General features: G+C 32.5%; 3 protein-coding genes across 3 annotated transcripts in view; 2 read left to right on the forward strand and 1 right to left on the reverse strand.

Annotated features, from left to right (window-relative positions):
• LOC134697742 (GTPase IMAP family member 7-like) overlaps positions 1 to 16,761 on the forward strand; it is a 19,744-nt gene extending 2,983 nt beyond the window's left edge. The window contains exons 3-7 of the mRNA XM_063560027.1: positions 1,146 to 1,235; positions 2,952 to 3,041; positions 4,007 to 4,163; positions 15,596 to 16,461; positions 16,723 to 16,761. Coding sequence (XP_063416097.1) covers positions 1,146 to 1,235; positions 2,952 to 3,041; positions 4,007 to 4,163; positions 15,596 to 16,461; positions 16,723 to 16,761 — 1,242 coding nt within the window. The remainder of the gene's footprint in view (positions 1 to 1,145; positions 1,236 to 2,951; positions 3,042 to 4,006; positions 4,164 to 15,595; positions 16,462 to 16,722) is intronic.
• Positions 16,762 to 41,417: 24,656 nt separating this feature from the next.
• On the reverse strand, positions 41,418 to 43,418 carry LOC134697743 (homeobox-like protein HDP1). The gene has a single exon (XM_063560028.1). The coding sequence runs from the start codon at positions 43,416 to 43,418 to the stop codon at positions 41,418 to 41,420; it is 2,001 nt and encodes a 666-aa protein (XP_063416098.1).
• A 2,893-nt stretch (positions 43,419 to 46,311) lies between these two features.
• LOC134697744 (GTPase IMAP family member 9-like) lies at positions 46,312 to 57,534 on the forward strand. The gene is made up of 4 exons (XM_063560029.1): positions 46,312 to 46,386; positions 51,577 to 51,742; positions 53,002 to 53,831; positions 57,436 to 57,534. The coding sequence occupies exons 1-4, from the start codon at positions 46,333 to 46,335 to the stop codon at positions 57,532 to 57,534; spliced, it is 1,149 nt and encodes a 382-aa protein (XP_063416099.1). The 5' UTR covers positions 46,312 to 46,332.
• The last annotated feature ends 3,438 nt before the right edge of the window (positions 57,535 to 60,972 follow it).

A 60,972-nucleotide genomic window follows, 5' to 3' on the forward strand; every position in this document is an offset into this window, starting at 1 on the left:
TCGATCCCTTTCACGCACTGTTCTCTACTAAAATTACCGCTCAGTTAAAGCCCAGGTCTGAAATAGTTAAATCTATTGTACATGGCGATATAATGTTAATCCATCATTTTCTACATTTGAAAATGTCTGTACCAAGTCAGGAATATGACAGTTCTTGTCCATTCGTTTTTTATACGTTTTTTTATTTGATTTTGCCATGTCATTATGGACTTTCCGACTTGAGTTCAGTATTTTAGTGATTATACTTTTTTCGTAATTTTGAACTTATAGGAAAGACAGAATTTTCAAAGAATATAGTTGTTTTGAGGCACACAAAGACAAATATTAGGATGGGTTTTTTTTTAATAATTCTGATAAATGCGTTTTAATCTTGAAAAATAGTTTTAATATACAACTTACCTCGGTGATATGTACTTTATACTATATTGTCGATTTTTGATCCATCTTTTCATTTTATAATTATTTATGTCCGAATTTATGGATATGAAAAAATTACTTGTGCAGAGATATCAGCATGACCACTCAGGTTGTCTCCACCGCTTGCAATACAAAATTCTTATAAATGGATAGAAAAAAAGTCCTGTTTGTGGTCATCCGATAACTGTTAGTGTTAATACAAATTTCTTCCAATCGTTTTCTTTAATGTTATTGTGTGTATAAGACATGCATGTACCGACAAAGCCATTGTAAAACCTGAACGACATTCGTTCTTTTTCAAGTATAAGAGGTTCATTTTTCAACCTTAAACAACGCATAAGTAAAAAGTGCAAGAAACATCTACAACTTAATCACAATTACTAATTAATAGTTTTGTGTATCACATATAAAAAGTTCTTTTTTAAATTTAATTATATTTGTACATCTTCTGCAATTATTGCGTAAAGGGAATATAAAAATCAAAATGTGATTATCAAAATGACGTTATTGATATATTACATTTCGTAACTCCGTCATGAATATTTAGCTTTATTATTTGCATATAACTACTGCATGCAGTTTACACAAAAGTAAGTATTAATAAATTAAGAGTACACACAATGACATTATGACAATAATGATTTCTGCACGAATTTATAATTTAAAAATACAAAGATGATAGTAAATAAATAAGCACATGGTATCTCAGCCATACATGTTATTTACAGGCATTCAGAGAAGAAGGATTGGTAGGTAGATGTATGCAACAATCATCAAATACGGATGAAGAAGGCTGTCTGACTAGAAAATATGCACAGGTACCAACAGTATCTACTAAACATACATTCCGAAACTGAGGGATTAATCAGGTGTAGAAAATAAGAAACCATTTTAAACACAGGCGAAAATGAATGGTTGCGATTTAAAAAAAGATATCATTTAAGCCTGTAGCTTTATAATGATAGCAAACCAAAACAAAACAGGCATCATACATTTTAATTTTGAATATTATGATAAAGGCACATAGGTTTACTGGGTATTTAGAATTTTGTGTAGTATCAGAAAATGAAGATGATTCTAAAAGACTATTCTAATCCATATAAGCCAGGGTCCTGGTTATCAAAACTATCCTTAGTCATTTTTGTTAGATATGGCATGAGATATGTCTTCTGAAAAATTGTATGACCATCTTATGACAATCATAATTACGATGAATTATACAATGTAAATAAAAGCCACCAAAAAACATTAAAAATAATTACACAAACTACTGATGAAAAGAGTATTCGCGGTAACTTAAAGATACTTCTACTTACTAATATAAGAGTAAAAGTAGTAACAGTTAGCTAGTTCAAAGCCAATAGATACAAAAACGCATATACAAAACAATCGATCCCTTTCACGCACTGTTCTCTACTAAAATTACCGCTCAGTTAAAGCCCAGGTCTGAAATAGTTAAATCTATTGTACATGGCGATATAATGTTAATCCATCATTTTCTACATTTGAAAATGTCTGTACCAAGTCAGGAATATGACAGTTCTTGTCCATTCGTTTTTTATACGTTTTTTTATTTGATTTTGCCATGTCATTATGGACTTTCCGACTTGAGTTCAGTATTTTAGTGATTATACTTTTTTCGTAATTTTGAACTTATAGGAAAGACAGAATTTTCAAAGAATATAGTTGTTTTGAGGAACACAAAAACAAATATTAGGATGTTTTTTTTTTAATAATTCTGATAAATGCGTTTTAATCTTGAAAAATAGTTTTAATATACAACTTACCTCGGTGATATGTACTTTATACTATATTGTCGATTTTTTATCCATCTTTTCATTTTATAATTATTTATGTCCGAATTTATGGATATGAAAAAAATACTTGTGCAGAGATATCAGCATGACCACTCAGGTTGTCTCCACCGCTTGCAATACAAAATTCTTATAAATGGATAGAAAATAAGTCCTGTTTGTGGTCATCCGATAACTGTTAGTGTTAATACAAATTTCTTCCAATCGTTTTCTTTAATGTTATTGTGTGTATAAGCCATGCATGTACCGACAAAGCCATTTTAAAACCTGAACGACATTCGTTCTTTTTCAAGTATAAGAGGTTCATTTTTCAACCTTAAACAACGCATAAGTAAAAAGTGCAAGAAACATCTACAACTTAATCACAAACATCTAATTAATAGTTTTGTGTATCACATATAAAAAGTTCTTTTTTAAATTTAATTATATTTGTACATCTTCTGCAATTATTGCGTAAAGGGAATATAAAAATCAAAATGTGATTATCAAAATGACGTTATTGATATATTACATTTCGTAACTCCGTCATGAATATTTAGCTTTATTATTTGCATATAACTACTGCATGCAGTTTACACAAAAGTAAGTATTAATAAATTAAGAGTACACACAATGACATTATGACAATAATGATTTCTGCACGAATTTATAATTTAAAAATACAAAGATGATAGTAAATATATAAGCACATGGTATCTCAGCCATACATGTTATTTACAGGCATTCAGAGAAGAAGGATTGGTAGGTAGATGTATGCAACAATCATCAAATATGGATGAAGAAGGCTGTCTGACTAGAAAATATGCACAGGTACCAACAGTATCTACTAAACATACATTCCGAAACTGAGGGATTAATCAGGTGTAGAAAATAAGAAACCATTTTAAACACAGGCGAAAATGAATGGTTGCGATTTAATAAAAGATATCACTTAAGCCTGTAGCTTTATAATGATAGCAAACCAAAACAAAACAGGCATCATACATTTTAATTTTGAATATTATGATAAAGGCACATATGTTTACTGGGTATTTAGAATTTTGTGTAGTATCAGAAAATGAAGATGATTCTGACAGGCTATTCTAATCCATATAAGCCAGGGTCCTGGTTATCAAAACTATCCTTAGTCATTTTTCTTAGATATGGCATGAGATATGTCTTCTGAAAAATTGTATGACCATCTTATGACAATCATAATTACGATGAATTATACAATGTAAATAAAAGCCACCAAAAAACATTAAAAATAATTACACAAACTACTGATGAAAAGAGTATTCGCGGTAACTTAAAGATACTTCTACTTACTACTATAAGAGTAAAAGTAGTAACAGTTAGCTAGTTCAAAGCCAATAGATACACAAACGCATATACAAAACAATCGATCCCTTTCACGCACTGTTCTCTACTAAAATTACCGCTCAGTTAAAGCCCAGGTCTGAAATAGTTAAATCTATTGTACATGGCGATATAATGTTAATCCATCATTTTCTATCTGAAATTATTGCGTAAAGGGAATATAAAAATCAAAATGTGATTATCAAAATGACGTTATTGATATATTACGTTTCGTAACTCCGTCATGAATATTTAACTTTATTATTTGCATATAACTACTGCATGCAGTTTACACAAAAGTAAGTATTAATAAATTAAGAGTACACACAATGACATCATGACAATAATGGTTTCTGCACGAATTTATAATTTAAAAATACAAAGATGATAGTAAATATATAAGCACATGGGATCTCAGCCATACATGTTATTTACAGGCATTCAGAGAAGAAGGATTGGTAGATAGATGTATGCAACAATCATCAAATACGGATGTAGCAGGCTGTCTGACTAGAAACGATGCACAGGTACCAATTTCCGAGGACGAGATGGAAATATTTTTACGAGCAAGATTAAAGAAGAAACAAAATCTAAGTATGTTGACTCATTCTCTTTCATTGGATACCACGTTTCCTTGATGTCATGGGTAAAGATGAAGAAACGAATTTAAATTTTCAAATTTTCAACTAAGTACAAATCTTCTCTTGACAGCCACGATTTAAAATATCCACGACAATACAATTTTTATTTAATTTACGAAAATTGATGAACACTAAACAAATTGAATCCACAGACTTAGAAAATATTTCTTCTCTAAATTCTGATATATTTGAATCAGTTTAACTAAAATGTATATTTACTTAAGATTTTAATAATTGTGGATGTCTAATTTTTATGTAGTCCTCCCAAATCAAAGAGGCATTTGCTGTAGGTTTCGCCAATTTTTACCTTGTAATGTGGCCTTTGTTTCACAACCTAATCTATTAACTATTTGGTATATAATATATAACAGTCCAACCGAAATCATTTGAATAACTATTTGGTATATAATATATAACAGTCCAACTGAAATCATTTGAATAATTATTTGATAAAAATGTATTTAACATATAACAGTCCTACGAAATCATTTGAATATAAGTGTTTTCTCCCATGTACTATTTGCCATCGCTTTAAATTCCCCTCTGTAAACACAAAATATTTCACCGAACCTAGAATTATCGGTTTGATTGGATGATTAGATGAAATTAAATGATAGTTATTATCCCATTTGTGTTGAACAGGAATGTATATTGATGAACTCAAACAGACCGTAGAAATTATCCATATTGTCCTTATGAGTTGTGTGTCAAATTACATGTCACAAAACCGGTAAATTTGTTGCGAAGGAACATTTAATAGAAGTTCACCACCACTGGGTCGATGCAACTGCTCGTGAACGTTTCTTCTCCGATGATATCACCAGCCCAGTAGTCAGCACTTCGGTGTTGACATGCATATCAATTATCTGAACTTTTTATAAATTTCCTGTTACAAACTTAGAATTTTTCGGAAAACTTGGGATTTTCGTTACCCAGGAATAGAGTACCTAAGCAGTATTTGGCACAAAGTTTTGGAAATTAGGGTCCTCAATGATCTTAAACATTGTATTTGTTGGCTTTATAACTATTTTGATCTGAGCGTCACTCCATAACTGTCTAAAAGACGTTTTTGAAAAGATTACATTGCACATTTTAATTATCCATATTATAGAAATTAGGTCCTTTGGTTTGAAATCTTTGACCTTTTATATATACGATTAGGGTGGATATCTTATATAACTTAATTTGACGTTTTAAATTTTGACTTTGTTTTGACTACACAATGTTAACAGATAAACCCAAAAGTATGTTTTGCTTTAGATTAGAAGACATAACCTTTGAAAAGGGTAAACATGAAGTTATAATGTGTTAACCGAAGTAGCAATTTATTCGTTTATATCAAGCAAAAGTACTCCTAAAAGGTCTGAATTAAATACCATAGTACTGCTGGCTAATGTATCAAAATATGATAAAAAGTATGAATCACCGGATATTTGTGATACTACAGGTTGTGCAAAATTATAAGATTGTGTAAAGTTTTGACCATAAAAGAGGGGGGAAAGATACCAGAGAGTCATTCAAACTTATAGATAAAAAAAAAGTGACAACACCATGGGTAAGAAAGAAAAAGACTTACAGACAAAAAATAGTACAAAAGAGACAACATAGAAAAATAAAGACTTAGCAACACGAACCCCACCAAACACTGTGAGTGATATCAAGTCTTATCAAGGGTAAGCAGATATTACTCCATGTGTGGCAACCGTCATGTTGCTCATGTTATTCAGGTAAACAGTCTAATTCGGTAGGTAATATTAGTGAAAAGGGAACGTGGTTGTAGTTCCGACATCAGGAACATGTCCGATATCATCTGTGAACGGATATCTCGTAACGGTCAACCAACTCTTGATTTGGCATAAGTCAATTACAATATGTTACTACACAATCGACAGTGGAGGAAGAGACCCAACCACCTTCAACAAAAAATAAAAAAAAGATGTTGTATGCAGGGTTTCCCCTGGGTCAATGTTTTTTTAGCTACCTTTTTCGCCAAAACAATATATTTTCGCCACTTTATTATTTTTTCGCCAAGTAACATAAACATATTGTCTATGATTATTCTCTCAAACTTGTTTTATAGTCTACATTGTAATGAATTTACCTTTAAAAAAAACACACTTTATAGGGAAAATTTATTATATTTTGAACAACTTTGAAAGAAGGCTATGGGGCCACTTACTTTTAAAAACAAAGAAAATATAAACATGTACGTCCTGGAAAATAAAAAACTCGTTGATACCTTAAAGATCTACAATTCTTTTGGAAAAGTTTCTTAAAAAAACATGTCCCCTTTTGTACTAAGAAGTGGTTTTTACAACAAAACATAAATTTTTATCATTTGAAATTAATCCCTCGTGTAAGGTGTAGTTGTTACTCTCATGCCAACCTTTTGAAAGATTTCTTCATAACGACAGTTTTCTATTCTAGACCATCATAAATGAGTAAAACTATGCTTGACGTGTGTCACTGGAACGACCTTAAACTACCCACTCAAATAAATTATTTATATATCAAAGTTAAATGATAAAGTTTTATTTCAGAGACCTTTCTTGCTTTTGATCATTTTTCGTCATAACAACAGTTTTCTTTTGTGGACTATAAATAAAAGAAGGAGAGGAATCATCAACATTTTGTTTCAAACACGTATATAATACAATCAATAGATACTGTTTCAAATTACTGCTCCCTTGGGTAAACTCAACTCTGTAATCCAATATATAGATATATTTAAATATGCGTTGTTTCAAGAGACAGCAATAACTAATTCAATTAAATTTAATAATTTGATAAAGTATACTGAACGACTTTAGAAACGCAACACTCCATTTGGTGATTTATTTACCAAATCTTTTTTGATTCTCTTACAACTATTTTTCATGCTTCTTTCTCCTCCTAACAAAAAATCTAAATCTGACTTACCTGTGGTTATTGAACATACCGCATTTTTGAAGTCGCACGAATTTCTTAAAGCGATAGTTTGGTCCCATGAAAGATTGTTTCAGGTTTTTTTGTTTTGTGAAACAGTTCTTTCAATCCTTTGCTTTACTTATTTTTTTTCAAATGTTGCATCTCCATGTTGCCAAGTCTAAGAAATAAAAAAAAACAAAGAACTGAATTAGCCCTTAAGAATACTGCAACCATGAAAACATAAATTAGCTGCAACCATACCGTTTGACTTCAGAAACTCGTCCTTCTGTCCTTCCGACAACGATACAAGTAGACAAGCTTTGATGCTGGCCATCAATGAACGTATCAACGTGTAGTGACAATGAAACATCAACATAATTTGATTATGCAACGTCATTTACCAATCATGTTTACGGCCGCAACGTCAACTGGTAACCAAATTGCCGAGTGCCATTGGGTACAGTTTCATGTCATAAATGTTTCCCATGCTAAAGAATTGACTGAAGGAAAACCTGTAAAGCCCTCAAGTTTCAACCGCATAATTGCCAAAACCAATTAACGGGTTGAAAAAATCCGAAGGTGTAAAACAGAACCCAAAATATGTCAGACAGAATTTGTTGACCTTTCTGACCATCATTGTGGCGTTTGTACAGGCAGTCATCGCTTTTGACGTTGACACATGCATTAAAAAATATCCCAAAAAATGATCTACCGATGCGTTTCTAAAGTCGGTCAGTATATTATAATTATCAGTTATAGATAAAAAATATTATGTAATTCAGACAATTTCAATATTAAGTATCTCCTTTCACATCAGATCAACACAATAAAAAACACTTTAATGGTATGCAAGCTAGTAAGTAACTCTTGTCAAGTTCTATATACACATGTGTTAAATTAACAATCGTATTAACAAGTAGTTAAAGAAAACTCGAAAAATAGTATAAGTTGCGGCTCTGGGTTTTACTGTATTATTTGTGAATATTCGACTTCGTAATATATATGTAAAGAATCGTTAATAATAACAGTTTCTAACTTTTTGAAGAAAAACTATATTGTCGTCTTATCTGAAAAGCTACTGTAAGACTCGAGACTGCGTCGTCGAGTTTCTGTATAAAATATGAAATAGTTCTTTCTGACTATTTAGTGTATAATATTTGTACATGTAATGATCTCTAATATTTAGAGTCTCTTATAATATTAAATTAATAAATCTATGATTTTCATTAAGTAAATCTCTGACAAAATATTTACTACCATTAAAAGTGCAAGGCTTAAATTGTAAACTACAGCGCAGAAAGGATTTATTATTCAGGCTTGTGATTGTAAGGAAACTTTTGCCACGGTTGTCCGATCACGACTAACGCTCTCAATGGTAGTGTTAAATACAACACACAGATTCGAAAGACTTCATATTGACATCAAAAGCGACTCAAAAGACTCTATTTTAACGAAATATCGCCATTCACGACAGTGCACTATGACGCTCACGGTAAGCGACTCAAGTAAACATGGCGGACATAACATGGAAAAAGACAGAGACTCTGAGTCTCTAGAAACCTAACCAGGTTAACTCCCCGTGCTTATGGTTTATGCTCTTATATTATACTAGATTATGGAGTGTGTGTCCGAGCGGGAACTTCTCTATGTTAATTACTTTAGGATTATTCATCAAAAAGTAGTATAATGCAATATTCAGCCCCATTCATCTATTTAGTCAGACGTCAGTCACTACCTTGATATATCCTTTCTTTTGTTAAATTTGTTGGATAATTTATGACAATAAGCGTTTGAGGTCCTTACCCGAACAGTTTTCTCATTTTTACACAATTCAATTTATTGTGTGCTGGTTCATATTCTGGACGCCAGTCTTTGCTCCTTTGTAATAAAATCTACATACCAAAAAACAAATATATATATGGAAAAATATATACTTAACTTGTTCAAAGGGTATCTACACGTCTCAATCTTCAAAATCGCTTTTTAGTCAGGTCACTGAAGATTGCATATGTCTTAAATATTGATTCACTTTTAGGGTCTTTGCATCGATACTAAACACATTTATTAAAAAACAGAACAGTTTGCATGACAAGGGTTGTGTTCTTCTCATATATTTTATGATATTATGATACTAAACCCCTAACGGGAGGAAATGTGTCTGATATTCATATGGTGAAGACATAATATTTGAATCAGTTTAATTGAGGTCTGGAGCTGTCATGTCAGTTGACTGCTAGTAGTCTGTTGTTATTTATGTATAATTGTCATTTCATTTCTCTTCAACTGAATTTTAATGTGCGTATTGTTATGTGTTTACTTTTCTACATTGGCTAGAGATATAGGATGAGGGTTGAAATCTCATAAACATAGTTTACCCCGCCGCAATTTTGCGCCTGTCCCAACTCAGGAGCTCTGGCGTTTGCTAGTCTTGGATGATTTTTAGTGTTTGTTTCTTGTGTATAATTCGGAGTTTTGTATGACGTCTATTATCACTGTACTAGTGTACATATTTTAAGGGGCCAGCTGAAGGACCCTACGGGTGCAGGAATTCTCGCTTCATTGAAGACCCATTGGTTGCCTGCGGCTGTTGTATGCTCCATGGTCAGGTTGTTGTCACTTTGACACATTCCTTTCTCAATTTTAACTAATCTACTCAATATAATACGTCCAGTATAAGGAAATTCTGTATTTACACTGTACAAAAAAAAATAGAAAGGCGACTCATTTTCAGGTGGGACTTGACGTTATTTTTATCTTTGGTCAAGTTCCGGTTTATAAATCAATGTGATAAAGTATGAAATATCTAAGATAACTAATTGTATTCAAACGAAATAAATTAAAAAAATGTATTAGTATCAAATACAGTTACACGAAAATCCAACTGTTGATAAAAAGTGAAAAGGGGGAGGTGACACATACTGTTGAACAATGAATGAAGAAATCTGTTACATTGCCCTCGTCTTTAAAAAAATTGTCTGACCTCATTTTTCTTCTATTTTTTTGTAATTTGAATTTCTTTCTCTATCTTGACAACTCTCCTTGTCTAGGTGGAAGTTGTTACTTGCTCGACCCGCCTCTCCTCAGTTTCTGTAGATATTTTTTGTTGTTTTAGTTCCTCTGTATATGTCTCCTTTTCCTTCAAACTGCAAAAAGATGTGTCTTGAATCCAAGTGTCTGATAGTTTGTAAAATGTACCATCATGCAGAATACATGTTTCATTGTTCCTAACGGCACCATATCCCGTGGGCAATACACTGCCTGTGTATTTTCCTGTCTTCTTTGCCTTCTCAGCTACTACCATGCTTCATAATATCTTTGAAAGCGAGATAGTGGGCCCTGAAATCTGTCTTCAGGACAGACTTCATCCCCAAAAGCAGGCAACTCCAAATGCCTACTATCCCGCATTATAGCTGTAGATATCTCTGTTGGGGCTGTCACAATTGGTTCCTCTGGTACAATAATGGGTGCTTCTACTATTAAGTCTTCTACTGCCTGTCTAGAATCCGATTCAAACAGTTGAACCACACTTTTCTTTACATGCGACAGTGAGCCATAGTCTTCAATGCCCAAAGATATGCTACATGGTAATATTTCTAATAGTGGTGATATAGGTTTGATAGATATAGTTATAATTGGTGTAGTTTTAGTTGTTCTTATAAGTGTAATAGTACAGTTTTACTTGTTTTGTCTTTGATGAAAATTTGTTATTGGCACTGTTGTTCTGGTAGGGGTTTCTGGTTTGATCAGATCTCTGTCCTTAATTCTGGGGCTCATAACGTGTCTGTGTACATGCTTCTCGTTATCCATCAAGCGGGACCTTTACTTGTAAGCACTAAGTAAAAACAGAATCTACACTGTAGCATCTTCTGAGGATGTTGGTCCCTGGCATGTCTTGTCAATTGTCTTCTCATATTATACTTTGCACCACATGCAAAGCAGAAGAAAGTTATCTGAAGTATAAAAATACTATTTTGAGAATACATCCAATTTAAACAGACAGCACAGTCGACCAGTACCCATTACTTGCATACTTTAGTAAGTATTTATAATTAAATTTTGTTTTGGCATCCTATTCAAAAATGAAACACATTACTTTCTTTTTACACACAACAATATACCTCGCTATGATAAAGTTATATGAACACACGTTCTTAAATTATTCAAACACATTAACTAATTTTCAAAGTTCAAATACGAATTTGAAACACATTTTATTTAATTTTTAGATACCATCGAGAATCAGGGTGTCAACAGTATAGTCAGTACTTTGATTTCGTGTTAATTGACAAGCATATGCATTGTCTTGTTTTTTGACCCAGTTTTGAACATCACCAAAGAATGGTTCTAACCAATCATGATACATAATTTTCCTTTAAGATGTTGCTGTCTTTTTAAGCTTATTTATTAAATCCGATATCACTTCTACAGCAAAGAATGTGCCATCCCAATTCCTTTGTGACTTTGGACTCAGTTTTGGCTTTCCATTAAAAGAATAAAGCCATACTACATCGCCTGTTTTGTATGTGTTCTCGCGTGCCTTAACATCATACTGTCGTTTTTGTTTGTCACTACTTTTAAAAATATTTTGTCGTGCTTTAGTAGACACCTTCCATATGGCTTCCTACATATTTTTAACATAATCATTGAGTGATCCTGTTTCGTCAGAATATTCAATTTTCTGCAGGTGGGAAACATATATCAAGTCAACTGGCAATTGCATTTCTCTGCCTATCATTAGCATACTAGGACTAAATTTAGTCGTTTCATGTTCTAATGAGTTGTAAGCCGTTAAAGACCAGAGAAGTTGCTCCTACCTATCCCTTTGACTTTTACTGATATATTTACTAATTGTATTTTCAAGAGTGCTATTATAACGCTCCACAAGACCATTGCTTTTTGGTCCAAATGATGTAGTCATTGTATTTTTCAATCTTTTACCTAGCCAAAGTTCCTTAAATAACCCTTAAATAATTCCCTATTTATGAGTGCATTGGACAAGGTATTCCAAATCTACAGAAGATATGATTGAATAAATTATCAGCTAGTAACAGTTTCCATGTCTGGCATAGGAAACCTTTTTTCCCATTTAGTAAAATAATCTGTTACAATAACATGTAAAGCATACTTGTTTTTTTGAATATGTAATCGGTGAGGGCCCTTTTATATCCAAGACAACTCTTTCCATTGGAGCACCCACATTATATTGTTACATTTTGCTTTTAACTTTTCGTGGAGGCTATTAGCGTGAAGTGCAAACTATACAGTTTTGCACCCATTTGGTTTAATCTCTATGATTAACTCATTAAAATGTATTTTGTGCTCTAGCTAAAGTTTTGTTTAGGCAAAAGTGGCCGACTTGGATGTCATCGTGTAAAAGAGGGACGAAAGATACCAAAGGGACAGTGAAACTCATAAATCTAAAACAAACTGACAACGCCATGGCTAAAAATGAAAAAGACAAACAGAAAAACAGAAAAACAACAGTACACATGACACAACACAGAAAACTAAAGAATAAACAACACGAACCCCACCAAACACTAGGGGTGATCCCAGGTGCTCCGGAAGGGTAATCCGATCCTGCTCCACATGTGGAACCCGTCGTGTTGCTTATGTGATAACAAACCCAGTAAATAGTCTAATTCGGTACGTCACATTCATGAAAGGGAAAGGGATTGTAGTTACGACGTGAGGAGCATATCTGATATCCTTTGTGAAACGGTTATTCCATAACGGTCAACCAACTCGTGATGGCGTCCCTAAAATTTACGAAGGGATGATATCAGCTTCACCATTTGGAACTATTGGTTTAATAGCTTCCTTGTGAGTAGCAACCCTCTCTAAGAAAATTATGTTAGGACATGGAAGCACGGGGAATATCGTATCAATTGGGAGATATATCCCCCGTGTGCAGGTGCTGCTGGAATGTTGCTACTTAGAATTGGATAGTTGACTATTAGAAAGCTATAGAAAGTTCACACTTAGGAGGCTGAAATCATCTCTTTTGTCGTAAAGTTTTGTTTTCAACCGACCCTTATTGCCAATTTCTAGATGTAAGTCAAGATATGAGGCCGACTTGAATGTCTGCTGTTGATAAAAGGTGAAAAGGGTGAGGGGACACATACTGTTGAACAATAAAGACGAAATCCAATACAGTATATAGAAACCAATTTATTTTTAATAAGTGTCAAGGAATCTGAAATAAAACACCGCTAGTTGCATGTGTATATTGGAAATAGAAAATCTATGATTGCAACGGAAAATAAAATAGCGACGCTCGACTGTGATTTTAATTTTTAATGTATCGATTTCCGAGTTTTCCTTTTAAAAGTCGATGGGCCATTCTAGACTCTCTTACCAGATCAATTTATACCACATTTAGATATATTGATGATGCTTGATCTTTCCATCAACAATCTAAATTCATTTGATTAGGTTTCATTAATATATCCCCCTGAATTGAAATATAAAAGAAATAAGTAATACGGCTCACTCTGGCTATTTTTATACTTTATTTCCAATTGTATTTAAGCTGTCATCTTAGTTCGATAATCAATGACTCACGAGACGATTTATTTTTGAAATTATGAATTGCCTCTACATGAGCAGCAATATACGAACTTCGCCTATGGAATAAACATTTCCGAACCGCTGTTGAATTCAACTTATAATCACACTTTATAAAACTTCATCAGTGACTAAGCAGAGGGATGGAGAAGCATGTATTTGTCTACATTTCATCAGAAGATACCAAGACTTTGATGATACATTTTCCATATCAACCTCACAAATAGTACCTGATGGTTTTGGGTTATTGATTCTACGTTGTTTAGAATCTAAATTAAGTGTTATAATTTGTATATGTCTTAAAAGTTGTATTTTCACTCTTTACTGTTTAGTCATATTTTTGTATTTCCTAATGGCGAAGCTCGGTATATATACATCTCGCAATAATGTTAAAATGCAATGGTCTTCATTCGTATTATTGTCATTTATTTGTATTTCATGTGCTTTGTAGATTTGTGTCTACATGCCATTTACGTATTGTTTCAGCATCGGTCACACCTTAACGGATAGCTCGAACGGGTGCCTATGACGGATAACTTTTTTCAATCCATTCATGTCCGTTAGACGTCCGTTCTTTTCCGTTGGAAGTCCGTTCTTTTCCATTGGGCGTCCGTTCTTATCCGTTAGACGTCCGTCCTTATCCGTTGCTGTCCGTTAAGCATATGTTTTATCCGTCGACGTCCGTTCTGTTTGGAAAAATTTCAGCATGTTCAAAACTTTGAACGGACGTCCAACGAATGAAAAGTCCGTTGACCGTCCCGTAGGCGTCCGTTTTGTACGGTACTCGTCCGTTTCGTTTCCGTTTTGTATCCGTTACGTGTCCGTTGTACATCCGTTGGAGGTTTGAAAGATAAATTTACCAACGGACTTCTACCGAACGTTCAACGAATAAAGCGGATAATGAACGAACGAGAAACGGATGTCTACCTGACGTTTAACGGATTAAATTGACGATGAACGGATCTGAAACTAATAAATGCCAATTGAAAAATTTCACGTCAGTAATGCCAATTCTTAGTATGTCAGATTTCTTAAGGTTCATGAATTCTTATTATTCATAATCGATCTTAGCGTAAGGGCATGTCTTCACAATCAAGCAGCTCTTATCGTCAGGCCAAACTTTGCCCCAAATCGGCATTTTGAAGAACAAACTAAAACCAATTACACAGAAACATTTTGAATATTTATGCACTTTACATGTATTATTATTGTCTTCTTTAATTTTTTCGTATATCTTGTTCATCCATTTTATCCAGTACGCTTCCGTTCGGTGTCCGTTTTATGCGGTACTCGTCCGTTGGATGTATGTTCTGCATGCATTCTGTCCGGTACGTTTCCGTTTCTCGTACTTGCATGTCGATTGTGTTTCCGTTATTCATTCGTTACACGTCCGTTTTATTCGGTCAGTACATCAACGGACTCCCAACGGATAAAAATGTTGTCAACGAACAACTTTTATTTTCATCCGTTAGGCGTCCGTTCGTGCTATCAGATAAAGTGTGACCAATACTCCACAAAGTTCTTTCATTCTTCAGTGATTTTGATTAAACTACAATGTTGACTGCTGTACCCCAAAATTTGACATTTTTATATATTTTTTTGGCTCTTACATTAATGTCAGCATAATGTAATTGTACACGACTGCCATAAATGTGAGAGGGTGAGTGTAACCAGGTATAACCAACCGCATTTTACATAAGGAAATGCCTGTTCCAAGTTAGGGATATGACAGCTGTTTTCCATTCCTTTACTATGCCTAAGCGTTTTATTTTGCGTTTGAATTCCGAAAGTGTACTCATACTTCTTTATATCCACTTCATTTTGGACCCTAGTGAATATTTTTTTTATTTGTAATCGTGCTACATCCACTTTTCTCAATATTTCAAAAAGTATCTTCTTTATTTATTTCAGGCAATGAACTACGGATTGCATTAATAGGAAAGTCAGGTGTTGGAAAAAGTGCCACAGCTAATACAATTCTCGGTGAAGAATGTTTTAAATCTTCTATCGGACTTGCTGCTATAACCCAACGGTGCGCATCGAAGCATTCAAAAGTTCAAGGCCGACATCTTCTTGTCATAGATACTCCTGGTATTTTTGATACAGAAAAGGATCCTAACGTAATTAAGACAGAAATACAAAAATGTATCACAATTGCTTCGCCAGGTCCTCACGTAATTTTATTTGTCATGTCGTTGTCTGAAAGATTTAAAGATGAAGACTATATGTCTCTCATAAAATTCAGTATGTATTTTGGAAAAGAGTTGTTGGATCATGTTATAGTAGTTTTTACACATGCCGATACTATTCAATCGAAAGGTACTTCTCTGGAGAAGCATTTACAAGACTCGCCCGAAAAAATGAAAGAAGTAATGACATGTTGTGGGAATAGAAGAATAGCTTTCAACAATAAGTTTGACAAAGTTGAAAGTGAATCTCAGGTTGGTTATTTACTTAGTATGATAGAAAACTTAACAACAGGCAATAAGCATGCATATTATGTCAATAAAAATTTTGAGCTAGCCGAATCTGTAATTAAGGACAGAGAACGTCAAATGGAAGATCAGCTAAGGAAAGAATATAGTGAGTTAATGATACAGTGTCGAAACATCGAGAATGAAATCAATGAAATGAACACTATAAGACTTGAACTGGAGAAGACGTTATCAGATATTCGGAAGCCATTACGAGATTGGTTTGAAAAGTGTGATCAGCACAAACATCATTCTCAAACACGGGACTTATTTATTAAAGACTTCAGACTGGATCTGCAACCAGTAAGTAATTTCTTTGAACATTTTATTATAAGAAAAACACAATTATTATTATATTCAATTCCCTATGCATAGATATTCGAGAAAGAGTGTTTCGCTGAAAATGTTATAAAGAAGATTATTTTATTTTATTGTTTGTTTGTAAAGTATTTTAAATTAACCATTTACAGCCATAAATATATTACCCGTCTTTTGTGTTTTTTCAATTCATTTGTCAATATAACTTACTTTAAATTAAATTAAATGATAATTTGAATTTTACAGCATCGCCGTGAAATTGAGGACAAGATACAGAAACCATAAAAGGACCCCGTGTTGTTGATGAATGATCAAAACTCAAAACCAAGATATGCTGAAATCGCTTATGTTTTCAATAGATAATATATAACAGCAATGTCATCGGCATTGTAACAAATTTGTTCATATTATGTATGCCTAAAATCATTTTAAGTTTAATTAATAAATATATCTTAAACGCAGATTATGTCGAACCTTGAGTGTTTAGCCAGTTTTCCCCCATATCTTTTATATATGTTATGGATACATAAGTTCAATGTTATGCATTAGGGTAATTGCAATAAGTATAACAATGTGTAATGCCAAAATCTTATTCATATGTTTATTGTATTGTGACTACAGTTAGACATCTGACAAGACAATTTCGTATTTTTATAGCTGCCTGCTCATTTATCTATTTTTCCTGTGCTAACTTTCAATGAACTAGTGACCTGTTTATGCACATCAAATATTAACTCCGGTTTCGCTTTGCTATTTCAACTCTTATAGAGAAATTTATAGATAATGTAGTTTGGAAGACCTCCTTCACTATTATGGGTGACGTTTTGCAGGTCAAATATATAATTGAAACCCCTTCAATTCTTATGCTCAGTGCTATATTTGTTAAAGATTTATAACAAACCACATATTATTGCAAATATTACAAATACCCTGATCTATATCACAAATTATGCTCGAATCACGCAAAACAAACTTTAAAGTTAAATTCAGTTTGAAAGTAAACACCAACTCTGTTTCCAAGTTTGTTTGATGCAGCAATAGACCACTTTCGAGTTCATCCGTCACCGGAAAAAACTCGTCAATTATACGCGCCTTTATCACCGTCATGTGTGCGTTTAGGGGCGTCGTCACTTCCTTCCAATGTTGAGCGAGTGGTTGGAAAACTATAATTCTATATTGTACGAATTATTCGGCAAATTGAATTCTCAAAATTGACAATCAACACTGCTGTCATTAGGGAATTGTCAGTAAGTACCTACAGAGCAACCATTATTTCTAGTTTATCCTGCACAAAGACGATCACCAAGACGCTTGATGAACGTAAATAGTGCAGGGATACAGGCGAGCCCCTCTATCTGGTAAATGACGTCATAAAGGCGTGCATAATTGACGAGTTTTTGCCGGTGACGGATGAACTCGAAAGTGGTCTATTAAAGACATATTTCAATCGTACGTTCATACACATAAAAGATTTATGTGTTTAATACCTGCAAATGAAAACTTATTCTACATCAGTAAAACTTCTCGTTTTCCTTCAGACATTAAACTTCATTTGGTAAATTGTTTAAACCTAGATCATATGTCAGGGTAATGAAAAGTAAGTACTAAATAATCAGCATGTAATTAGCACAGTTATGAGATTTAAAACCTTTTTCCCCCGAGGGTAATGATATCAACAGACCATTAGTTTTCCCTATCGTGCTTAAACAATATATAATAAAAATTGACAGTTAAGAAAATGTTTAACAACTCAAAAACACATATGCATATATTGTCATATCCGTGTTTTGTTTCTTATTATGCAGAGCTTTCGGTTTTGACGCTATTCAACTCCGTAATTTAATTTACATTCTAACTCTTCCGATTCGAGTGACACTGATGATTCATTTGTAGCCAGCCTCGCGCTTTAATCTAAGCCTGGTATATCTTGTTCTTGCATACTCAATATTTTGTTTACAAAAATCAGATAAAAAACAATTTGTGAAACAAGACAGTTAGTCAAACTTTCCTTGATTTGGAAAAACGAAACTGCATTGATCGAAAAGTAAATATCATGACGACAGGTAAACATACCTATTACATGTATAACTGTATCATTTTAAATTATTAACCTTGAGTTAGATCAAATGGCACATAAACAATTATAATAAAAGGAGACATTATAAAGAGTTCTCTATTGGATAGATATTTCCAAACAATGAAAAGCTTAACCCATCAAGTTAACTAGCTCCATTATTTTTTCTCATATACTAGTATGATGTTTCAGTAAACGTTGCAAAGCATTTAAGCTAGAGTGTGTCTTTCATTTGATCCTGTCGTAAACGTCATTTTTATATTCAGTTAATAGTACGGCGGCTTTGTGAAAAATTGTGCACATCCTGCCACAAGCATGAAATTTGGCATAGACCTTCCTTAACTATTTCTCTTTCATTTCAGATAGGGAGGCATTTAAAAAAAAATGTCTCACTTCCGGTCAAAATCTAAATTGGCGGACATCATACTTTAATTCGCCCAAAATCGAAGGCTAGTATGTGAAAAGGTGTTATTAACATGCTTCTATCATAATATTTGGTACACACCTTTGTTTTGTACTACTTTTTGATATAAGATATAGATAAGATGTCTTTAAAAACCCTACATCCGGTAAAATCCAACATGGCGGATATAGTTCTAGAATAAGCTTATTTTTAGGGAGGGCATTTGAAATGTGTTTTACAGTATTGTTTCTATCATTATATTGTGCAGGATCCTTTCTTTTGTGCTTCTTGTGGATACAATGTATAAGACATATGTCTTTATAACAAACCCTTACTTCCGGTGATATCCAATATGGCGGACATAGAATTATTAATAATTTTTCATTTTAATATTAAATTTTTTTCAAAATGTAAAAAAATGTGTTTTTTTTAGCTGGTCATTAAACATTTGGCTGTAAGTCATCCTGAAAACCACTAATTCTATTCAGCTTTATATGTTTAAATACAAAATTAACACTTCCGGTGAAAGAAACCCAATGAGTCCTCAATCAATATCTTCGATGGAGAGTTTTGGATAGATCGATAAAAGCAAAATAAAATCATTCAAATTTCTTTAACATCTTAAGAATGACTTATTAATGGGTGCAAATACAGTAACAATCGTAGACCTTATTTTCAAAATTTACAAAGATCTTGGTATTGTTTCTTACATCTAATAGTATAATGTACAAGCTCATAATAAGATGTAGAGGCCTCACAATGATTTGTCCAAAAAGGTTCCCATGGATTATATTTTTCCCTTAGCCATTCATAAGCGATAGACTAGTTAGCATAGGAAACAGTACGAAGCTTGTTACTCATTTGCATCCGCCATGGTATATTGCACGTTTTACTTGCTGAAAAAGACTAGACCGAGTCGTGGGAATAGCCTCAATAAGTATTTCCTTTTCCAAAAACACATTTTTGTTCTTGCTTCGTTAACCCCATCTAATAAGTTTGTTCGATCTTACAACAATACCACGTATCGTTCTGTCAATGACATTGTCAAAATCCATATCTGATGATATAGGCTGATCAATCATCCTTCTAAAGGATAGAGTCACATCTTTAAACACCAACCATGTCACCAACGCAGTTCCCTTTTCATCAAACGTGTAATCTCTCAATGCCTTGAGTATTTGAAAGGTCATGGATAGATATATATCTGAAGCTTTTTCCACTTCCAAATGCAAGCAAAAAAAAAAGTTTGTCTGCCCTTGTGTCACTGAAAAGCGAAACAGCAATGACAGCAACATCAGTATCGACTGTTCGAGTCATGACTCAGTTTAATCGGTTTTTCACTACATCAGACACATGCAACCTGATTCAAGTTTCATCCTCTTCACGTGAACATTATGCTAAGCTTGAAAAATCACCATGTGGTGGATAACACAGAACATCCTGATAATTCTTAAAATGTATTGAGCAAGACGTTGCAAATGAAAACTTAAAAGTTCTTTCTTATTGTCATAATCTTGATTTGACTCTGGATTAGTCTGTGTATCCCCTGTCCCCTAAATGTAGCTCTTGCTTCTTATAACAAATGATCAGGATATTCTAGCTTATTTACCTCGAGATGTATTTCAAGTGTATCACCATGTTCACATTAAGAGGCTGACAATAGAATCATGATGCATGTGTCTGATGCAATGAAACACGAACTTGCACGAGTCATGATTCGAATAGTCGTTACTGTTTCACTATTCAGTGACAGAGGTAGACGAACTATGAATTGTGTGTGGGAGGGGGCAACAAGCTGTGGATAAAAACATATAAATGACCTTTCAAATGCACCTGGCAATGAGTGATTACACACACTTATTGTGATCCATCTCTTTACCAGTTGTGATATGGTTCTCTGAATGCTTGTAAAGGAAAAAAGACTGCGTGGGAGACATTGATGGCATTTGAAGATAAAACTTTGACATAAAGAATGATGATTATTCAGCCTGAGTCACCGAGGTTTAACTGTAAGATCACACAAACTTATCAGAAGGGGTTAAAATGGTTAACGAATAAAGAAAAAAACTATTTGCGCATAAGGGAAGACTAATGGAGGATCCTCTCAACTATGTCTAATTTTTGCAGCATGCAAAACGTGCAATATACATAGGCAGGTATTTAGGGGACAAGCTTGAAATTGACTCTTTTGCTACCCAGTTCAGGCGCTAGAGGATGGCGAAGGGACAAAGAGGATCACTTTTAAATAACTCTTTCGAAGGCCTAATAATTTTGTCAGAAGCTTGTACATTGTAGATGTACTAGGGCATGCGGTTCAATGCCAAAAAATGCAAGTCAAGCATAACCCGTACCTAGGCCTCAAATGGACCACCCACATATTAAACGTTGCAAATAAATCAATTAAACACTCGGTTTTCAAAGAAGAAACTTGACATACTCCCCACAAGATTGTTAAAAAACAGCTGACAACTTGCTCGTTGATCAACGATGGAATTTGGAGCCATAGTATGTGACCCCTACACGGTAACATACATAAGCAGGCTAGAAACGATACAACGTCAAGCGGCAAGATTTAAGACAATATATAAATAGTCAAGAGAGGACGGGTGTGTCTCCAACAAGTTTGCCCAACTGGAACTACAAGACCTCCAGACAATTGCAAAACGAACAAGCTAGAAGTTGATATTTATGTACAAAGTGGATTAGGGCCTGATTCGCGCTATTGAACTGGACGAATTTCTCAAAAAGCACGTCCTAAGAGAAACATAACTGCCAAGAATGTCGAAGAATACCACGCAAAAAATATTGTGACATTCCACTAAAAAAACCACCACAATACTCAAATTCATTCTTTGTAAAGACAGTGATTGCGTCCAATCAGTCAGACGACACTGTAGAGTGCGCATCAATCGTAGAGAGCGTCAAATCTGCTCTAGGGTCTCGTCAATAAATCTTTATATTAAAGCCAGAATTGGTATCGACAACGTATTCATACAGCTACAGATACAGAAGATGTCGCGATCGTAAAAAAATGAATATTAAAATAGAAATTGATCTTCCTATGTCCGCCATTCTGAATATTACCGGAAGGAAGGTTTTTAAAGAGATATGTCATATAAATTGTATCTATGAAAAGCACAAAAGAAAGATTCCTGCCCAATGTAAGGATAGTAGCAATACATTAACACACATTTCAATTACCCTCCCTAAAAATAAGCATATTCTAGTATTATATCCGCCATGTTAGATTTTACCGAAAGTATGGTTTTGGTTTCATCTTATCTATATCATACATCCAAAAGTAGTATATAACAAAGGTTGGTACCCAATATTATGACAGCTGCATGTTAAAAACACCTTTTCACATACTAGCTTTCGATATTGGGCGAATTAAAGTATGATGTCCGCTATTTTTGATTTTTTCGGAAGTGAGACATTTTTTTCAATTGCCTCCCTATCTGAAATAAAAGATTAATAGTTGAGGAAGGTCTATACCAAATTTCATGCTTGTAACAGGATGTGCACAATTCCTCTGAAATATGCTTGTAGCCGCCGGATTTTTTTTGATACAAACCTATAAAGCATCGTTTGTAATAAAATTTTCTTGAATCAACCAAATGAAGAACGTGTAACAAATGGCACGACAAATTTCTTTATATTGCAAGTCAGTTTGATTATCATTGGCAGTTCTTTTGTTGAACAAAGAAAGACATAAATCTACCAACTGTTCTTATTAGGTTTCATTGTAGTAAAACAGGAAAACACATAATTCAACCTATTATAGTTTGATCAAAAAGTGTTTGGGCCTATTGTTTGGTAATAGAGTAAATGGAACTAACACTTTTCGAAATTACTTACTTTCCTCCCTTTAGAATTAATGTTTTGTTTGTTCATTGTATATTTAAAGAGATTTACTAATTTTTACAGATAACCATTAACTTGTTTGTCTGTATGTTAAAACATAACGACAACACGGAATTTAAACAATGCAAATGTCAGACACCGAAATTTAAAATTTGATTAACTAAATTTATCAGGTTCGCGACAATACACGTTTAAACTTAATGTGTAAATCGTGTGTTTGTTTGTACCTCTATTTTTGTTATGTTTAATACTGAAATGTTAGAATTGTATATTTATGTGGGTAGTTTAATGTATGGAGTTACCTAAACATGCATGACAGCAAGTTGTAAAGTATATCGGCGGAAAATCTAGACTGTTGTATGTAATTGATATGGATTTCAAAAATGTCATATTTTTAAGGGGAGAGGAACGAATAAGAAATTATTTTCATAACTTATAGAAGAATTCAAAAACAGAAAAGTATTTAACCGAACAACGTTTACACATTTATTTTTGAAGTTATTTTAGGCGTTGTTCGGTCACGAGGTAAAGAGCGTTCGTTTTTTGGAATTCTTGGATTAGCTAATTTTTTTTTATTACATTGACAATTAATTTTTTTAATGTAAACAGGGTGTAACTTTATTTACCAGAAAAAATGATAAAATAAATACAATTGCATGCTTTTTTAAACATTTGCATAACTGTTAACCCAGTCCACTTCTTTTTCTATATATTTTTGCATGTTGATCTGTTATATCTCCATGATTCACATAGACACTCGACGATAGGATAGCCATTAGTATATATATAAAAAATTAAGAACTTTGTCGTTAAATAAACAGTACTTAACTTCAAGAGGTGTAGTAAAATGTATACGAGTTCAGTGATAATGGACGTCATAATACATTCCGAAATATACACAAGAAACTAAAATTAAAAATCATAACAAAGGCCATAGACTTCTGAATTTGGTTCAACATGTTTTTTCATATCTCAACCCTCCCATATTCCTCTAGTTAATGAAGAAAAACAAACACCACCAATACGCCCAGTAAAAGTAAGTTTATGAGAAGTTCAAGTCAAATGCCAGATCTAGAAAAGGAAACAAAATAAAGTGGACAAAATTACAATAATACATAAGTATAAACAACAAACAACTTGCAAATACTGACATGCCAGCTCAAGACTTCAACTAAACTGATTGAAAGAGAATGTCTTTAGCATGTGAATATCATTAGTTTAGTATTATACCATCATGAAATATATGAGAAGAGCATAACCCGTATCACACCAATAACTGGTTTTAGAATTAATATGTTTATTTCCGATGCAAAGATAGATATAGGAAGATGTGGTGTGAGTGCCAATGAGACAACTCTCCATCCAAATAACAATTTAAAAATTAAACCATTATAGGTTAAAGTACGGCCTTCAACACGGAGCCTTGGCCTATAAGTGAGTCAATATTAAAGCCAAAATATGCAAACTTTAATGACCTGACAACAGTATCGTAACTATATCCCTTCTTAATAAGTCGGTTTAAAGGGTTTGTTAGCTTTTGATGTGAATGCCGACACTTTTGTGCTTTTGTGCTTTGTAAAGAATATTGCTATAAAAAATTGGATGTTAAATACCTGAACGTATAAGATGACTGCATGTTGAATTATATTTACGATATGTCGATTTTAATGATATTCGTGCGTTATGAGCCTTTTTTTCTTTTACAATTACACTTTTATCATTTTATATATCTATGTACTTAAAAATAGCCTAAGTTCTATTTGCTTTTGATAATTTTTTATTGAATGACAATTTTCGAAGATACTAAGTGTTTAAAGTAAATATGAATATCTTCAATTTATCATATTCTACAAAATTCCTTTAAATGAATACAATAAGTTACTGTAAACACATACCATACCCGATCCGCGACGAATGTATTCCCTGTCTACAATAATAATATCTAGTCAAGACTGATACAACGCATAATGATATAAGGGTTCTTTGAGACTCATATTTACGTCAAGTTCAACTAGTCAAGGTACATCGATACGGTAAGTATCTCCCTCACAAATCCAATACGACATATATAAACGGCATAATTTTTATTGAAATTGCTACATTCATCTTAATCATCTAAAATATTATAGAAAGTAAAAAATATATATATATATACCGGATTCTGTGGAAAATTCAAAACGAAAATAATCCGTCATCAGATTGCAAAATCAAACGTTCGTACAAACGAATGGATAACAACTTGCATTTGACTGTCTTATTCTTTACTTTGAACAGGTAATGTCTTATTTAGAAAATGGTGGATAAGACCTTGTGTTATAACTAGCTAAACATCTCGCTTAAATGACAGTCGCTTAAAATTCTATTACATTGACCACATTGTGAGAGCAAAACAAACAGATATATATAATAAGTTAAAATTTTCAAAATATTGGCAAAGTAGTTAATATAGGCAACAGTAGTATACCGCTGTTCAAAAGTAATAAAAGTATTGAGGTATTTAGAGAAAACTAATCGGGGTTGCAAACTAAATCTGAGGGAAGCACATCAACTATTAAAAGGAAAACAAAGAAACAACACAATCACTGAAATTTAACTCATCATAGACAACATGATTTTATATTTCCGCCAGACGCTCGTTTCGTATACAAAAGACTCATCGGTGACGCTCGAATAAAAAAATGTTAATAAGGCCAAATAAAGTACGAAGTTGAAGAGCATTGAGGAGACCAAAAATTCTTAAACATTTTTGCTGAATACAACTAATGTAGTATATTCCTGAGGTAGAAAAGCCTTAGAACTTTAGAATTCAAAAAATTGTTAAGAATTAATTTATAATTATGAACATATCAATGCTAACTGAGTGAAACAAAAAGAAACGACAATACATCATATATAGAAACGACACATCGGACAGAAAAATACATTAAAAAAGAAATATAATTATAGTACATTTAGACAGAATAACGAACTATCCGTCACACGAATGTATCAACGCCACAAAAGTGAAGTCACAGTTAAATATCTAAAAAATTGGATATAAATCAAGATAACGTTAGTATTTATGTTATTTTATGTATTTTATAACAATTACAAGAACAAATAAATCATGTACATTATAACTACATACAGTTGGTTTGACTAAAATCATATCAATGAACTGGGTGCATAGTTATCTTACTTTTACATCCAAATAGAAAACAAAAATATAGAAGTCCAAGCTTACATTTAACAATATTCGATCAGAATTACAAAAACAACATAATAACTAAATACGTAAATGTAAACAATGCGATTGCACATTCAGAAAAAAACATTCATATTCGGGGAATAGTTTATGTTTGGTAAAACCAGATGACAAAAAACTGTAAACCACAGTTTTAAACGTGATAAAAAATGTGCTCATTCAGTTTAGACACTGACACATCGTATGGATTAACCAATTTGTAATGGTGTCCATAAAATTTGTGGAGGGTCAGTTTTAACCTTTCTTCCTCATAACTTTGTTGGAGCAGTTTCTGCGCATTGTTTAAACATGCAAGAGCATAACGAATCAATTGATATATGTTAACACCATACGATAGGACAGAGGGTATTTTATTGCTGACGAAATTTATAATTTGGAAGTTGAAATCGTCCCGATCATCAGATTGCACAATCAAACGTTCACACAAACGAATGGATAACAACTTTCATTTGACTGTCTTATTCTTTACCTTGAACAGGCAATTTCTTATTTAGAAAATGGTGGATAAGACCTGGTGTTATAACTAGCTAAACATCTCACTTAAATGACAGTCGCTTAAAATTCTATTACATTGACCACATTGTGAGAGCAAAACAAACAGATATATATAATAAGTTAAAATTTTCAAAATATTGGCACAGTAGTTAATATAGGCAACAGTACATGTAGTATACCGCTGTTCAAAAGTAATAAAAGTATTGAGGTATTGAGAGAAAACTAATCGGGGTTGCAAACTAAATCTGAGGGAAGCACATCAACTGTTAAAAGGAAAACAAAGAAACAACACAATCACTGAAAATGAACTCATCATAGACAACATGATTGAAATTTTATATTTTTGCCAGACGCTCGGTTCGTATACAAAAGACTCATCGGTGACGCTCGAATAAAAAATTGTTAATAAGGCCAAATAAAGTACGAAGTTGAAGACCATTGAGGAGACCAACAATTCTTAAACATTTTTGCTGAATACAACTAATGTAATATATTCCTGAGGTAGAAAAGCCTTCGTACTTTAGAATTCAAAAAAATGTTAACAATTATTTTATAATTATGAACATATCAATGATAACTGAAGTCAACACAAAAGTCAAACAAAAAGAAATGACAATACAACAAATATAGAAACGTCAAATAGGACAGAAACATACATTAAAAAATAAACATAATTATAGTACATTTAGACAGAATAACGAACTATCCGTCACACGAATGTATCATCGCCACAAAAGTGAAGTCACAGTTAAATATCTAAAAAAATGGATATAAATCAAGATAACGTTAGTATTTATGTTATTTTATGTATTTTATAACAATTACAAGAACAAATAAATCATGTACATTATAACTACATACAGTTGGTTTGACTAAAATCATATCAATGAACTGGGTGCATAGTTATCTTATATTTACATCCAAATAGAAAACAAAAATATAGAAGTACAAGCTTACATTTAACAATATTCGATCAGAATTACAAAAACAACATAATAACTAAATACGTAAATGTAAACAATGCGATTGCACATTCAGAAAAAAAACATTCATATTCGGGGAATAGTTTATGTTTGGTAAGACCAGATGACAAAAAACTGTAAACCACAGTTTTAAACGTGATAAAAAATGTCCTCATTCAGTTGAGACACTGACACATCGTATGGATTAACTAATTTGTAATGGTGTCCATAAAATTTGTGATGGTTCAGTTTTAACCTTTCTTCCTCATAACTTTGTTGGAGCAGTTTCTGCGTATTGTTTAAACATGCAAGAGCATAACGAATCAATTGATATATGTTAACACCATACGATAGGACAGAGGGTATTTTATTACTGACGAAATTTATAATTTGGAAGTTGAAATCGTCCCGTTTGTCATAGATGTTAGAGTGAAGTCGTCCATCTGTGTCAAATTTGAGGAAAAGATCAAGGTATGAAGAAATAATTCTAGTATCAGTAGTATCCCTAATTTTAAGTTCACTGGAATATATGGGTAAATCAGTCATAGGACATCATCAGTATATCGCGCAAGTTGCTTTTTTTTTCTTTTTTCTTTTTTTTAAGGAACTGAATGAATTCTGCTTCACACGTGTACAAAAACAAAATGGTCATTGGGTTATAATCTTATTCACTATAACAAAAAAATTAAATCAAAACCCCCAAAAATATATATCCTATTTTAGTTTACCTCGATAATATTTGTTATTTTTGAATTACTTTGCTAGTACATATTCTTTAAAATTTTCTTCTCTTTTAGCAAAACTATTGAAAAAAAAATCTGCAAAATACGTTGAATTTTTCTGAGGTAATACGTAGGCCTACATGTTTGGGGATAAATGTAACGTTGGTTTGCTGTCATCTTAATCCATACTATTCAAATTCTTTATTAAAGGATTTATTATAACGCACAATAATTGTTTTAACTTCTTCTAAAAAGTCTTTAAAAATGTAGCAGTCTATATGAACATACTGAGATTAAGATTTTTATCTGTTCTGCAAATCACTACTTGTTTATTCTTTCGCACTCCATGGTACATATTTTCGTATTTAACTAAATCAATATATATCTAACATTTATCATTCAAAATACACAATTTAACTTGACAAGTTAATTCCTTTACATGTAATTTTATCAAACATTGGAGAAAATCGACATAGTGTAAGTGTTTGGGTAGAATAGGTAAGTTGCATTGTTTATTTTTAAACGAAAAGCAAGAATACTTATTTGATCATATTTGTTTTCATTTTGTTATTTTCCTCGTTTATTTAAATGATCTAATAGAAAATTTCATTATACGATACCGCAGCTTGTGGAGGTATCTTCCCCGAGAGTTACACCATCCCAATAGTCTGCACTTCTGTGAATATATGAACAATTATTGATATTGTGATAAGGCCACACCAATTTGATTCCTTGTTCGACGGACCCGCCCGCACCTATTTTTCTCAAAACAGATTTTTTTTTTTTTTTTTTATATTCCCGCTTCCCGTATCCGGAAATTTAATCATGTCCATTTCCCGCACCGTTTTTTTGGTAAATATTATGAAAATATCAACATTTGTTTTTAAAATCATAGTCTAACCTTTATATAACGATTTTAAACATAAAAGCACACACCACACTTCTTAAATATCTGTGGGAATATTTGTTTCAGCATGAAACCTATTTATCCAAAGAAGGAGTGCTCCGATATAAATTTATAAAAGCGGAAATATATACCGGTAAAGAACGAAACATTGGTTTCTTTCCCCTTACTTATATTCCCTATCAAAATATGTTCGTTGTTAGAATAAAGTACAAAGAACTTCTGAAGGATTTGCCTTCAACGGCAATTATATTGTATGCTGGCGAAACACAACTATCCATAGCCGCTGCATGTTTATGCACCTGTCCTGATTGATTCAGGGGCCTGTCGTTCAGCAGTTATCGTTTATTGATGTTGTTCATTGGTATTTTCCCGTTTGCATATTATTAGATCGTTGGTTTTCCTGTTTGAATTGTGTACGCTAATAATTTTGGGGCCCTGTATAGCTTGTTGTTTGGTCTGTATCAAAGCCCCATGTAAAAGGTCGTACTTTTACCTGTGTTTGTTATTATCAGGTTAAGAACAACCCTCCCTCAGACAAGGGGTCATTTTACTTATGTAAAAACGAAAATAGAAATACCAAGGATTTGTATAGTTCTTCTATTCAAAACCTTTGAAAACTTAGAATTTTGTACTAAAACACCAAGGAGAGTTACATCATATTTTAAACAACTATTACTAAAAGAGGGGTCCACTTATTTTGAATAATATTAAACTGTTAAAGTAAATGTGTTAACATGGTTAAAGTCCAGGAATAGTACAAAATTCTTGGACATGTTTTGACCATTTAATATGAGATAGATGTATAGTTTTTTGAGAAAACATGAGCCCTTTTGTACAAAAAAATATAACTTATATTGATTACTCATAAAACATGAAAAAAGGGATATTTATAACATTAAGGGGTTGCCACCAAACTGAATATGACTCGGATGGAGAATTGTCTCATTGTCAGTCACACATTCATAGACCAGATTTAATTATTTCTTGGTAAACAGGGAAAAAATACTTCAGAAATTAAAGAAATAACAAAGTACAAGTGATTAATCAAGTTTTAATATTGTCGAAACCTACTATTTTATGTTTACAAAAAAAATTATAATCGCTCGCCTTTACTTTTCAAGCTTCGCCTCAAGAATTCGCAAAATAAATATTTTTTTATTTAAATTTTCAAATCGCTCGCTCGCCCCAAATTTTGGAGTCCAAAAATCCGTAGAACAAGAAATTAAATTGGTGTGGCCTAAGTACAAATAAAATGTTTACAATTTTTAGAATTTTTCGATAATCTATGGATTTCTATCCCAGGAACAAACTGCCTGTTCTGTGTTTAGCAAAATTTTCGGATCTTCATCCGGTCTGCAATGCTTTTTGGATTCGTTCTTTATTTGCATTCTTAAATTTAGACCGTCAGTGATACACAGTGTAGATACTATTCTGTACGCTATCCGGAAGTCGCGATTTTCGAAGCGATGATTTCAAACTGGCTAACAGAACGGTTTTGTTTTGGTGCTTTTTCTCATCATTTGTTTACTCCTATATCTATAAAGTGCTTTGCACATCTTTAATGTATGTATAACATCATAAATATGAGTAACTGTAACAAAAAAATGCAAGAGAATATAAAATATACGTGTGCATCACACCAACTTCATAGAAAAAAGTGAAATCGATGCACAATTTTTGCTCTCGTATTACAAAGCAAATAATCCCCAAGGGTGACTGGGGTATAGAAATATGGTCACTTGGTCTTCTCCCGACCGGCAGTAAAACGCTTGCCGAAGTGGGGCGTCCGTATGGCTGTGCGGGATGTATCAAGTTCGCAGTCACGTCCGGTCAGATGGGGACGTTAAATCCGATGCCTCGTGTAAAGAGAGTGCCACGCTCTTTGCACGTTAAGAACCCTTGCAACAACTCTTTGAGGGGTCCGTAGGTGACCTGTTGCAAGGCAAAATTTCTGTCCCTATCCAATATACCCTCCTTTTCCAGTGGCAGTCCAAATTTCTCCGACCATCATCCCAGATGGCCTCTATTGTACCAACCTACCTATTGTATTTATTGTGAACTTGTCCTCGTCCTGAATATGCATGAAATATTTGCCACTGGACGTTAAGCAACCAACAATCAATCATACAAAGCAAATAATATTTTATTGCAAATATTTGCATCAATTTACAAGTAAACATATACGGTTTCAATATTCTTACCGTATTCAAGTAAAATGTTCGTATTTCAAATAAAAAACTATGCTTTCCTTGAGGATCCCAAAATAAATTACTGTACGATCAGTCTAAAAGTGACTGTATTCTAGAAGCGATTTCAGATTTTTTGTCTGTATGACCAGTCGTGATTTTGAAGAAAACAAACAACGACAATTTGAAGGTATATTTGTATCTTTGTGATATTATGATTGTGTCCATGGAACTATAACGTGTAATATCTTTCATCAGACAATACAAATATAGTTTTGATAATTTTTGTAGACGACAAAATAATTATATTTTTTTTTCCGTCAGTCTTATCTAAAATAAAATGTCTAAAAAGCAATACACGATTGTATTAGTGTGTCGTTGCAGTTATCTGTTTAACTATTACATTTTTAAAGACTATGTACACCGTCTGTTGTTGACCAATTGGTGATAACATACATCAAGCTTGTCTCTTTTAAAATGACAAAAAATAGATAGAGAAAGCTTTGTTTAAAAACTTTAGGTATTGAGGAAAAAATTAACGAAATTATATCCCGCCACTTCTATAGTAAAAAATTAACCACCAAAAAAACTAAATAATAGGTGCACAGGGGCATAATTTAAGAACGAATATGAGGAAGTTTAATTAATATATGGTAAGTTTTTGAAAGTTGCGTATAGTAAATGAGTACCACCCAATAAGGTAGTGGAAAAGTACTTATCATGGAAAAAGTAAACTGCTGAATTTTCGAAAAATCAAAATGAGAGGTGCACAATTGAATTAAATGATAAGGAATCTGAAAAAGATTTATTAAGTTATGACAAGTGTCTGAAGAAAGTTGTGGATATAGAATAGGTACGCCCAATATAAGGTTATGACAAAGTCCGTATTTTAGATATAGAAACATCAAAAATATGTTTACCAAAAATTTGAAATAGAAGGTCTATAATACATTAATTGATTAAAAATGGAGCAATTTTAGAAAAGTTTAACAATTGGTTTTGGAGGTCACGGTTGGAAATACCTGATGGGTGCCCTCATATAATGCAATGTTCAAGTCCGTATCTTATATAAAGAAACCCCATAAAAGATTTTAAATAAAATTCGAAATACATTCCTTTTTTATATGAATAAGGCCGTTAATTTTCTCGTTTGAATTGTTTTACCTTGTCATTCCGGGACCTTTTATAGCTGACTTTGTGGTATTTGCTTTCCTCATTGTTGAAGGCCGTACAATGACCTATTTTTGTAAATGTATGTGTCATTTTGGTCTCATGTGGACGGTTGTCTCATTCACAATCATACCGCATCTTCTTTTTTATATTATCATTTATGATACGGAATCCGAGAAAAAATAATAAATAGTTATACCAGTGACGGATTCAAGAAAATTGGGATCTGGCGGTTTGAAACTCTTTTTTAACTTTCAATGCATTTGTATGGGAACATGTATTTGGAATCCTCTTTTCTCCTGGATTGGCACCCCTCTCCATTTAAAAATGTCTCGAAATTCCAATGTTTATTAAGTGGTTTATGAGGAGATGCGCTTACAAAACCGGCGAAACATGTTGTACTGGTCCAACGGACGAACGGAAAGACGGACTTCATTATCACTATAAACCACCGCTTTACAAAGTGGTGTACAATTGAGTGTGAAAGAGACAGATCTACATCCAAAAACAAAGTGAAGGAACTGTGTATATGCGCCTCGAATGTTTGTAAATACATGCATTTTTATATAACAATTAAATCTGTGTGTTTGTACAATTTAAAGTATAACGGAGGACATTTATGAAACTTAAATAAAACAAAAAAACAAAACATTCAAACATCCTAATACTTAATGTAGTAAGTCGAGTACACCCTTCCAAGCTAAAACATGTTTGATAAGTTTTCAGGATGTGAATTTATTAAAATATATTTGTGTTATTTAGAAAAATGCCATCTTCTAATGAATCGTAAATAACTTTGAAATCACCACTAGAATACAGTGAAATAACGACTGATCATACAGTTTCAAAATATACAAGCGAGACTGATCGTACAGTGAGAAATTCAAACAAGTGTAATTTTCTTACTTCTGGCTTCAAAGATCTGGCTGAAACTTTTACCATCACTTGAAATATACTTTATTTAGTTAATTAAGTCTGGTTTTTACGTTAATTTGTACAGTAAGGGAGCAAAAAGATTGTTTTTAGGTTCACAGACTGATTTTGCTTAGAGATGCACTTGAAAATCTCTTGATTAAGGCAAAGATATGAATAAAGAATGTGCTAAATTTATTTATAAACCATTTGTGAATATTGATGTCAGCTGAATTAATCATTAAGCAATGTACAGATGAACATCTTACCGTTTAATACAGTACATTGTATATCCAAATGTGATCCAAAAAGTTCTCGCTTCGAAAATCGCGACTTCCGGATAGCGTACAGAATAGTATCTACACTGTGTGATAGGTCTTTTGTTGTCGAAATGTCCTTCAGGCGTTAAAAATATTTTGCACAACGTTCTAGATCTGAGCGTCACTGTTGCGTGCTATGTGGAAGAAGTACGCGACTAGCGTAACAAAGCTTGCTACCTTTGACTATTATTTACACCACATGGTCGATGCAACTGCTGGTGGGCATTTCTTCCCCGGGTATCGTCACACTAGTAGTCAGAACTTCGGGGTCGCCATATCCGTTATATGGTAATTGTTATAAAATTACTGTTTACAAAAGTATGAATTATTCAAATACTAAGGATTTTTTTTTTTATCTATTACCTTAGTTGAATTTGGCAAAACGTTTTGGAATGTTTGATCCTAAATGCTATTCAACTTTATTCTTGTGCAGCTATTAAACTTTTTTTTATCTGAGCGTTACTGATATGTCTAATGTAGACCAAACGCGCGCCTGGCGTATTAAATTATAAGGTATATTTGATAACTATCAACACCACAGTGTCGATGCAACTGCTGTTGAGTGTCCCCAGTATCATCAGACTTGTAGTCATACCTTCGGTGTTGCCGTATCAATTGTATTGTCATTTTTATAAAGTAAGTATGAATTATTCGAAATACTAAGGATTTGTTTAACCAAAATATAGATTACCGTATCAGTATTTGGCACAACTTTTTGAAATTCTGGGTCCTGCATTCTCTTCAATTTTGTACCTGTTCGGCTCTCAAACTATTTTTATCTAAAGGTCACCATGTCACTGATGAGTCTTATGTAGACAAAACGCCCATCTGGCGTATCAAATTATAAGCCTGTTATCTTTGATAAATTATTATCCCTGCTATTGTCATGGGTTTATTTCCTAAATTTTGGTTGATGTCAATGCTGGTAGATGTCTCCTCATCTCGAGTATCACCAATAGTCAGTTCTTCCACCCCAAGATTATGCTACTTAGCTGTAATTTTCAAAACCTCATGGAACTTTGGCTTTAAAATGGTCTTTAACGTCGTACTTATTTGACTTCTTATATACACTTTTAAATCGATCGACACTGGTGTGTCTTTCGTAGACGAACCACGCGTCAGGAGTACATAACTTTAATAATGGTATCAATAATTAGTTCATAATATCGATCTCAAGTTGGATATCTTTTGTATGAATTTTACAGACACAAATGAAGAAATATCTTGTTGTATTTTTATTGAAATTTACTTATATACTCCATAAAAGTTAATGGCATTTCTGCATTTTATATTGACTTGATCATCAAAAAGATTATATGAAGATCCGAGGTCGGGCAGACGAAAGCAGTATATGAATCAAATGAAACGCAATTGCCTTTGTATAAGGCTGTTTTGTCTTAACACTATGTTTTTGTTTGAGAATATAAAATACAATCAATAAATCAGTCAAACTGTTTTTACGCGTAGACAAAGTTGTGATAATTGTTCGGTTGTGTAAACTAAGTTGAATGTATTTCATTGATAAATTAGTGCGAATTTAAAATCAATGCGACACAAATGCTAAATATTGTCAAGTTTGAGGCGATGTCGAGATCAAAAAAAAGTTTAATGCAATAACAGTTTACATTGAATGTTCTTGGACATCAATGAAGATAAATTTGTTGTCGGAATGCGCACCAAGTGCGGAAACATTGGAACTGTTCACGTTGATATTAATCATTGATGGCTTTATATGCTGGTGAACTGTTAGTCCAGAGAGCGATCACAAGCCCAGTAGCCAATATTTCTGTATTAGCATACCAGGCCTCGTAGTCATAAAACTTTCGAGTCAGTTTTTTGTACTCATCCTCCAAAATCAACCAATCAAAATGCTGGATTTCAAGTTCGAGCATGATTTTTGTGCACTGAGCAAAGTTTTATGACTTCAACCCCAGACTAGTAAGAATTACATCATAACTTTCATGAAAAATACGGATATTTTAACATAAGAATTTGTTGTGACAAAATTAAAAAAACAATACCTGCTATAAAGGAATTATTATTAGAGAATAATACATGGCAAAATCCGTATCATATGTCGTATCATCCCGAGACATCAAGATCAGCCCAATTGCCTTTAGGTTAGAGGAACGAGATTGATCGAGGATGGTACGGTATGTGATACAGATTTTGCCATGTTTTATACGCTTTACCGTATATTTAAACAGGAGATTATTATATTATAAGAACTGGTTTCTGATCCATAGCACTGGGTTACCTTCAGTTCTACTTTTGTCTTGTTTCAAAAGCCTTTAAAGAACTGCTCAATTACTTATCCGAAGTACCTGGGTTACCTTTAAGTGTGCCAAAAAATATGAAAACTTGACGTTCGTGACGTCACATACCAAACAATGACGTCATTCAATAAATTGCGTCCCGTCCGAATGACCGTTCTATTGGACCTATTTTGAGGAAATTTTTTCTTGAGATTACAGAAATAAAAACTGACTTTATGTAAAACAAAATAAAAAATTGGGGTGTGATAAAGGGTATGCGAAAAAGGGTGCGCATCAACATTGTGCGATATGGATTAAACAGCAGGCTATTTATCAAATATGCAAAACTACTGTATTTACTACAAGACATAGGATAAATCTCGGTTATGCAAATCTCTGATGTATTGCCTGTCTTTGTCTATACATTTTGTCCTTTTAAGCTGATGTGATCTTCATATTTTTCATAAGATTTGGTTTTAAATAGTGTGATCTCGGGCATATGAACTGAAGAGAAAGTTATTGTTGAAATGCACACCAAGTACAAAACATGGGTATATCACCAGTATCTAACATCTGACAATTAGTCAAAAACAAATTCAGCGAATATTTGATTGATATGTTTCAGCTATTGCTTTGGACATTTGAAAAGGGACTTTCCCTTTGAAATATTCTCGGAGTTCGGTATTTTAATCATTTTACTTTTTAATAAGTATGAAAAGTTATATGTTAGATATACAACGATACGATAACCTTATATTTTGAAGGTAACAACGGATAAGGGTTTAAACAAATTTTTACATCTTTTAAATTAATCTCAGTCTTAACCGATATGAATACAAAGTCAACAAAAAAAAGAACACATTTTTATTGATAACTAAACGTAGGTCAAAGTATCTTTAATTCGTGAAATACGAGACAAATTCACGGAATCCTTTAAAATGTCTCTAACAGTGGTGAGCCTTCTCTGTTTTTTTCTTCTTATGATTTTACATGGCCTATTATGATGATTATGTGATTACCAAACAAAATATTTCATAACTATATGATTATTTGATATTTTTTATTAATTTTGTATCTTGTTAAAAATAAATTAATGATTGAGTGATCATATTGACAAAATATTTGGGATTATGTGATTAATTGGACACCCTCAAGAGATCCGAATTGATAAATGAAATACCACGTTCAATAGAATATGTAACAGTAAAATTAAAAACTGGAATTTTAGAGTTCATAGTAAATTTAGATTGATTGATTGATTGATTGTTGGTTGCTTAACGTCCAGTGGCAAATATTTCATGCATATTCAGGACGAGAACAAGTTCACAATAAATACAATAGGTAGGTTGATACAAAAGAGGCCATCTGGGATGATGGTCGGAGAAATTTGGACTGCCACCGGAAAAAGAAGGTATATTGGATAGGGACAGAAATTTGGCCTTGCAACAGGCCACCTACGGACCCCTCAAAGAGTTGTTGCAAGGGTTCTTAACGTGCAAAGAACGTGGCATTCTCTTTACACGAGGCATCGGATTTAACGTCCCCCTTCTGACCGGACGTGACTGCGAACTTGATACATCCCGCACAGCCAAACGGACGCCCCACTTCGGCAAGCGTTTTACTGCCGGTCGGGAGAAGACCAAGTGACCATATTTCTATTCCCCAGTCACCCTTGGGGATGTAAATTTAGAGAACTTAATATTGAAAATTTTTGTAATATAAACTGTACTTTTAGTAAAAATTATATTAAGAATATTGAAAGTAATGTTTTTGATATGTACAAGAGAAAATGGTGTAATGATTTAAACACAAATGATCGCAGTAAACTGCGTACATATAGATTATTTAAACAAGAATATTATAAAGAACATTATTTAAGTGTTCATATGCCAGGAAAATATAAAAAGTAAAAACACAAAAATACCGAACTCCGAGGAAAATTCAAAAAGGAAAATCAAAAATCAAAAGGCAAAATCAAAAGTCCAAACACATCAAACGAATGGGTAACAACTGTCATATTCCTGACTTGGTACAGGCATTTTCTAATGTAGAAAATGGTGGATTGAACCTGGTTTTATAGCTAGCTAAACCTCTCACTTATATGACAGTCGCATCAAATTCCATTAAATTGTCAACGATGCATGAACAAAACAAACATACTCAAAGAGTAAAAATGTCAAAAATAGGGGTACAACAGTCAATATTGTGTTATCATCTTAATATCTCTACATAAACAACAAATGTAACAAAGAAGCACAAAAAGGCATACATTAATTTAACATTCTCATTTTGCTTTTCTTATACGGCTGAATTTATCTATGTAAAGTCTACCCATAATGATAGAAGGTTTCATTACTGGTTTAAAAATGCGCGTTTGAAATTCGCACAGGTAGACATAAAAATAATTTTGTCGTATGACGGCATACATAAATGAAGACTTACGTAAAGTTGATAAAACAAAAACAGACTTAACAGTAAAAGTAATAATAATAAATAAAATAATGGTGTGGTTCAAAGTATGACGGGATACATAAGAACAGTTTCACGTCAAATACGGCTGAATTCATCTATGTAAAGTCTACCCATAAATGATAGAAGGTTTTCATTACTGGTGTAAAATAGCGCGTTTGAAATTCGCACAGGTAGACATAAAAAATAATTTTGTCGTATGTCGGCATACATAAATACAGACTCACGTAAAGTAGATATACCAAAAACCAGACTTAACAGTAAAAGTAATAATAATAAATAAAATAATGGTGTGGTTCAAAGTATGACGGGATACATAAGCACAGTTTCACGTCAAATGTATATCATGAAAAACAGACTAAACAGAAAAAGTAGTATTATTGAATAAAATAGTTTTGTCATTCATAGTATTCAAGATCCTTCAGTAAAAGTAATATCAATCAATGAAATAATTTTGCCGTTCAAAGTATGTGGTTTTACATAACCACTGAGTCACTTCAAATGATTATCTAAAAAAGATAAAAGCGCCTTTGCTAAATTTCGATGTGGTGTGGCGCCGATTAGAATTGAAACAGGCAGATATGAAGGGGTTTTAAGTGAAAATAGATTTTGTTGTAATGATTCATGTATACAACAGAAACTCATTGAAGATGAGAAACATGTTTTACTCAAATGCCCTTTATATTCACAGGCAAGACAAGAGGTTTTTACTAGAGCAGTTTCTTTTAATATTGATTTTTTAGACTTAAATGATGATGAAAAATTTATATTTTTATTTACAAAATCTGCCATCATATTTTAATTCAAAGGAAGAATGTTTTATATAGATAAAAAATGTTTTATATTTTTATCGAGCTGTCCTTTTTTATGTAAAAGTCTCTCATAACTCTTTTGAGAGTGGCTCTCGAATGTTTTTAAGATTGTTTTGTACTTTTAATTAAAACATGTTGTATATATATATTGTGTTCATGTTTGTATTGTACATGTAGAGAGGTGAGACTATAATAAAATATTTGATTTGATTTGATTTGATTCAATAAGAAGGCATTGTAGATTGTAAAATGTAAATGTATTCTTCCAGTAGCAATAATCGCAGAAATCATTCGCTATAAAAAAAAAAGTTTGTCATCTTTTGTATCGTTAAAAAAAATATTACATTTAACTAGTTTAATTATAAAACGTATAAATGAAGCAAAGAACTTTTATAACCGTTGATCTTTTGAATTGTGTACTTTATAATATGTCAATCAAAACACAATGTGTATATGTAACCCTATATATAATATTTCAAGAAAGTTATAGCAACATTGCATTAATAGCTCTTGACGTACAAATACGATACCCGTTCGATAACATATTTCCGTAGTTAAATAATTTGTATGAATTCAGATTAATAGAATGTCTGTCACAGATAGATCTAAAAATGTCCCTAACTATGTATTTCAATTAAATAGTAAATCAATAGACAAGGCCAACAATAGATTACCCAATAGACGCTTTAAAAAAAAGATATGTTCCGAATTATAAGGTTCATATATGTTAATTAAACACTCAGATTTTACAAAAAAATCAAAGTCTATTTCTAAAAGATTACTGTGAACTTTAAAGAAAACATTATCTAGTTTGATGGATTTTTTATGTTGTTTGTGTCACATAATAAAAGTTCCTGTTTCTCCATAATATTTATTCCAAAGATATTTTATAATGTACCAAAAGTTCTAATTGGGATCAATTTTAAATGATATTCAGTAAGCATAATAAAAGGACCAATGCCTCGATTTTTTTTCACATAAATTGAATTCCAAAAGGAAGTTTTGTGACCGACAATATTTAGTTTGAAAAAAATTATGAATGAATAACATTTTTCCATCCCATAGGAAGTGCAAAGATTAGTCCATAGAACTCTAGGAAAGTTGTTTTTATATTATTATAATTTCTTATTAATTCATCATAATTGTAAAATTCTCCATTGTCCTTAATGAGATCATTTATGAAAAAAATGTTATTCTTTATCCAACTATTATAAAAAGATATTTTCCATCAATCATAATATTTTCATTTAAAAACAATAATTGAGACAAGATGTCACTTGGGTATGTGGTCAGAGGTTCACACATTGAGGCCCATGACGAAATCAAATTTTGCCAAAAAGGGTTAAATTCTTTGTTTATTTTATTGAGTGCTGATTTTGATAAATGCCAAATATTTTCGTCGCCATTCTTTGCAAGATGGTCTACCAATAACACCTTCCATGGTGAATGATTTGTAGGGTTTAAAACTTTTTTAAGTGCTTTTATAAAGGATTCAATATGTGGCATTTTTACACCACCATCCTCGAAATTTGAGATAAGTATATTTCTTTTAATTTTGTCCCCTTCACCATCCCAAACAAATTTGTATAGCATAGCTTGTATCATTTAAATGCATGTTGAATATAAAAAATATAATTAGATAAATTTAAATATTTAAAAGGTATAAACATTTTCAGTTGGTAAAGTTATCATTAACACCCATGTTGCACCCATATTGCATTTCGCGACAAACAATAACTTTTAAAATCAATTTGTAACATCAGCTTCCATTTGCAATTGATTATTTCCAAATGATCAAATTCTGGGTCTGGCAAGTTAAGAAAGAGACAATTTCTAACTGGCAACTATAAGAACGTTGATTTTCAAAGAATAATTGCCACATGATATGTATCTTACTGTGTATGGTACTTCTTAGATCTGTTTCACTACTTGTATATCAGTTTAACATACTGTAACACTTGTTATAAGATGTGAGATGCTTCCAAATTTTGCTAAGATCCCTTGATATCTTACCCAAATTAAACTTTTATATGCTTTAACAGAACTTTAATAAAGTTAAAATATGTATTTCAGAAACAATCATCTTATCAGAATTATGGTAAGAACAATATCCCATAAGAGACCAGCTTAGATGCTACAGACATAATCAGAATTCTATTAAGACGGCTATTGCTTTGAGATGCAACTGTCTTATCAGAACTCTGTTAAGAAGGTTATTGTTCTGAGATGTAAGTCTTATCAGAATTCTGTTAAGAAGGTTATTGTTCTGAGATGTAAGTCTTATCATAATTCTGTTAAGGGTTTCATTGGTACTATATTCGATGATTTTTATCAGAATTCTGTTAAGAAGGTTATTGTTCTGAGATGTAAGTCTTATCATAATTCTGTTAAGGGTTTCATTGGTACTATATTCGATGATTTTTATCAGAATTCTGTTAAGAAGGTTATTGTTCTGAGATGTAAGTCTTATCATAATTCTGTTAAGGGTTTCATTGGTACTATATTCGATGATTTTTATCAGAATTCTGTTAAGAAGGTTATTGTTCTGAGATGTAAGTCTTATCAGAATTCTGTTAAGGGTTTCATTGGTACTATATTCGATGATTTTTATCAGAATTCTGTTAAGAAGGTTATTGTTCTGAGATGTAAGTCTTATCAGAATTCTGTTAAGGGTTTCATTGGTACTATATTCGATGATTTTTATCAGAATTCTGTTAAGAAGGTTATTGTTCTGAGATGTAAGTCTTATCATAATTCTGTTAAGGGTTTCATTGGTACTATATTCGATGATTTTTATCAGAATTCTGTTAAGAAGGTTATTGTTCTGAGATGTAAGTCTTATCAGAATTCTGTTAAGGGTTTCATTGGTACTATATTCGATGATTTTTATCAGAATTCTGTTAAGAAGGTTATTGTTCTGAGATGTAAGTCTTATCATAATTCTGTTAAGGGTTTCATTGGTACTATATTCGATGATTTTTATCAGAATTCTGTTAAGAAGGTTATTGTTCTGAGATGTAAGTCTTATCATAATTCTGTTAAGGGTTTCATTGGTACTATATTCGATGATTTTTATCAGAATTCTGTTAAGAAGGTTATTGTTCTGAGATGTAAGTCTTATCATAATTCTGTTAAGGGTTTCATTGGTACTATATTCGATGATTTTTATCAGAATTCTGTTAAGAAGGTTATTGTTCTGAGATGTAAGTCTTATCATAATTCTGTTAAGGGTTTCATTGGTACTATATTCGATGATTTTTATCAGAATTCTGTTAAGAAGGTTATTGTTCTGAGATGTAAGTCTTATCATAATTCTGTTAAGGGTTTCATTGGTACTATATTCGATGATTTTTATCAGAATTCTGTTAAGAAGGTTATTGTTCTGAGATGTAAGTCTTATCATAATTCTGTTAAGGGTTTCATTGGTACTATATTCGATGATTTTTATCAGAATTCTGTTAAGAAGGTTATTGTTCTGAGATGTAAGTCTTATCATAATTCTGTTAAGGGTTTCATTGGTACTATATTCGATGATTTTTATCAGAATTCTGTTAAGAAGGTTATTGTTCTGAGATGTAAGTCTTATCATAATTCTGTTAAGGGTTTCATTGGTACTATATTCGATGATTTTTATCAGAATTCTGTTAAGAAGGTTATTGTTCTGAGATGTAAGTCTTATCATAATTCTGTTAAGGGTTTCATTGGTACTATATTCGATGATTTTTATCAGAATTCTGTTAAGAAGGTTATTGTTCTGAGATGTAAGTCTTATCATAATTCTGTTAAGGGTTTCATTGGTACTATATTCGATGATTTTTATCAGAATTCTGTTAAGAAGGTTATTGTTCTGAGATGTAAGTCTTATCATAATTCTGTTAAGGGTTTCATTGGTACTATATTCGATGATTTTTATCAGAATTCTGTTAAGAAGGTTATTGTTCTGAGATGTAAGTCTTATCATAATTCTGTTAAGGGTTTCATTGGTACTATATTCGATGATTTTTATCAGAATTCTGTTAAGAAGGTTATTGTTCTGAGATGTAAGTCTTATCATAATTCTGTTAAGGGTTTCATTGGTACTATATTCGATGATTTTTATCAGAATTCTGTTAAGAAGGTTATTGTTCTGAGATGTAAGTCTTATCATAATTCTGTTAAGGGTTTCATTGGTACTATATTCGATGATTTTATCAGAATTCTGTTAAGAAGGTTATTGTTCTGAGATGTAAGTCTTATCATAATTCTGTTAAGGGTTTCATTGGTACTATATTCGATGATTTTTATCAGAATTCTGTTAAGAAGGTTATTGTTCTGAGATGTAAGTCTTATCATAATTCTGTTAAGGGTTTCATTGGTACTATATTCGATGATTTTTATCAGAATTCTGTTAAGAAGGTTATTGTTCTGAGATGTAAGTCTTATCATAATTCTGTTAAGGGTTTCATTGGTACTATATTCGATGATTTTTATCAGAATTCTGTTAAGAAGGTTATTGTTCTGAGATGTAAGTCTTATCATAATTCTGTTACGGGTTTCATTGGTACTATATTCGATGATTTTTATCAGAATTCTGTTAAGAAGGTTATTGTTCTGAGATGTAAGTCTTATCATAATTCTGTTAAGAAGGCTATTGTTATCAGATGTACGTCGTATCAGGATTCTGTTAAGAGTTTCAGTGGTACTATATTCAATGATACAAATGGATACTGTTTAACCCTGTTTTTCATATGGAAAATATATCAGATTTCTATATACTTTGTCAGGCTTCCAATTCCAAATATATATAAAGTTTTTTTGTTTCTAGGTTTTTTTTATATAACTTTCAGGAATGAAGCAAACGCTTTCAAAGAACTTTTTTTCATTTTTCATAATAAGGCCGTTAAATCTTTTGTTTGTATTGTTTTACAATGTTATTTCGGGTCCTTTTATAGCTTACTATGCGGAATGTGATTTGCTCATAGTTGAAGGCTATACGATGACCTATATTTGTTCATTTCTGTGTCATTTTGTCTCTTGTGGAGAGTTGCCTCATTGGCAATAATACATCTTCTTTTATATAAAAATGTTGCATGTTAAAATGTGAAAAAGAAATGTTTTTTTTTAATTTGAATGTTAAATATTTATTGATTTTGAATGTAATGAATCGAATAGTTAAATTGTGAACATTAAATAAAACTAGATTATATATATCTTTATTCTCAATAAACCATCATTTTGACAAGGTATAGAGAAATACACAATATTATGTACAATATTTACCATAATACAATATTCAATAAATACATTTAGTAAAAGACATGTTACAAAAATAATTAATAGGGTGGCGTCACACTAGATAAAGCCAGGAGTTCACACAGATTTATTTATAATTTTGATAAATTTGCAGAGTTTACTCAACTTAACCTTCTTTTTTGATGACATTAATAATTTATATTTTAAAATATTTGGCTTTGTGTAGCTATACTTTTCAATGTAATTTTTCCTCTCCTGTTCAAAAAATTTGCATTCCAAAATAAAGTGAAATTCATCCCCGAGTTCATTGTTTTTACACAGAGTACAGTTTCTATTTTGTCTGCTGGTGTTTAGCCATCTACCAGCTTCAATGGGTAATTTATGATTAGTTGTTCTAAATCTGCAAAATTCTACTAGATTTTTGTTATCTAAAATATCTAAATAAGCTTCAGAACTAAAACTATCTTTAAATACTTAGTAATTTATAGCTTTTGGTGATTCTTCTAACAATAAGTGCCAATTCTGTTCAAATTGATCTTTAAGGTTTCTACTAACTGTAAGACGTAGCCAATTCAAATTAATAAAAGTTTGTGAATTCCAAATATATGTTAAGCCATATTCATTCAAAATATTGTTTATGTTATCTAACCATAAAAATTTATCTCCATTTACAAATGACAATTGAAAACATAAGTTATAGACAACTTTTGACAATTTTGACTCCTTTCCAGAAAGAATTTTACCCCAGAATGATATCATTCTATTTTTTATGTCAATTTCTAGAGGATATCTTCCAAGTTCGCCATATATCATATACGATGGTGTAGAAGATTTTAAATGTAAAAGCAATTTGCAAAATTTTAGGTTGACTTTTTCGATTATTTCATTATTGCTAAAACCCCATACTTCGCACCCATATAATAAAATAGGCTTTATCATCTTATCGAATAATTCTAGTTGTGTTTTGATTGAAAGCCCGTGGTTTCTGCCTAATTTTAGAACCTCGTAGAAAGCCTTCGTAGCTTTATTAGCTATGGACTGTTTCGCTTTCTTAAAATTCCCACTTCTAGCTAAGTCTATTCCTAGATAATTAATACTATTCACTATTTCTAATTCTGTTCCCTTCAAATTGAAAAGTAGGTTTCTTGGAAGTGTTCCTTTAGAAAATATCATGATTTTACTTTTATCTGCATTTACTTTCAGTTTCCATAAAGTACAGTAAGATTGAAGTTGTATATTGAATTTTGACATCTGTACTAAAGTGAATACATTGTTCTCAAGTAGTAGCGTAAGTCTTTTAACAAGACATTTGGAAGGTGGACAAATATTTTTTGCAAATCCCAAATTTCAATATCTGAATATGGAATATTCGCGTAGAGGGATGACATCCTTAGATACTTAACAAGGAAGAGAATTCTTAACCTTCTGATAGGAAAAACAAATGATGTAACACGGTCTTGCACACTTATAGTTGTCAGCTATATTATTTGAACGATTGTGCCCTGAGTGTGAACTTGTATGGTACATGGTAAATGTACAGCAGCTGGATACTCATACTTGATCAACGCATCCGGTTTTCGTTTCATTTGGGGTTAAAGTTGTCTTAAGTGTTACAGCTATCGGTTTACCAAATGGAGAATATCGGTCTGCAACTGATTATATATTGAATACCATTCAGCATTGATATTTTTAAGTATTTACATTTATTGCATATATCTAAAAAAAAAAAACACACAAAAAAAACAATATTGCAAAGTAAATTAAAGAAAGAAAGAAATCATAGTCACATTATATACTTTTTCAGGCAGTTGCAATTGAAAAATAATGAAATGGCAAGCACAGATGACCATAACCAGGATGTTACTAAAAGTTCCAATAATGAGGTATTTTTTTTGTTTCATACAATGATATGTATTTTAAGTTGGAAGCACTGGACGCAATATTACTTTTAGAAAATATTGTAAGACATACGTGCAAAGAATAAAAACATTTCATTTCCAATTTCGTGAGCCCTTTTTTCTTTGAAATCATATTGGCGTTAAACGAAGAAATGATGTAAACATCGTCGCTCTCTATATATTTGTCAATGAACTCTTGGATATGGTTGTACCTTTTCAGTGCAAAAAAGTGTTACAAAACTTTTGAACACCAAGGAAAATTGAAAAATAGGTAGTTTCGCAAACTTTGAAAAAATTTTGGTGACATCTCATAGTACAAATGTAGTTACAAATTTAGCACTGTTATAAAGTTCGGTAATTTTAAAAGTTATATTCTAATAAAATTCTGATATTTTTTCAAGCTGTTTTACGTGACTATACAAGTTTAACAGACACGCTTTCTTATGGAACGCCACAGATGTCTTATGGTGAACTCTGATATTTCTTTATATTGTTTTGTCTTTACTTTATATGGTTTTGACATTACGTAATGATGTTTTGATATAACTCAATATGAAATCGTCATTACTTAATGATGTTTCGATATTACACGATATGGTTTCGTATTGACTTGATATACATTGTAGTTTTGTCATTACTCAAAATGGTTTTGTCATTACTCGATGTGGTTTCACCATTATTTAATATGGTTGTGTCATTAGTTAATGTGGTTTTAACTTTACCTGATGTGTATGTGACTTAACGTCATACATGTAGTTGTTTCGTTACATGATGTAGTTGTGTTATATCGTAGTGATGATTTGTCTATAATTATTCTTTATATGGTTTTAACATTACGTAATGATGTTTCAAAAATTGACCATGTTACACTACTTAATTGTTGTGTTTGTTTCATTCTTTGGTGTGGTATTGTCATTCTTTTGTGTGTGTCCTGTCATTCTTTGATGTGTGTATCTTCAGCATTACCTGATGAGGTAAAACCACCTGACTAATTCGGAAAAACCTGTTCTATTTTTAGATAAATTTCCATGTTGTATGTGCCTTGAATGATCTAATTAGCGTCCTAATTCATGTTCGGGTTACTGTTCGAGTTAAACTTTGAGTTAGTTTTCGAATTCAAGTCATGCTTAGAATTTAAGGTAGACTTTGAGTTTGAGTCACATTTAAAGGCAGAGTTCTAGTTACAACTTTGAATTTTGAGTCACTTCTTGAGATAGGGTTTGAGTACGATTCGAATTTAAGTCTTAATTAGGTTAATTAAGATTTCGAGTTGAAATTCGAGCTATTTTATATGTCTTTTTGAGTTCGTCATTTATTACATTTTCTATCTCGGAACAAGGGCTTTTGCTCGGGTATTCGAAAAGAGGACTCCGGGATATGCGTAAACAATATTGCCGTATACAAAACGCAACATAGGATTTGAAATAAAGTTACATGTAGTGTGATTGCCAATGAGACAACTATCCACCAGAGTTTAAATGCAGTGAGTGTAAGAAATCATATATAGGAAACCGTACAGCCTTTAATACTCCGTTTAGTAAGCTACAAAAGGCCATCATGCACTGTGTGAAAAAAATCTATTTTTTAACAGATTTCAATATGTTTGTTAAAAGTGCTTTGGATGGGTATGGCCAAAGTTAGAGTTCAAATTAAAGCCCGAGTGGTTGTTCAGAGTTCTTTGGTATGAACAAGGGGAACGGAAGACAATAAAAAAAAATCCTAAAATGTTTACAGTATTTAGGACATAATTTGGATATCCCCAAATTACTTGGTCCTGTTATAGAAGCAGTACTAAAAACATGTAAAATAAATTTGTAAAATAGTCCATGGAATGCTGTGTCTCGCCTGATATTGCTGCTTCCAGTGTAAAAGTGTAATGTTGATCGGCTGTACATTCATCGGTCAAAACAAATTAAAAAAATGTTTTTCTGTAGAGTTATCATGTCAAAACAGTTTATTTCAGTTTTATTTAACTAAAACAAAACTGTATGGTTTTCAACAATGAGCAAAACCCATACCCAATAGTTACATGTAACTATGAAAGGTCCCGAAATGACGCCGTTTTCGACGACGTGTTGTGTCTCACTGCCGCTGTATTGATATCGCAGGCTCGTCACAAATTAAAAGACTAATACTTTTTTGTTAACATATGAGACATTTCAAATCAACTCACACTTAAGTCACAGGAAAATCGGGGAAGAGGGGCTGGGACTAAGCGATAAAGCATCAACACTATAAAATAAGATTTCTCCGATTTTATTTAGCGTTAATGCTCATTTGAACATATATACGACTATCAATCTTTTACTTTTTTAACATCAATTGAATTCTTCTGATCTACCTCGCAATAATTGAAAAATATTTGTTTTGGAATATCTGTTTCACATGTGGCGACGAACATGTTTCAGTTGTCGTAACCATGATAAAATTGAGAATGGAAATGGGGGATGTGCCATAGAGACAACAAACCGACCATAGAACAGACAACAGCAGAATGTCGACAACAGGTCTTCAATGCAACGAGAAATTCCCGCACCCGGAGGTGTCCTTCAGCTGGCCCCTAAACAAACATATACTAGGTCTGTGACAATGAACACCATACTAAACTCCAAATTGTACACGAGAGACTAAAAGTTAAAATAATACAAGACTAACAAAGGCCAGAGGCGCCTGACTTGCAATTGGGACAGGGGCAAAAACGCAGCGGGGTTAAACATGTTTGTGAGATCTTAACCCCCCCCCCCTATACCTCTAGCCAATGCAGAAAAGTAAACGCATAACAATACGCACATTAAAATTCAGTTCAATAGAAGTCCGAGTCTGATGTTAGATGTAACCAAAGAAAATAAACAAAACATAATAACCTTCATCTTTTACTCGAATGTGAACTTCCAAATTAAACCAAATCAATCGGTTTGTGATTCTGAGAATAACACAACGGGTGCCACACGTTGAGCAGAATATCCTTACCTTTCTGGGAATCCAGAGATCTAAATTACCAAGTCATACCGATCTATTGAGTCAGCCAATTGAAACTGTTTTTAAGGAACCGAAACTTTACCGCAACTGAAAGTTAGGGGCATATTGTTTAGCCTATGTCCGTCCGTCCATCTTTCCGTCCCATTATTGGTATAATTATAGTTATTTCGCACAACTCCTCCAACAGTTTGGATCCTAGGATTTTATCTCTCTATTGTTTGTTTGTACATTTATTGAAGGTGTGCTGCATGTGTTCAGGGTTTAATTTTTATTAATATGTGCTATTTTGGGAGAAAGTAGGGCGTTTTTAGATAACTTCTCCTACAGTTTGAATGCTAGGAATTCAATACTCTGCTAGCTGTTTGTACATGTATTGGAAGTGTGCATGTGGCTAGGGTTTTTTCTTTTTGTTATTTTTTCCTCTTTTGGGAGAAAATTGAACTTTGTCCTTTTTGGGGTATAAGCGGTTAAATGAGTGGAGCACTTTGTCTAGTTTACATTTTTTTCTCGTGGTGTGCTACATGTGTATTACACTAATGTTAAAGTCCGATGTTCGCTCACATATTTGTCAAACTCCGCCACGTGCATTTTCTTTATGTACCTGCCCTAAGTCAGGAGCATGAAGTTCAAATATTGTCGTTTTTTACATATGTGTCATATTTTTTTTGTAAAAAAGACCGTTAATTTTCGTTTGATTATTTTTTTCACATAGTGCATGGTGGCCTTTTGTAGCTGACTATACGGAGTGTTGAAGGATGTACATGTATACGGTTTCCTTACACCCACTGTATTTAAACTCTGGTGGATAGTTGTCTCATTGGCAATCACTCCACATCTTAATTTATTTCAAATCTTGAGTTGCGTTTTGTATACGGCAATATTGTTTATTTAGTACGCATATCCCGGAGTCCTCTTTTCGCAAGCCCGAGCAAAAGTCTTTGTTCCGCGATAGAAAATGTAATCACGAACTCAAAAAGACATATAAAATAGCTCGAATTTCAGCTCAAAATCTTAATTAATCTAATTGAGACTTAAATTCGAATCTTACTCATACTCTTCCACAAGAAGTGACTCAAATTCAAAGTTGTAACTAGAACTCTGCCTTTAGAATCATATTCAAAACAGTGTGGTCCTGGCCATTGATTGACGACCTAAATTATCCCATTGACTGGAACAGATTGGGTAAACGTTTGTCTGTAACGACCATTGCTCACTTCTTACTATTATAGAATTTAAACTGTGGGGTAACCAAAGGTTCTTAACGCCTTTAATAATAAAATAATTCGAAAAATTATTCAGGAATAACATCGTATTATTCCGGATTCGTTTTTCGAATTGCTTTATTTAGGTGTTGAGAACCTTTGCTGACCCCCACAGATTCAGTGTCTTTAACAAGTTCATAGTGAGCAGTGACTGTTACCGACAAACGTTCACCTAATCTGTTTCAGTCAATGGGATAATATTTAATTCAGGTCGTCAATCAATGGCCAGGACCACACTGTTTTGAATATGATTCTTAATGTGACTCAAACTCGAAATCTAACGAGAAACTCAATGCTAACCAGAACTTTAATTCTAAGCATGACTTGATTCGAAGAATAACTCAAAGTTTAACTCAAACAGTAACCCGAACTTTAATTCGAATACTAATTAGATCATTTAAGGCACATAAAACATGGAAATTTATCTAAAAATAGAACAGGATTTTACGAATTGGTCACGTGGTTTTACCTCATCAAGTAATGGGATAACCACATCAAAGAATGACAGGACCACATCAAATAATGACAATACCACACCAAAGAATGAAACAAACACATCAAGTAGTGTTTCATGGTCAAATTTTGAAACATCATTAGGTAATGTTAAAACCATATAAAAAATAGACAAATCATCACTGCGATATAACACAACCACATCATGTAACGAAACAACTACATTACGCTAAGTCACATACACATCAAGTAAGTTTCAAAATATCATTTAAGTAACAATAAAAAAACATAAAGTAATATCAGAGTTCCATATAAGACAGCTGTGACGTTCCATATTTTCTTTTCCGATACAATGTTGTGGTGCCCTTACTGCAAAGATATAAAGCAACTTTCGATATAACTTACAACTATATATTAGTCGTTTGATTTAGTAATTTATAGACTAATGTTGATTTTTAAATGCGTTTTGATCTTTTTGAAGGAACATAGGTCTGGTGATAATCAATCTTCAGCATTAACAACAGATGGAATTGAACCGGGACTTTCTGAATCAGCAACTGTGGACGTTACAACAGCACAAGTAGCGCTGTGGAAGTATGATGTTGAAACTCCTACAGAGCAAAGAGAGATAAGCAGAGAATATCATGGTAACTTGAAATTAACAAAAAATCTAGCTGCACAACTAAAACGAATTTATTATTAATATAAATGCAAAACCTGACACTCAAATAGATAGTCCAAAATGTGGAATTTGTTTAAAGAGCAGGAAGTTTTTAACTAAGTCTTAGAGAAGCTTTGAAATAAAAGAAAAAGGAAAGAAAAGATGAAGCATTATTTATTTAAATCTAAAAGTTAACGCAAACGTCATAAGTTTAATCTTAACTACTTTTACGATACGGTGTTCCACGTCTAAACACATATTTTGTTCGTAGCATGTTTGTATAAACTTTTTGAATTTCAGTTTTACATTTTAATGCACCACACTTTCTTTGTTGATTTTGCTTTAGAATTCAGTGGATGCGCGTGACGCCACTAGCAACTTTTACCTAGCGGAAATGTACAACTTCTGTACTTATAGTTATAAATGGAATCAAAGGCGCCATGTAAATTTATGTGTACATTTTAAACTTATATCATCCATCTATTGTAATGTAGTGCAATGTATTTGTATTAAAATTCAAGAAAAAATGTTTTAGGGTCATTCATAATTCTTTATAGAAGGTAGAAGACTTGACTGAGTACGTGTTATTAACTTAAATAGAGGATAATGCGTTGTTTCCTCCTTTGGTAAAGGCTGAAATTCCATCAAATTCTTGAAAAACAAAAAACGGACCGCAATCTTTCCAGTTTCATTACAACAAACAATACTTTGCTTCGCATCCGTCAATTTTTGTGTTTTTAGATATCCATACAAAGGTTCAGGCCATGACATACATTAAAATACGAATGTGCTTTAAGTATATATAAATATAGTAAAAAGAAATCACAAGATTCGCACAATCAAATGATTATTTCGTTGGCGCAAATGATACCTATAGTTTTTAAAATGAAGTGGTGCAGAAGTTTCATTGGCGCCAATAAGTTGTCGCACAAATGAGTTCATTTTGGCGCAAAAAGATATCTCCCGCAATTATAATCCAAGAATAATTAAAGCATGTTTTGACTGATATTTGATATTTCCGGAAAACAAATGATATTTGTTCAGACATTTTTATAACATAACAGCGACAGTTACATCTGGAATGACAGTGTAGCTCTGTGACAACACGCCGCCATGGATTTAACAAACTTTAATACGAGAAGAAATAAATAGCTTCAGAGGAAATATATGGTAAAAAAATATATTATTCGTCCCTATAAAATAATTGTTTTTATATTTGTATAACACTCATTGTTTTATTTGTAGGAAACGAAATACGCATTATTTTAATAGGAAAAACAGGCGTTGGAAAGAGTGCAACAGCAAACACAATAATTGGGAAAAATTATTTTGAAACTTCATTAGGACCTTTTGCAGTATCTAAAGGGTGTGTGATCAAACAAGCACAAGTTCATGGAAGAAATGTTTTGGTTGTAGATACTCCTGGAATTTTCGACACTGAAAGTAATCCCCGAATGTTAGAAAATGAAATTAAAAAATGCCTTAATGTACGTGCACCAGGTCCTCATGCATTTTTGTTTGTTTTGCGTTTGACAGCTAGGTACACAATGGAAGATAATACTGCCCTTACAACATATCTCTCTTATTTTGGGGAAGAAATGCTGGATCATATAATTATAGTATTCACATTTGGCGACGTCCTTGCAAATCAAAGTACAACTTTAGACAAATTCCTCGAAAGTTCACCAACAAAACTTAAGGACCTCATGAACTTGTGTGGAGGTCGTATCATAGCCTTCAATAATACTTTGGAGATAGGGGAAAGAGACCCACAAGTCGTGAAATTAATAGAACAAATTGAAAGCTTGACATCTGAAAAATCAAACCTATCGTACGATGTTGAAAACAATTTTGAAGATGCCGAAATAGATATACAACGACAAGATGAAGAATGTGAGGAAAAATTAAGTAGAGGCTTTTCAGAAAATAACAAAGAGTTTCACGAAAACTTTGATTTAGAATGTGAGAACACTTTTCATTTTATGCAGTGCCAGTTAATCAAAGAAGTTTCGGACCTACAAACGAAAGAACTAGATGAATCCAAGATAATACAAGGAAGAAACCAGACTCCTGAAGTAAGTACCTAATTCGAATATGACTTGCTTCTTTGACTTTGTAAACAACACCGTGATAAATATCTCGATAAATATATACTAAGCACATAGTAAGAGATCTACACACTGTACATAATAATGGATGTTACAGCTGGTATACAGACCACCAAAATAAAACAGCCACACACATGACCGCATTTGTCCATTATTTTTTTTTAAATGGTATACATGTGTCATTTAAGAAATAATTCATGGCCGCCAAACATTGATTGTCAAACACATGGACTGCAGGCTAACGATCAGGATAGAATTCAAATATAACGGCCCAGCCCATGCATGTGTAAATTTCCGTAATTATAGTCATCCAATGAAAACGCGGTGCGTCAGTGTAAGATCACCCCAATGGCCGGACACACCAAATCCGAATGGGATAACAATCTTACCTTCAAGCTATTTTAGATTAACGAAAAACCTTTTAAAATTCCTAAAATCTAGTTTAGAACACCACGCAAGCATTATAATATATATATACTTTATATATTACTATATAAAAAGCCGAGTTATTATGGTCAGACAATTTTATTTTGGAGATTTTTAATTTCATTTAGAAGGATGACTTTTATGAAGTTTAAGTTTGATTGTTCTTAAATTTTCAAGTAATAACTTAATAATATGAATAATTTATTTTTAGTGCAAACCCCGATTGAGCTAAGTAGCGTTCAACTCTGATCTTGATTCACACATTGCGCATGTACAACAAATGTATGTCGGTGGCTTACTGCAGGTGTTATATAGTCATTCTACCCAATGCCGGGAGAAAACTTGCATGATCCAATTTTTCCCCAGGGGAAATTTTATATCATAGCCATTCTTCCCCCGCGGTAATTTGACAATACGTATACATATAGTCACTCTTCCCCCATGCCAATCTTTCCCTCACAGTATATATTACACTATGTATATAAGTCTGAAATTTATATCCAAGTGTTAGAATAAAATTTATATGCTGACAACTGTTTTGTCTAATTTAGGTTTACACAAGTGTGTCTACATGTCCACTAGTCTATCTTTTTTTTACCAACCATTTAATGAGTCCGATAGTCCGTCTGTTTTTTCACCAGTCGGTCTCAGGAAGATTACTTTTTACTTATGGGTTAATCCTCTTAGGATAAATATAATACTTCTTTTATTCATTTATTTTAACCAAAAGAAGAAGACATGGCTCCGTGATGAATGCCGTACTTTTACCTATAATGGTTTACTTTTAAAAATTGTTACTTAGATGGAGAGTTGTCTCATTGGCACTCATACCACATCTTTCTTTATCTACTTACTATTATTTGTTTTGATAAAAATGTCCAACTTAGACGTTATACTACAAGGGGGATTATAGCTTCTCGTGCTACAAGGGGGAAACGTTGGCCTGATCCTGTTTTTTCCTATCACATGTGGGGAAATTGACATTGGGGAGAATGGCTATAGGACACAGGTACTTTGGCTTTCTCAGTTAATAACAGGTTGTCACGATAGAGGACAGAGCGCTTAAAGTTGCCTTTAACATAATCAAATTCATACACATAATTTCGTTTTTATATTGTAATGACTACCTAAGATAAAGTCCCTTTTTTCGAAGGAATACTTGAAATTTCGCTCATCCAGATTGGAATGTTAAAAAAAGAGATATCCTGGCAGTAAAAACATTGAACGCTTAAAAACGCTGTAAAATTTGATGTGAGCTGTTCAAACGACGAGGATTTTCTACATGTAGTTGTATTTGATTTAAATTTGTTCATTTTATTAAATTTCAAGACGATTTTTGGTAAAATATTTTACAAAAGGAACAATTTCAAACTTATTTGGATGCCCGCAATCATATCCGTTCCGTTCAATACTACGTTCATGCAACGCTGTAATTTTGACATTTACTTCAAGTTGTCAGACAGAACGTTACACAAAAAATGATTATTTTTCAATTTTTTAACCATAACGTAAAATAGGACTTTAATCTGCCAGGTCTTACATGCAAGTCCCAACCCCGCATAAAAGAAAAGAGATAAGTCATAAAACCATTGCAAAAGCGCAAATGTCCTATGTAAAAAGCGCAAATGTCCTATGTAAAAAGCGCAAATGTCCTATGTTTTGAATCGCAAGTGTACAAAAAAAAGCGTAAATATCCTATGAAAAAGCACAAACGTCCCACGCAAAATAATGGCAAATAACAATTGATTTTCACTGTATGATAAATAGAGAATAATACATGGCAAAATCCGTATCATATGTCGTATCATCCCGAGACATCAATATCAGCCTGAGGGCCTTTAAGCCCGAGGGATGATATTGGTCGAGGGTGATACGGCATGTGATACGGATTTTGCCATGTATTATACGCTTTATCATATATTTCAACAGAAGAGTTTTATATTATATGAACTGTTTTCTGATCCATAGCACTGGGTTACCTTCAGTTCTGCTTTTTTCTTGTTTCAAAGCCTTAAAATAACTGCTCAATTATTTATACGAAGCACCTGGGTTACCTTACAATCTGTTGTTTTGAAATATTTTGTTTATAATTGTATTTGAGTGTTTTGTATATTTTATAGTTGCATTTAGTGTGCCAAAAAATATGTTGTAAAAAGTTGATGTTCGTGACGTCACATACAATATAAAAAACTTGACGTTCGTGACGTTACATACCAAACAATGACGTCATTCAAAAAATTGCCCTAGTTTTTGGAAATTTTTTCTTAAGCAAAAAAAACCCTAAAAAACTGACTTGATGTAAAAAAAAAAAAATGTATGCGATACGGTTTTTACCATGCGATACAGGTTTTACCATGCGATACGGGGTATGCGATACGGGTTTAGATATGCGATACGGGGTATGCGATACAGGGTAGGTGATACAGATTGGAAAAAAAACCTTTATTAGATATACAAAATATCTGTATTTTGTACTAAATATATGATAATATCTAATAAAATTAACGTAAATTCCATTTTTTCTTACTGGTGCTTAGCGGGCTGATATGAAAAGTTTATCACATGCTTCGAATATTATCTAATGCCTTTCCGTAACGTTATCGCATGGCATTCCGGTGATACTCGGCAAATTCCGGAAAGTATGTACATCAATTGTATTTTCAGTGAAAAACAATACTGATTACAAAGAAGGGTACAAAACAATTATTTGGATACAGGAAAGTATTTTGTGTAAAATTCAATAAAAAAAAAACAAAAAAAACCCAAACAAACAAAATAATGATAAAATAACGCATTTAAAAAAAAAATCCAACATATTTTAGAAACTTTACTTTAAAATGATGACTTTTCCAAACAGTGTTCATTATGTTTATTTCTTTGTTTAATCGAGAACCATTTAGAAGGATTTTTATAGTAATTTGTTATTTTTCTCCATTTGTTGAAGCATATGATAAAAAGATAATAACATGTCATTTTTCATATCGCATGAATTACCAGCCCTCGTTCAATATCAGTATATTGTACCTAGGGCTGATAATAAATGCGATATGAAAAATCCCATGCAATATTCTGATATTATATAAACTATTCTGAAACGATATTGTGATTTTTGAAAATGATTGATTATTTTTTTATTATTTTGTAGCCGGAGAGTCTTGTTGATGAAGAGATTCTTAATCAACCACCAAGTATTACACACATACTAAAAGACATGAATTCAGAGATCACTAAAGAAGAACTATAATAGCAGTTGGTGTTTCTTCCGACGATTTATTGTGATCAATTCTACTTAGACAAAACAATAAAAAAAATTAACAAGCATCTGTAAAGAAATTTCATACCTTAACAAACTGATTTATTCCCGAAATTTAAACGTATAACAAACGATTGACAAGTTTTGGGGGTCATTTAGAGGTATGAATTGAAGCATTAAATTGTAAATTTTAAGCTTCAAATAAATATTGAATCATTTAGTTGTTTAACTGTTCTTTATATCATTTACAGATTCGTGATAACAAGTGTTTCTCTACACATACATGTAAAACAATTTTTTGTCAAAATTTCATGTCAGGAATTTACACTTATGACAGTAAACACATATAATTATTTAGTTCATTTTCCTTAATATGTTTAATGCTTTCCTTTTCGTATAGGCATTTCATGCCCTTTTATAATATAATAAATACAATATTTATAGAGCGCATTATATAATAACAAAAATTACTCTAAGCGCTTCACATTAAAACATATATAAAATACAAAAATACATAAATCATAGATTACAAAGCACTATCTTAAAAGAATCAAACAAGCAAATAAAAAGTTATAAGATACTTATAAAAGAAATGAAAAATGCATGTACTCTAAAATTCCTTTTAGCTCTTTGAATATGAAATATCTGTCCAGTGTAAACTGTAGGATGAAACTTATTCTGCAATTGAATTAGTCGTCCTCAAATTCATTTTTAAACTCTGACCTAAAATTCAACTTTGAAGTAAAAACTATGTTGAAAGATTTTTTCTTCTTCTGGAAGTTATGGCTTGGCTTCATTGACTATTATAGTACAATACATAGAGAATAATACATGTCAAAATCCGTATCATATGTCGTATCCGGTGCATTACGTTTGCGCGCATTACCATTACATTTGCGCGCAAAAATCATTACGTTTGCGCGCAGCTTTCCATTACATTTGCGCGCATTTTTTTGGCAGGTAAACTCAGGTAAAATACAGGTAATAATTCTTATTTATCTATTAATTTGTTCAATTATTTATAAGTATCAGTACCCCTTCCGTTAGTCTTAATATGTTGTCTCTATGAAACATTCCCCCTTTCCATTCTTAATGTTATCATAAGGCACATATTTTGAAAGTATTCAATCAGTAATTTTCTAGGGAAAATACAGGTAATAAAATAATGCTTATTTATCTATTAATTTGTTCAATTATTTTACAGGTATCAGTACCCCTTCCTTTAGTATAAGTTTCATAAGGCAGGGGAAAAAGAGATAAAACCGCAGATTTTTTTCGATTTTCAAACACATTTCAATAAATGTATGCAAAATTTTAAGAAAAATTAAGACATAGCCCATTCATATATTGTAACTTGACCTTAAACTATAACGGAGTTTTTACTTGCTTTTATAATTCAATATGAACAGTATATAATTTGACTGATAAACAAATTATTTTTAAAATTAATAATTGATTAATATGAAAATACAAAAAAAATAGTTATTTATAACTTAATATAATTTTTATTTTTACTTTTACGTGAGATTACCTGTAAAATAAATGCGCGCAAATGTAATCAAAAGCTGCGCGCAAACGTAAAATATTTTAATCCCTAAATGCGCGCAAACGTTGTGCGCCCGTCGTATCGTCCCGAGACATCAATATCAGCCCGAGGGCCTTTAAATTAGACCCGAGGGATGATATTGGTCGAGGGGGATACGGCATGTGATACGGATTTTGTCATGTATTATTTATGAGAGACGATTATTTACTAATTAGAAACACATTTACACCGCTTATATAAAACATTAAAAAAATATATTAAAAAACAAGTAAATACAAAACTATCTACATGTATATAAAAATATACGACTCCTATCTTAAATTGTCTCTGCATGTTTTTGCACACAAGCGGATATTGCTTACACCACCTAGAATCACAGATGGTATCACATAATTATATTAAAAATATGACACATACCTAATAGTATGGACTTATCAACTGATTTATTCTTACATGTGCACTACGGGTTCAAAATTAAGAGCAGAATCTGCTTACCCTTCCGGAATACCTTATATTACCCCAGAATTTTTTTTAGGGTTGTGTTGCTGAGTCTTTAATGTTTTATATTGTGTTTTGTATACTGCTGTTTATTTAGCAAATGAATGCTTCTTTTTGTAAATTCATTTAAGTACATTTTCTAAAAATGTGCCTACGGTCAACGGTTTTACAACCATATGAAATTACTTAAAGAAGCATTCAATACTTATAATTACATTTTTTTCGCTATGATCATGAAAACACGATTACAATCAAGTTTTTCTTTAATTGACCTGTGCATTTTAGAGTGAAAACGTGTGTTATCATGTATGTTACAATTCATTTTGAAATGAAGAATGGCGCGAGATTGCTGTTAGCCAAATAGAATAACATATAATAATGAAACTTTCATATAATGTTAAATTACTGTTTGTAATTGCTGTTCGGTTTTTTTTTATTAATGAAGTTGAATTGTTATTTCTTGTTCTGTATTTGGTTTTACAAGATTTTTTTAGAGACTGCACACATTACAAAAATAATTTTGTTAAAGAAAATTGGTCTGTACCTTTAGTCATTTCATTTTGAATGGGTGCCAGTTTATTGATTGATTGATTGTTGGTTGCTTAACGTCCAGTGGCAAATATTTCATGCATATTCAGGACGAAAACAAGTTCACAATAAATACAATAGGTAGGTTGATACAATAGAGGCCATCTGGGATGATGGTCGGAGAAATTTGGACTGCCACCGGAAAATGAGGATATATTGGCTAGGAACCGAAATTTTGCCTTGCAACATGCCACCTACGGACCCCTTAAAGAGTTGTTGCAAGGGCTCTTAACGTGCAAAGAGCGTGGCACTCACTTAAGACGAGGCATCGGATTTAACGTCCCCCTTCTGACCGGACGTGACTGCGAACTTGATACATCCCGCACAGCCAAACGGACGCCCCACTTCGGCAAGCGTTTTACTGCCGGTCGGGAGAAGACCAAGTGACCATATTTCTATACCTCAGTCACCCTTGGGGATGGTGCCAGTTTAGTTCTGTCACCAAGTCAGTAACAGACCGTTACTGTTCGGGGCTGGTGTTGAGGAAACGGAAGCTTGTGAAACGGGCTGCTCATCTCTGTTCTTCATTTTGTGAAATTTATGTTTTTTGGTTTTAATCCCAAATGGTTGAACAATGGTCCATTTCCATACTACAGTAACTGACTTTTGACTCCGGAATTAATATTTTTCGCAGGTTACATTCTCTGCGGTAGGACATTCTGGTACTCGGTCAAGCAATAGCAACATAGATAAGTAACTCAAATATTATAATCGATACAGTTTTTAGGGAAAGTTAACTGTTTAAATGCTTTCTATATATGACTCAATCATCAGAAAGTAGTAAATTTCGCTCCTAA

The sequence above is a fragment of the Mytilus trossulus genome, chromosome 14 (genome assembly GCF_036588685.1).
Source record: "Mytilus trossulus isolate FHL-02 chromosome 14, PNRI_Mtr1.1.1.hap1, whole genome shotgun sequence".
NCBI classification, from domain to species: Eukaryota; Metazoa; Mollusca; class Bivalvia; order Mytilida; family Mytilidae; genus Mytilus; species Mytilus trossulus.

What these genes read in the sequence shown, in the direction of transcription:
- LOC134697743 (XM_063560028.1), bottom strand. Translation starts at nt 43,418, where the DNA reads ATGATAAGACTTACATCTCAGAACAATAACCTTCTTAACAGAATTCTG.
- LOC134697744 (XM_063560029.1), top strand. Translation starts at nt 46,333, where the DNA reads ATGGCAAGCACAGATGACCATAACCAGGATGTTACTAAAAGTTCCAAT. An exon ending in CTAAAAGTTCCAATAATGAG is followed by an intron (nt 46,387 to 51,576) that starts GTATTTTTTTTG and finishes ATCTTTTTGAAG; the next exon opens with GAACATAGGTCTGGTGATAA. An exon ending in GATAAGCAGAGAATATCATG is followed by an intron (nt 51,743 to 53,001) that starts GTAACTTGAAAT and finishes TTTTATTTGTAG; the next exon opens with GAAACGAAATACGCATTATT.